The sequence below is a fragment of the Leiobunum rupestre genome, chromosome 1 (genome assembly GCF_980474605.1).
Source record: "Leiobunum rupestre chromosome 1, qqLeiRupe1.1.hap1, whole genome shotgun sequence".
Lineage (NCBI taxonomy): Eukaryota > Metazoa > Arthropoda > Arachnida > Opiliones > Sclerosomatidae > Leiobunum > Leiobunum rupestre.
The window spans coordinates 93965019-94037107 of NC_143384.1; the positions used below are offsets into that span (position 1 = coordinate 93965019).

Below are 72089 nucleotides of genomic sequence, written 5' to 3' on the forward strand. Positions count from 1 at the left end.
CATCTCCTCGGTTTGGCAATACTGGACGTCAACCGTACGTTGTTCTTGTAAGTCGCGAAGGAGGTGATGTCTGACGTCGATATGTTTGGTGCGGGCGTTGGTTCTCTCAGTCAAGGATAGTTTTATGCACCCTTGGTTGTCTTCATAGAGGATAGTTGGAGAAGAGACTCGTTAACCCAAGTCTTTTAGTAGTTGACGTAACCATATGGTCTCTTGGGCTGCGTTAGCGGCTGCAACGTATTCTGCTTTGGTTGTGGACAAAGCAACTGTCGTCTGTTTACGACTTGACCATGATACCGTGCTGTTGCCGAGTTGAAATAAATAGCCGCTTGTAGACTTTCGATCCTGTTGATCCCCGGCCCAATCTGCGTCGACGTAACCTCTTAGATCCAACGTGGATGTCGATGAGAGCTGCAGTACGATGTCCGTAGTACCTTCGAGATACCGCATCACCCGTTTAGCAGCTGTCCAATTTCGTTCTCGAGGGTTGGAAACCCTACGGCAAAGAATCCCGACTGCGCTAACGATATCAGGTCGCGATACAGTGGTGATATGTAGCAATACTCCAATGGCTTGACGATAAAGAGTATTATTGGGCAAGGCATCATCTTCACCATCCAATTTTTGGTAGGCAAGATCCATTGGTGTCTTCAAAGGCTTTGCATCTTGCAACTTGAAGTCTTCTAACACATTTTTGATCTTCGTGGATTGGTGGAGCTGATAACTACCATTGTCCGTTTTGAGAATTTGAAATAGTAGGAGACCTCGCCGAGATCCTTCAACTTGAAGTGAACGTACCAGGTGGTTTGCGATGGAGTTAATGACGTCGTCTCTCTTGTTGGCTACAAGCATATCGTCGACGTAGAGGAGTACATAGCTCCAAGTCTTGTCCTTCTCTTGTCTGGTGTATAAGCATGGATCGGCTTTGCTTCTAGAAAATCCTTCGCCGAGCAAAACTTCATTAGCTCGCTTATTCCAGGCTCTTGCTGATTGTTTAAGGCCGTATATGCTGTGCTTGAGCTTGCATACTTCATCCTCATGACCAACTTGAACAAAGCCTGGGGGTTGCTCCATGTACAAATCTTCTATAATGTCCCCATGAAGAAAAGCGATTTTAACGTCAAAATGCCGGACCTGCATTTTCGTGGCTGTTGCGATACTCAAAAGAATTCGAACCGTCTCACATTTCACAACAGAGGCAAAAGTTTCGTCGTAGTCTTCACCAAATCGTTGTGTGAAACCTTTAGCCACGAGTCTTGCTTTGTACTTCTGCACTTCGTATTTCGTCTTGAACACCCATTTGCATCCGATCGCTTTTCGGTTTCCAGGAAGGCGTACAAGTTCCCAGGTCTTACATTCTTCGAGTGATCTCATCTCATCCTCAGCAGCTTCAACCCATTTGGTCTTCTCACGCTTCGACATGCCGATCACTTCGTCCCAACTGGCAGGTGGTAGTTCGTGCTCAGTGGTTGCCTTGTAAGTAAGACGTTTTGGTGGGATACCTTTGGTTGATCTCGTCGACCGTTTGGTGCCGTAGGTTTATTATCATTGTGGCCGAGGATTTTTGTTCGTTGATTACGTCGGAGATAATGACGCAGTCTGTCGTGGGTTTCTCTGTGATATCCCCTTCTGGCTCATGAGAGATATTGGAGACGGAATCACCTTCATCGAATCGCACAGTTCGGCTCAGACTTATCCTTGAGGCTGTAGGATTTAGTATACGATAGCCCTTGGTTGATGATCCATATCCCACAAAGATGCCTTCTGTCGCTTTATCGTCCCACTTGGAGCGTCTTTCCTTGGGTACTTGAGCAAACGCCTTACCGCCAAAGACCCGAATGTGCTGAATTCGAGGTTTCGACCCATACCATAGTTCGTACGGCGTTTTCTCCAATGGACTACTCGGTAATCGGTTCTGCAGATAAGATGCGGTGTTTATGGCTTCTCCCCAGTAGACGTCCTTCAGGTTAGCATCGAGAAGCATGCACTTCGCCATTTCAGTTAGTGATCGATTTTTACGCTCCGCAACTCCGTTTTGTTGTGGGGTATAATGAACGGTCATCTGGTGTTCAATTCCTTCCCTTTTCAGGTAGTCTTGTATTTCTTTCCCGATGTACTCGCCTCCATTGTCGGAACGAATCTTGATCGGTTTTCTCCGGAAATTATTGGATACCAGGGCAATATACTCCTTCAGTTTTCCCAGGACTTCAGTTTTGTTCTTTATAAGATACGTGTGCGTAAATCTCGAGTAATCATCGATGCAGGTAAGCAGGTACTTGTTTCCGCTGAACGTGGCTGTTCTCGTGGGACCACAGATATCGGTATGGATTAGATCTAGTGGTAGACGACTTGAAGTGTCGCTTTCTTTCGGAAACGGTTTCGAGGCCAATTTGCCTTTCACGCAACATTCGCAGAGAACCTTGGATTTGCAATTCTTTAGTTTAATCCCAATTGCCAGTCCGTGGTCATATAGCTTCTTGACGGTTTTTGAATCTCTATGGCCAAAACGTCTATGCCATAGGTGAAGACAGCCTCGTGCTGGCTATCCGTTGTAACGGCATGGACACTCTCCTTGCATTTCAGTCTGTAGAGCCATCCGTCCATAACCGCCGTTGCAACCAGTCTTTGACCTTCCAATATGCTACAGGTGTTGCCTTCGAAGATAATCTTATGGCCGGTTCGAGCCAATCTGTGGACTGATAGAAGACTTCCTCCTAGTTTTGGAACGTAGAGGACTTCTTTAGCTCGGCTATCTCTGAGTTCTCCGTTCGGACCAATACATCGTATGACGCCTTCACCAACGCCTTCAGCTTCTATGACGGAGTCATCTGCTAGATACACCTTCTCGAACTTGGGTTCGAGAGATTTGAAGAAAGAGTGGTCACTACTCATATGACTGGTGGCACCGGAATCGACGTACTACGTTGCTGGTGAGTGGCCTATGGATGCTTTGAAAGCGGCGTAATCACATCGTTGCCCAGGCGACTTTTCAGAAGTGGCACTCTTACTCTTCTGTTTATGTTGTTTGGCTTTGTTGCGTTTTTGCTTGGCTTTCAGGCTTAGACAATCCTTCTGGTAATGTCCGGTCTTGCCGCAGTTGAAACATTCGATGACATTATCTGGATTACTGGATGACCCTTTACTGTTCCAGGTACTCAGTGCTGTCTGGTCGAATGTACACTGCTCGGAACCTTCCTTCCGCCGGTTGAATTCCTCGATTAGTTTTGCTCGAACATATTCCAGTGTCAGGTCTGCTTCGGGTCGTACCTCTAGTGCCGTAACTAAGGTGTCGTAAGACTCCGGAAGGCTGCACAATAGCATGCAAGCGATATAGCTGTCTTTGATGACTTCTCCGATTCCTCTAAGACGTTCCACGAGTTCCATCATAGCGGTGATGTGCTGCTGCATGGTTTGACCTTCCTTGAGCCGCATTTTGTATATCCTTCTGAGAAGGAATAGCTTGCTTGTGATGGTGGACTGTTCGTGGAGTTTCTGGAGTGTAAGCCACATCATCCGGGCCGAGGTGTCGTTGTGTTGAAGATCAAAAGCGTTATCGGCTTTTCTCGTTTAGTTTTTTTAATAGGTTAAAAAATGTTTATTGTAAATAAGATATATTTTTAATCACTAATCTTATCTTACTATTTTTTAACCTTAAGTGTATATATATTCGCTTACAGCGTTTATTATTGCCGTCATTCCTAATATGTCGTTCATCTTGTAAAGTACTCATTCTTAATAAACGTTTGTTTTTTAAATCACTACGTTATGATTTCTCACTAGTTTCATTAGTTAGTTAGTGTAGTGTAGCTTTGCTGATTAACATTGGATTTAAAACTCCAATAGGTTATGGGCCCAGCACGCTCCCACTGCGCCACACTACTATGCTGATGATCTAGTCTGCTGTATCCCGGTTTCAGTTACCATCACCGTAATCCGTATCCTGTCAACAGTTCCCGAAAGCCACCATGGATAGCCTACTTCGCCAAGACGTCGAGAAGCTATCAGGTCCGGAGAATTGGAGGAGTTGGAAAAGACAAATAGTCGACATCCTCACCGTTCGAGACGTATACGAGATTCTTACTGGCGAATGGATTGAACCTACGGAACCGGTACCTGGAGCAACAGCAGCAGAGAAGTCCGAATACACTTCAAACAAGAAGTACCGAGTGGCGTTCAGTACGGTCCGTGGTATCCTCTGGTCAACCCTATCCAAGAAGGTCCAAAACATGATTACCAATTGCGAGACACCAAAGGAGATGTGGGACAAGCTACTTGAAATTTTCGAGCAGAAGTCGTCCAACCGTCTGCGTAAGCTTCTGGCGCAACTTATGCGAACTACGAAGTCCCCAGACGTCGACATGGCCACCCACATTGCCCAGATGTGTTCTCTCTGGACAGACATCTTGTCAACGGCACAGACAGAGAAGAACGTTACATTCGACGACTGCATAATGATTGCCTGCATCTTAGAGTCTCTACCTCAGGATGAGTATCGAGAATTCGGTATGCTCTGGGACACGCTGCCAACCGAAAAACAGACGGTCGCAGAGTTGGAACGATTATTGATTGGCCGTGCAACTCGAGAAGGTGACTCGTTCAGAGATTCATCTGGTCTGATGGCGAAACGCAATGCCGGAGGTCATCGCAGTCACTCATCAAACGAGACGAAAGGCATGAGACGTAAGCCAAAATGCACCAATTGCCGAAAGTTTGGTCACATAGCAGAAGACTGCCGAGGACAAAGGAAAACTCCTAGAAGGACGAGCGTTGACGAAAGTAATCGCACCAGCATTGGGGGTCTGATCGCAGCAAACGGTCTCGTTGCTTGCTCATCGTCTGAAGCAGCATGGTACTTTGACTCGGGTGCTACACAGCATATCACGAACGACGCCACAAAGTTCCTAAACTTCCGCAAGTTCGCTACTCCAGCGACTCTTCAGATTGGAAACAAGACGCAGATGCCAGCGGATGGTGAAGGAGACATAAGGATTCAGTTCCGGATCGGAAAGAAACTCTATCAAGAGGTAGTCCACAATGTCTGGCACATCCATGACTTTGCCTGCAATGTTTTCTCGCTAAAAAGCGCAATGAAGAGAAACAAGAATCTAGAGTTCAAGGTCACAGCAAATTCTTGCGGTCTCTATGAAGTTGTCGGAGGCAAAAGGAACCTTTGTGTACCTGGCAAGGTCGAGAGTCTGTATCGTCTGGATATTAAAGTCATGCAGCCATCATGCTCCGCTCACATCGCAGCAGATCCGAGAAATGACCGGAAAGCAGATCTCCAAGTCTGGCATGAACGCATGGGTCATCAGGATAAACGGCATGTAGCAGCGACGTTACGGAGACTCGGATACGAAGTTCTAAACCAGACGTCTGACAAGCTCTGTGAAGGGTGCGTCTACGGCAAGATGACTAGGCACAGTTTCGGCACTCGTTTGGAGAAGGCTACGAAACCAGGTGAAAGGATCCATTCAGATCTCTGGGGACCATCACCAACACCGTCCATGAAAGGGAAGAAATACTACCTCCTATTCAAAGACGAGTATTCCAGTGTTCGAGCCGTATATTTCCTAACGAATAAATCCGAAGTAGTCAATTGTTTCAAAGATTTCCTTGCCTTTTGCCGAACCCGCAATCACACAGTACAAGAGCTGGTCACGGATAATGGGACTGAATATGTCAACGAAGAGTTCCGTCAATGGACGTCTCAAGAAGGGTTACATCACCGCAAGTCCATGCCATACACGCCTGAACAGAACGGGGTCGCTGAACGAGAAAATCGTACGATCATGGAGTCTGTAAGGGCCATGTTGCATTCCAGATCGGACTTACCACCGAAACTCTGGGCTGAAGCGGTGAACACAGCCGTCTATGTCCTGAACCGAACAGCACCTACATGCATTGCTGGGAAGACGCCATTTGAATTGTGGACAGGGAAGACAAACCCATCGATCCAGCATCTGCGTGTCTTTGGCACTGAGTGCTTTGTCCACATACCAAAAGAGAAGCGAAAGAAGCTGTCTCGGAAGGCGTATAAAGGTTTCCTGGTTGGCTATGAAGACAATGCAGACGGATATCGAGTTTATGTTCCTGAGCTGGACGACGTACTAAGATCTCGAGATGTCAAATTCAATCCCGAGACGTGCGTTCCTGATTCCTGGATTCCTGTCTCTGGGGAGTCCTCCAGCCTGGGCGAGCAATTGACCGACGATTTCGTTTGCGAAAACTGGCCTACCAGAGCCACCAACTCATCAAAAGACGGACCAGCCAGAGCCACTAATGCACCATCGGGCATGCCAACCAGAGCTGCCAACTACTCAAACAACGAGACAACCAAATCCGTCGAAGCGTCGGAAGACGTGGCTACCGGACATAATGAGGCAACAGTGTCTCTTTCTGACAATGTCCGGGACAATCAACCTGAGAAGAGCGGTCCAGTCCTTAGAGATCGTTCAACACTAAGGAAAGTCCAACCATGTCAGAGCTGCCAGCTAGCAAATAAAGCATTCCTCATCTGCGACATGTTACCACAAACGGCACGAGAAGCACGTTCAAGCAACGAATCCGCCGAGTGGGAGAAAGCGATGGTAGATGAACTTTCGGCAATGAAAAGACACGACGTCTACGAAATGGTTGATCCTCCACCTGGTCGGAAGATAATCGGAAATCGTTGGGTCTTTCGTACAAAGAATGATGAAGATGGGACGATCGTCAAGCACAAAGCCCGGCTTGTCGCAAAAGGTTTTACGCAACGAGAGGGAATCGACTTCAATGAGACTTTCGCTCCAGTTGCCCGATTCGAGACACTACGAATCTTTCTCAACCTAGTTGCCCAGAAAAATCTCAACCTCAGGCAATTCGACGTAAAGACCGCATTCCTTCATGGGAAGCTATCCGAAGAAATTTATCTGCGTCAACCTGAAGGTTTCGACAATAGTAGTGGACAAGTCTGGAAGTTAAAGAAAAGTCTCTACGGTCTTAAACAGTCTCCACGATGTTGGAATGAACGAATTGACAAATCACTTCAGAACCATGGCTTCAAGAGTGCTGATGGAGATCACTGTCTATATATTTACTCAACCAATGACGTTTTCTTGGTCTTGATACTCTACGTCGATGATGGATTGGTTGCCGGCAGTACCACCAAAGCAGTTGATGGCTTTCTTCACGACTTCAGCGATGAATTCGAAATCATAACCGGAAAAGCGTCAACGTATCTTGGACTTAAAATTGATCAGTTAAGCGACGGCTCCGTATTCTTACACCAAAGCGCCTACATCGAGAAGGTTCTTGAAAGGTTCAACATGCAAGACTGTAAACCAGTGAGCACTCCTATCGGCAGTCCAGACACGACCAACCAAAGTCAGGAGAGTTTCGAGTCAACGACCATATATGCCTCGGCCATTGGAAGTCTCAGATACGCAGCGACAGGAAAACGACCTGATATAGAGTACGCTGTTAATCGAGCGTCCCAAGCAATGGCGAATCCAAAGGTCGCTGACTGGAATGGAGTTAAACGAATTTTTCGTTATCTCAGAGGGACCAAGTCACTGGGTCTCTTATTCAAGTCCGAGAATGACAACCATCCCCTACAGCGACGCTTATTACGGTGGTTGTGAGAAAACAAGACGTTCAACGTCTGGGATCGTATGCCTAATTGGTTCAACTCCAGTTACTTGGGCGAGCAGAAAGCAACAATCTGTTGCTTTGTCAACCACGGAGGCTGAACTGGTAGCTGCCACTGAAGCGGCGAAAGATGTCGTCTGGATTGAACGAATCAAGTCTTTCCTGGGTCTCAACGTAGACGATGATGTACCCGTACTCCGAGTCGACAATGCAGGGGCCATTAAACTCATCAGAAATCCTGAGTTTCATCGCCGAACGAAACATATCAGTATTCGTCAGTACTACATTCGTGAACTGGTCGAAGAGGGCGTCATCGACGTTATGTACGTCCCGAGTGAAGAACAGCTGGCCGACATTTTCACTAAGCCACTACCTAAAGAAGTCATCACCCGCCACCGTCAGAATCTCAGTTTACGGCAGTACGAGAAAGTCGTCAACGAGGGCGAGTATTGAAGATAAAAAGCGTTATCGGCTTTTCTCGTTTAGTTTTTTTAATAGGTTAAAAAATGTTTATTGTAAATAAGATATATTTTTAATCACTAATCTTATCTTACTATTTTTTAACCTTAAGTGTATATATATTCGCTTACAGCGTTTATTATTGCCGTCACTCCTAATATGTCGTTCATCTTGTAAAGTACTCATTCTTAATAAACGTTTGTTTTTTTTAAATCACTACGTTATGATTTCTCACTAGTTTCATTAGTTAGTTAGTGTAGTGTAGCTTTGCTGATTAACATTGGATTTAAAACTCCAATACGCTGACTAAGTGAATCAGTTGGTCATCTTCGACTAATAAGGCGATGGCGGCTTGTGCCTGACGATCTCTCTTGTTCCAGTCGGTAGGTACCTCCTGTGTCGGCCTAGGTTGATCGACGACCTCCCACAGATTATCTCTGATCAGCAACATTTTCAACTTGATTTTCCACATCTGGTAATTTGAGTCGTTTAGCTTCGTGAATACGAAGCCATACTCTCTTTGAAGACGGTTGCCTGAGGCTGAGCAGGAACAAGTTGAGACAGTAGAAACTGTTGACATGAAACGGCTGAAGAGATAACTGGTACTAGGCCCATAACCTGTTAGAAAAACACCACTAAGCAACAGTGGAATGAAAGACCCAGAGCATAGTTTAACGAAACATGTTTATTAATGATTAGGCGAGGAATGACAAATTATAAGTAGAATATTGACATATATATACATAGTATAAAAAATATTAATCCCGATAAGGTTAAAAAGGTTATTGCGTAGAGGCGCCGTCGCTTATCTCTAACAATAATCACGTAAGTAGTATTTTACAGAATTGTTTATTGCTGTAAATCAATTCGACAAACGACTAAATTAAAAAAAATAAGATAATTAATAATAATCATCAGCTAGACTAATACCACCTTAGGCCTAAGTTATCATGCGACTTTTGAAGCCATTAGTTCAGGGAACCGATTCTGTAACTTTACTCGATTTCGAAGTTTCTGATATCGAACGAAAATGAAAAGGCGAATTCTATAACCGACGATCTCGATTTCGTTATGCTAAGCTGCTTTTTTTTAAACATTTCTTTCCATTTCGTCTTGAGCTCCAGAACGAGTCAGGTCTATTTTGAAAGTCTTCCTCGAATTTTAAGTCTTTAGTCTTTCTGTTCTATTATTTTGGCAAGAGCGGACTTCTACCTCCTCGAGGTTTAAAGAAGCCCTAATGCGCTTGTTTAAAATATAAACACTTAGCTAAATGACTAGTTGATAGTTTAATTTTATTTCAAATTATTTCAACAGCCTTTTAAAGGCTAATTAACTATTAATAATTAATTTTTCCAAACAGCCTTTTTCAAGGCTAGCTAACTATTAGTAGATATATATTTTGAAAGTCTTTCTCGAATTATAAGTAGTTTAGTCTTTTCTGTTCTAATATTTTAGCAAGAGCGGACTTCTACCTCCTCGAGGTTTAAAGAAGCACTAATGCGCTTGTTTAAAATATAAACACTTAGCTAAATGACTAGTTGATAGTTTAATTTTATTTCAAATTATTTCAACAGCCTTTTAAAGGCTAATTAACTATTAATAATTAATTTTTCCAAACAGCCTTTTTCAAGGCTAGCTAACTATTAGTAGATATATATTTTGAAAGTCTTTCTCGAATTATAAGTAGTTTAGTCTTTTCTGTTCTAATATTTTAGCAAGAGCGGACTTCTACCTCCTCGAGGTTTAAAGAAGCCCTAATGCGCTTGTTTAAAATATAAACACTTAGCTAAATGACTAGTTGATAGTTTAATTTTATTTCAAATTATTTCAACAGCCTTTTAAAGGCTAATTAACTATTAATAATTAATTTTTCCAAACAGCCTTTTTCAAGGCTAGCTAACTATTAGTAGATATATATTTTGAAAGTCTTTCTCGAATTATAAGTAGTTTAGTCTTTTCTGTTCTAATATTTTAGCAAGAGCGGACTTCTACCTCCTCGAGGTTTAAAGAAGCCCTAATGCGCTTGTTTAAAATATAAACACTTAGCTAAATGACTAGTTGATAGTTTAATTTTATTTCAAATTATTTCAACAGCCTTTTAAAGGCTAATTAACTATTAATAATTAATTTTTCCAAACAGCCTTTTTCAAGGCTAGCTAACTATTAGTAGATATATATTTTGAAAGTCTTTCTCGAATTATAAGTAGTTTAGTCTTTTCTGTTCTAATATTTTAGCAAGAGCGGACTTCTACCTCCTCGAGGTTTAAAGAAGCCCTAATGCGCTTGTTTAAAATATAAACACTTAGCTAAATGACTAGTTGATAGTTTAATTTTATTTCAAATTATTTCAACAGCCTTTTAAAGGCTAATTAACTATTAATAATTAATTTTTCCAAACAGCCTTTTTCAAGGCTAGCTAACTATTAGTAGATATATATTTTGAAAGTCTTTCTCGAATTATAAGTAGTTTAGTCTTTTCTGTTCTAATATTTTAGCAAGAGCGGACTTCTACCTCCTCGAGGTTTAAAGAAGCCCTAATGCGCTTGTTTAAAATATAAACACTTAGCTAAATGACTAGTTGATAGTTTAATTTTATTTCAAATTATTTCAACAGCCTTTTAAAGGCTAATTAACTATTAATAATTAATTTTTCCAAACAGCCTTTTTCAAGGCTAGCTAACTATTAGTAGATATATATTTTGAAATTCTTTCTCGAATTATAAATAGTTTAGTCTTTTCTGTTCTAATATTTTAGCAAGAGCGGACTTCTACCTCCTCGAGGTTTAAAGAAGCCCCAATGCGCTTGTTTAAAATATAAACACTTAGCTAAATGACTAGTTGATAGTTTGATTTTATTTCAAATTATTTCAACAGCCTTTTAAAGGCTAATTAACTATTAATAATTAATTTTTCCAAACAGCCTTTTTCAAGGCTAGCTAACTATTAGTAGATATATATTTTGAAATTCTTTCTCGAATTATAAGTAGTTTAGTCTTTTCTGTTCTAATATTTTAGCAAGAGCGGACTTCTACCTCCTCGAGGTTTAAAGAAGCCCTAATGCGCTTGTTTAAAATATAAACACTTAGCTAAATGACTAGTTGATAGTTTGATTTTATTTCAAATTATTTCAACAGCCTTTTAAAGGCTAATTAACTATTAATAATTAATTTTTCCAAACAGCCTTTTTCAAGGCTAGCTAACTATTAGTAGATATATATTTTGAAGTCTTTCTCGAATTATAAGTAGTTTAGTCTTTTCTGTTCTAATATTTTAGCAAGAGCGGACTTCTACCTCCTCGAGGTTTAAAGAAGCCCTAATGCGCTTGTTTAAAATATAAACACTTAGCTAAATGACTAGTTGATAGTTTAATATTATTTCAAATTATTTCAACAGCCTTTTAAAGGCTAATTAACTATTAATAAATAATTTTTCCAAACAGCCTTTTTCAAGGCTAGCTAACTATTAGTAGATATATATTTTGAAAGTCTTTCTCGAATTATAAGTAGTTTAGTCTTTTCTGTTCTAATATTTTAGCAAGAGCGGACTTCTACCTCCTCGAGGTTTAAAGAAGCCCTAATGCGCTTGTTTAAAATATAAACACTTAGCTAAATGACTAGTTGATAGTTTAATTTTATTTCAAATTATTTCAACATCCTTTTAAAGGCTAATTAACTATTAATAAATAATTTTTCCAAACAGCCTTTTTCAAGGCTAGCTAACTATTAGTAGATATATATTTTGAAATTCTTTCTCGAATTATAAGTAGTTTAGTCTTTTCTGTTCTAATATTTTAGCAAGAGCGGACTTTTACCTCCTCGAGGTTTAAAGAAGCCCTAATGCGCTTGTTTAAAATATAAACACTTAGCTAAATGACTAGTTGATAGTTTAATTTTATTTCAAATTATTTCAACAGCCTTTTAAAGGCTAATTAACTATTAAGAATTAATTTTTCCAAACAGCCTTTTTCAAGGCTAGCTAACTATTAGTAGATATATATTTGAAAGTCTTTCTCGAATTATAAGTAGTTTAGTCTTTTCTGTTCTAATATTTTAGCAAGAGCGGACTTCTACCTCCTCGAGGTTTAAAGAAGCCCTAATGCGCTTGTTTAAAATATAAACACTTAGCTAAATGACTAGTTGATAGTTTAATTTTATATCAAATTATTTCAACAGCCTTTTAAAGGCTAATTAACTATTAATAAATAATTTTTCCAAACAGCCTTTTTCAAGGCTAGCTAACTATTAGTAGATATATATTTTGAAATTCTTTCTCGAATTATAAGTAGTTTAGTCTTTTCTGTTCTAATATTTTAGCAAGAGCGGACTTCTACCTCCTCGAGGTTTAAAGAAGCCCTAATGCGCTTGTTTAAAATATAAACACTTAGCTAAATGACTAGTTGATAGTTTAATTTTATTTCAAATTATTTCAACAGCCTTTTAAAGGCTAATTAACTATTAATAAATAATTTTTCCAAACAGCCTTTTTCAAGGCTAGCTAACTATTAGTAGATATATATTTTGAAATTCTTTCTCGAATTATAAGTAGTTTAGTCTTTTCTGTTCTAATATTTTAGCAAGAGCGGACTTCTACCTCCTCGAGGTTTAAAGAAGCCCTAATGCGCTTGTTTAAAATATAAACACTTAGCTAAATGACTAGTTGATAGTTTAATTTTATTTCAAATTATTTCAACAGCCTTTTAAAGGCTAATTAACTATTAATAATTAATTTTTCCAAACAGCCTTTTTCAAGGCTAGCTAACTATTAGTAGATATATATTTTGAAAGTCTTTCTCGAATTATAAGTAGTTTAGTCTTTTCTGTTCTTATATTTTAGCAAGAGCGGACTTCTACCTCCTCGAGGTTTAAAGAAGCCCTAATGCGCTTGTTTAAAATATAAACACTTAGCTAAATGACTAGTTGATAGTTTGATTTTATTTCAAATTATTTCAACAGCCTTTTAAAGGCTAATTAACTATTAATAATTAATTTTTCCAAACAGCCTTTTTCAAGGCTAGCTAACTATTAGTAGATATATATTTTGAAATTCTTTCTCGAATTATAAGTAGTTTAGTCTTTTCTGTTCTAATATTTTAGCAAGAGCGGACTTCTACCTCCTCGAGGTTTAAAGAAGCCCTAATGCGCTTGTTTAAAATATAAACACTTAGCTAAATGACTAGTTGATAGTTTAATTTTATTTCAAATTATTTCAACAGCCTTTTAAAGGCTAATTAACTATTAATAATTAATTTTTCCAAACAACCTTTTTCAAGGCTAGCTAACTATTAGTAGATATATATTTTGAAATTCTTTCTCGAATTATAAGTAGTTTAGTCTTTTCTGTTCTAATATTTTAGCAAGAGCGGACTTCTACCTCCTCGAGGTTTAAAGAAGCCCTAATGCGCTTGTTTAAAATATAAACACTTAGCTAAATGACTAGTTGATAGTTTAATTTTATTTCAAATTATTTCAACAGCCTTTTAAAGGCTAATTAACTATTAATAATTAATTTTTCCAAACAGCCTTTTTCAAGGCTAGCTAACTATTAGTAGATATATATTTTGAAAGTCTTTCTCGAATTATAAGTAGTTTAGTCTTTTCTGTTCTAATATTTTAGCAAGAGCGGACTTCTACCTCCTCGAGGTTTAAAGAAGCACTAATGCGCTTGTTTAAAATATAAACACTTAGCTAAATGACTAGTTGATAGTTTAATTTTATTTCAAATTATTTCAACAGCCTTTTAAAGGCTAATTAACTATTAATAATTAATTTTTCCAAACAGCCTTTTTCAAGGCTAGCTAACTATTAGTAGATATATATTTTGAAAGTCTTTCTCGAATTATAAGTAGTTTAGTCTTTTCTGTTCTAATATTTTAGCAAGAGCGGACTTCTACCTCCTCGAGGTTTAAAGAAGCCCTAATGCGCTTGTTTAAAATATAAACACTTAGCTAAATGACTAGTTGATAGTTTAATTTTATTTCAAATTATTTCAACAGCCTTTTAAAGGCTAATTAACTATTAATAATTAATTTTTCCAAACAGCCTTTTTCAAGGCTAGCTAACTATTAGTAGATATATATTTTGAAAGTCTTTCTCGAATTATAAGTAGTTTAGTCTTTTCTGTTCTAATATTTTAGCAAGAGCGGACTTCTACCTCCTCGAGGTTTAAAGAAGCCCTAATGCGCTTGTTTAAAATATAAACACTTAGCTAAATGACTAGTTGATAGTTTAATTTTATTTCAAATTATTTCAACAGCCTTTTAAAGGCTAATTAACTATTAATAATTAATTTTTCCAAACAGCCTTTTTCAAGGCTAGCTAACTATTAGTAGATATATATTTTGAAATTCTTTCTCGAATTATAAATAGTTTAGTCTTTTCTGTTCTAATATTTTAGCAAGAGCGGACTTCTACCTCCTCGAGGTTTAAAGAAGCCCCAATGCGCTTGTTTAAAATATAAACACTTAGCTAAATGACTAGTTGATAGTTTGATTTTATTTCAAATTATTTCAACAGCCTTTTAAAGGCTAATTAACTATTAATAATTAATTTTTCCAAACAGCCTTTTTCAAGGCTAGCTAACTATTAGTAGATATATATTTTGAAATTCTTTCTCGAATTATAAGTAGTTTAGTCTTTTCTGTTCTAATATTTTAGCAAGAGCGGACTTCTACCTCCTCGAGGTTTAAAGAAGCCCTAATGCGCTTGTTTAAAATATAAACACTTAGCTAAATGACTAGTTGATAGTTTGATTTTATTTCAAATTATTTCAACAGCCTTTTAAAGGCTAATTAACTATTAATAATTAATTTTTCCAAACAGCCTTTTTCAAGGCTAGCTAACTATTAGTAGATATATATTTTGAAATTCTTTCTCGAATTATAAGTAGTTTAGTCTTTTCTGTTCTAATATTTTAGCAAGAGCGGACTTCTACCTCCTCGAGGTTTAAAGAAGCCCTAATGCGCTTGTTTAAAATATAAACACTTAGCTAAATGACTAGTTGATAGTTTAATTTTATTTCAAATTATTTCAACAGCCTTTTAAAGGCTAATTAACTATTAATAAATAATTTTTCCAAACAGCCTTTTTCAAGGCTAGCTAACTATTAGTAGATATATATTTTGAAATTCTTTCTCGAATTATAAGTAGTTTAGTCTTTTCTGTTCTAATATTTTAGCAAGAGCGGACTTCTACCTCCTCGAGGTTTAAAGAAGCCCTAATGCGCTTGTTTAAAATATAAACACTTAGCTAAATGACTAGTTGATAGTTTAATTTTATTTCAAATTATTTCAACAGCCTTTTAAAGGCTAATTAACTATTAATAATTAATTTTTCCAAACAGCCTTTTTCAAGGCTAGCTAACTATTAGTAGATATATATTTTGAAAGTCTTTCTCGAATTATAAGTAGTTTAGTCTTTTCTGTTCTTATATTTTAGCAAGAGCGGACTTCTACCTCCTCGAGGTTTAAAGAAGCCCTAATGCGCTTGTTTAAAATATAAACACTTAGCTAAATGACTAGTTGATAGTTTGATTTTATTTCAAATTATTTCAACAGCCTTTTAAAGGCTAATTAACTATTAATAATTAATTTTTCCAAACAGCCTTTTTCAAGGCTAGCTAACTATTAGTAGATATATATTTTGAAATTCTTTCTCGAATTATAAGTAGTTTAGTCTTTTCTGTTCTAATATTTTAGCAAGAGCGGACTTCTACCTCCTCGAGGTTTAAAGAAGCCCTAATGCGCTTGTTTAAAATATAAACACTTAGCTAAATGACTAGTTGATAGTTTAATTTTATTTCAAATTATTTCAACAGCCTTTTAAAGGCTAATTAACTATTAATAATTAATTTTTCCAAACAACCTTTTTCAAGGCTAGCTAACTATTAGTAGATATATATTTTGAAATTCTTTCTCGAATTATAAGTAGTTTAGTCTTTTCTGTTCTAATATTTTAGCAAGAGCGGACTTCTACCTCCTCGAGGTTTAAAGAAGCCCTAATGCGCTTGTTTAAAATATAAACACTTAGCTAAATGACTAGTTGATAGTTTAATTTTATTTCAAATTATTTCAACAGCCTTTTAAAGGCTAATTAACTATTAATAATTAATTTTTCCAAACAGCCTTTTTCAAGGCTAGCTAACTATTAGTAGATATATATTTTGAAAGTCTTTCTCGAATTATAAGTAGTTTAGTCTTTTCTGTTCTAATATTTTAGCAAGAGCGGACTTCTACCTCCTCGAGGTTTAAAGAAGCACTAATGCGCTTGTTTAAAATATAAACACTTAGCTAAATGACTAGTTGATAGTTTAATTTTATTTCAAATTATTTCAACAGCCTTTTAAAGGCTAATTAACTATTAATAATTAATTTTTCCAAACAGCCTTTTTCAAGGCTAGCTAACTATTAGTAGATATATATTTTGAAAGTCTTTCTCGAATTATAAGTAGTTTAGTCTTTTCTGTTCTAATATTTTAGCAAGAGCGGACTTCTACCTCCTCGAGGTTTAAAGAAGCCCTAATGCGCTTGTTTAAAATATAAACACTTAGCTAAATGACTAGTTGATAGTTTAATTTTATTTCAAATTATTTCAACAGCCTTTTAAAGGCTAATTAACTATTAATAATTAATTTTTCCAAACAGCCTTTTTCAAGGCTAGCTAACTATTAGTAGATATATATTTTGAAAGTCTTTCTCGAATTATAAGTAGTTTAGTCTTTTCTGTTCTAATATTTTAGCAAGAGCGGACTTCTACCTCCTCGAGGTTTAAAGAAGCCCTAATGCGCTTGTTTAAAATATAAACACTTAGCTAAATGACTAGTTGATAGTTTAATTTTATTTCAAATTATTTCAACAGCCTTTTAAAGGCTAATTAACTATTAATAATTAATTTTTCCAAACAGCCTTTTTCAAGGCTAGCTAACTATTAGTAGATATATATTTTGAAATTCTTTCTCGAATTATAAATAGTTTAGTCTTTTCTGTTCTAATATTTTAGCAAGAGCGGACTTCTACCTCCTCGAGGTTTAAAGAAGCCCCAATGCGCTTGTTTAAAATATAAACACTTAGCTAAATGACTAGTTGATAGTTTGATTTTATTTCAAATTATTTCAACAGCCTTTTAAAGGCTAATTAACTATTAATAATTAATTTTTCCAAACAGCCTTTTTCAAGGCTAGCTAACTATTAGTAGATATATATTTTGAAATTCTTTCTCGAATTATAAGTAGTTTAGTCTTTTCTGTTCTAATATTTTAGCAAGAGCGGACTTCTACCTCCTCGAGGTTTAAAGAAGCCCTAATGCGCTTGTTTAAAATATAAACACTTAGCTAAATGACTAGTTGATAGTTTGATTTTATTTCAAATTATTTCAACAGCCTTTTAAAGGCTAATTAACTATTAATAATTAATTTTTCCAAACAGCCTTTTTCAAGGCTAGCTAACTATTAGTAGATATATATTTTGAAGTCTTTCTCGAATTATAAGTAGTTTAGTCTTTTCTGTTCTAATATTTTAGCAAGAGCGGACTTCTACCTCCTCGAGGTTTAAAGAAGCCCTAATGCGCTTGTTTAAAATATAAACACTTAGCTAAATGACTAGTTGATAGTTTAATATTATTTCAAATTATTTCAACAGCCTTTTAAAGGCTAATTAACTATTAATAAATAATTTTTCCAAACAGCCTTTTTCAAGGCTAGCTAACTATTAGTAGATATATATTTTGAAAGTCTTTCTCGAATTATAAGTAGTTTAGTCTTTTCTGTTCTAATATTTTAGCAAGAGCGGACTTCTACCTCCTCGAGGTTTAAAGAAGCCCTAATGCGCTTGTTTAAAATATAAACACTTAGCTAAATGACTAGTTGATAGTTTAATTTTATTTCAAATTATTTCAACATCCTTTTAAAGGCTAATTAACTATTAATAAATAATTTTTCCAAACAGCCTTTTTCAAGGCTAGCTAACTATTAGTAGATATATATTTTGAAATTCTTTCTCGAATTATAAGTAGTTTAGTCTTTTCTGTTCTAATATTTTAGCAAGAGCGGACTTTTACCTCCTCGAGGTTTAAAGAAGCCCTAATGCGCTTGTTTAAAATATAAACACTTAGCTAAATGACTAGTTGATAGTTTAATTTTATTTCAAATTATTTCAACAGCCTTTTAAAGGCTAATTAACTATTAAGAATTAATTTTTCCAAACAGCCTTTTTCAAGGCTAGCTAACTATTAGTAGATATATATTTGAAAGTCTTTCTCGAATTATAAGTAGTTTAGTCTTTTCTGTTCTAATATTTTAGCAAGAGCGGACTTCTACCTCCTCGAGGTTTAAAGAAGCCCTAATGCGCTTGTTTAAAATATAAACACTTAGCTAAATGACTAGTTGATAGTTTAATTTTATATCAAATTATTTCAACAGCCTTTTAAAGGCTAATTAACTATTAATAAATAATTTTTCCAAACAGCCTTTTTCAAGGCTAGCTAACTATTAGTAGATATATATTTTGAAATTCTTTCTCGAATTATAAGTAGTTTAGTCTTTTCTGTTCTAATATTTTAGCAAGAGCGGACTTCTACCTCCTCGAGGTTTAAAGAAGCCCTAATGCGCTTGTTTAAAATATAAACACTTAGCTAAATGACTAGTTGATAGTTTAATTTTATTTCAAATTATTTCAACAGCCTTTTAAAGGCTAATTAACTATTAATAAATAATTTTTCCAAACAGCCTTTTTCAAGGCTAGCTAACTATTAGTAGATATATATTTTGAAATTCTTTCTCGAATTATAAGTAGTTTAGTCTTTTCTGTTCTAATATTTTAGCAAGAGCGGACTTCTACCTCCTCGAGGTTTAAAGAAGCCCTAATGCGCTTGTTTAAAATATAAACACTTAGCTAAATGACTAGTTGATAGTTTAATTTTATTTCAAATTATTTCAACAGCCTTTTAAAGGCTAATTAACTATTAATAATTAATTTTTCCAAACAGCCTTTTTCAAGGCTAGCTAACTATTAGTAGATATATATTTTGAAAGTCTTTCTCGAATTATAAGTAGTTTAGTCTTTTCTGTTCTTATATTTTAGCAAGAGCGGACTTCTACCTCCTCGAGGTTTAAAGAAGCCCTAATGCGCTTGTTTAAAATATAAACACTTAGCTAAATGACTAGTTGATAGTTTGATTTTATTTCAAATTATTTCAACAGCCTTTTAAAGGCTAATTAACTATTAATAATTAATTTTTCCAAACAGCCTTTTTCAAGGCTAGCTAACTATTAGTAGATATATATTTTGAAATTCTTTCTCGAATTATAAGTAGTTTAGTCTTTTCTGTTCTAATATTTTAGCAAGAGCGGACTTCTACCTCCTCGAGGTTTAAAGAAGCCCTAATGCGCTTGTTTAAAATATAAACACTTAGCTAAATGACTAGTTGATAGTTTAATTTTATTTCAAATTATTTCAACAGCCTTTTAAAGGCTAATTAACTATTAATAATTAATTTTTCCAAACAGCCTTTTTCAAGGCTAGCTAACTATTAGTAGATATATATTTTGAAAGTCTTTCTCGAATTATAAGTAGTTTAGTCTTTTCTGTTCTAATATTTTAGCAAGAGCGGACTTCTACCTCCTCGAGGTTTAAAGAAGCCCTAATGCGCTTGTTTAAAATATAAACACTTAGCTAAATGACTAGTTGATAGTTTAATTTTATTTCAAATTATTTCAACAGCCTTTTAAAGGCTAATTAACTATTAATAATTAATTTTTCCAAACAGCCTTTTTCAAGGCTAGCTAACTATTAGTAGATATATATTTTGAAAGTCTTTCTCGAATTATAAGTAGTTTAGTCTTTTCTGTTCTAATATTTTAGCAAGAGCGGACTTCTACCTCCTCGAGGTTTAAAGAAGCCCTAATGCGCTTGTTTAAAATATAAACACTTAGCTAAATGACTAGTTGATAGTTTAATTTTATTTCAAATTATTTCAACAGCCTTTTAAAGGCTAATTAACTATTAATAATTAATTTTTCCAAACAGCCTTTTTCAAGGCTAGCTAACTATTAGTAGATATATATTTTGAAAGTCTTTCTCGAATTATAAGTAGTTTAGTCTTTTCTGTTCTAATATTTTAGCAAGAGCGGACTTCTACCTCCTCGAGGTTTAAAGAAGCCCTAATGCGCTTGTTTAAAATATAAACACTTAGCTAAATGACTAGTTGATAGTTTAATTTTATTTCAAATTATTTCAACAGCCTTTTAAAGGCTAATTAACTATTAATAAATAATTTTTCCAAACAGCCTTTTTCAAGGCTAGCTAACTATTAGTAGATATATATTTTGAAATTCTTTCTCGAATTATAAGTAGTTTAGTCTTTTCTGTTCTAATATTTTAGCAAGAGCGGACTTCTACCTCCTCGAGGTTTAAAGAAGCCCTAATGCGCTTGTTTAAAATATAAACACTTAGCTAAATGACTAGTTGATAGTTTGATTTTATTTCAAATTATTTCAACAGCCTTTTAAAGGCTAATTAACTATTAATAATTAATTTTTCCAAACAGCCTTTTTCAAGGCTAGCTAACTATTAGTAGATATATATTTTGAAAGTCTTTCTCGAATTATAAGTAGTTTAGTCTTTTCTGTTCTAATATTTTAGCAAGAGCGGACTTCTACCTCCTCGAGGTTTAAAGAAGCCCTAATGCGCTTGTTTAAAATATAAACACTTAGCTAAATGACTAGTTGATAGTTTAATTTTATTTCAAATTATTTCAACAGCCTTTTAAAGGCTAATTAACTATTAATAAATAATTTTTCCAAACAGCCTTTTTCAAGGCTAGCTAACTATTAGTAGATATATATTTTGAAATTCTTTCTCGAATTATAAGTAGTTTAGTCTTTTCTGTTCTAATATTTTAGCAAGAGCGGACTTCTACCTCCTCGAGGTTTAAAGAAGCCCTAATGCGCTTGTTTAAAATATAAACACTTAGCTAAATGACTAGTTGATAGTTTAATTTTATTTCAAATTATTTCAACAGCCTTTTAAAGGCTAATTAACTATTAATAATTAATTTTTCCAAACAGCCTTTTTCAAGGCTAGCTAACTATTAGTAGATATATATTTTGAAAGTCTTTCTCGAATTATAAGTAGTTTAGTCTTTTCTGTTCTAATATTTTAGCAAGAGCGGACTTCTACCTCCTCGAGGTTTAAAGAAGCCCTAATGCGCTTGTTTAAAATATAAACACTTAGCTAAATGACTAGTTGATAGTTTAATTTTATTTCAAATTATTTCAACAGCCTTTTAAAGGCTAATTAACTATTAATATTTAATTTTTCCAAACAGCCTTTTTCAAGGCTAGCTAACTATTAGTAGATATATATTTTGAAATTCTTTCTCGAATTATAAGTAGTTTAGTCTTTTCTGTTATCATTTCCCCAAACGATTATTAGGGGTCAAAAACGAAGTTTCAATAGTATTTATTATGTAAAATATCCCTTTTTGGAATATTCTGTAGAAAATGACATGGTATACTGTTTTTGCTGCCGTCATTTTCCAAGCAGTGGTAAAAAAACATATTTCACAACTGGTTTTAAAAATTGGAAAAATATGAATGAGAAATTTCACGAACATTTTACTTCCGAGAAATCGACCCACCAATTAGCGGAAACGAAGTACATACATTTTTTACAGTCTAAGAAACGAGGAGCTATAACTTCACAGATAAATAAGCAACACCGTTTAGATACTATTCGAAACAGAGAAGTTTTATCCGCCCATGTGCAAATTGTTTTAACATGCGCTCAACAGAGAGAACGACGATCAGCAAAATCGTGGAAATTTCATTGAAATCCTAGAATTGTTAAAGCGCATTTCACCTGACTCTAAGAAAAAAGTAGATAGCATGCCCAATGTAGCAAAATATACCCACGGATCAATACAAAACGAGCTTATTAACACTAGTGGTGCACTTGTTCAAAGAATGATTATTCAGGATATTAATGATTCGGGTGGTTTTTACGCAATAATTGCTGACGAAACTAGGGACAAAGGCGGTGTAGAACAACTAAGTGTTTGTGTTCGATTTACCACCACTAAGGGAGAGGTTCTTGAAAGGTTTTTGTCTTTTGTTGATTTACATAAATTTTACGCTGAATCTTTATCTTCCGCGATTATTAATATTCTTTTATCAAATGGGTTAAAAATATTAAACTGTGTAGCGCAAACATATGACGGAGCGAGTGTAATAAGTGGAAGTAAGTCGGGAGTGAACATTAGGATTAAGGATGATGTGGGTGGGATGTGTCCATATGTGCACTGTTACGCCCATCGCCTAAATTTAGTTTTGGTGGATACCTGTAAGAATGTACCAATAATTCGTGAAACACTTGGTTTGTTACAGGCAATTTATACATTTCAAAGTAATTCGTCACTTCGAAGTGAGTATTTTCAAGAGGCCCAAAAAGAGCTTGAATACGATGTAATATTAAAATTACCCCAGAGTTGTGACACTAGATGGTCCAGTAAAAAAAAATGTATACATTTTTTTAGAACTAGATATAATGCTGTAGTTTTAGCTTTAGAAAACTTAATTGAAAGTGGCAAATCTGAGGAAGCAGCCGAATGTAGAGGGTACCATTCCCCGCTTCAAAATTTCAGCATTTTATTAATGGTCGTAGCATTAGATGAGATTTTAGGCGTAACAAATGTGTTGTCTGAATATTTGCAAAATCCAAAAGTAGTTATAGCTCAAGCCGTAGCAATTTGCGGTGCCACAATAAAAAAGTTAGAAACAGACCAAAATTCTGAAAGATTCGATCAAATTTGGGATGTTGCGAAACAATTAGCTCTCTCAGCCTCAATTCCAGTACCAGAAAAGAATAGTTCCGTCAAAGTACCCATGAAAAGAAAAATTATTCAAAACAAAAGGTTAAATGGTACCATAATAACGGGTACTATAGGAAGTCGGGAAACGGAGTTCAAAACTATTGTCGACCAACTTAAAGCAACTTATTTTGAAATTTTAGATAGATTCGTATTAGAAATGAAAAAATGATTGTTACTTCGATAAGTGTCACACTTATTTGTTACTTTTGGTCATACGTGGTAAGCATCGCGTATTACTCCGATAAGTGTAACACTTATTTGTTACTTTTGGTCATACGTGGTAAGCATCGCGTATTACTCCGATAAGTGTAACACTTATTTGTTACTTTTGGTCATACGTTGTAAGCATCGCGTATTACTTCGATAAGTGTCACACTTATTTGTTACTTTTGGTCATACGTTGTAAGCATCGCGTATTACTTCGATAAGTGTCACACTTATTTGTTACTTTTGGTCATACGTTGTAAGCATCGCGTATTACTTCGATAAGTGTCACACTTATTTGTTACTTTTGGTCATACGTTGTAAGCATCGCGTATTACTCCGATAAGTGTCACACTTATTTGTAACTTTTGCTCATACGTGGTAAGCATCGCGTATTACTCCGATAAGTGTAACACTTATTTGTTACTTTTGGTCATACGTTGTAAGCATCGCGTATTACTTCGATAAGTGTCACACTTATTTGTTACTTTTGGTCAAACGTTGTAAGCATCGCGTATTACTTCGATAAGTGTCACACTTATTTGTTACTTTTGGTCATACGTTGTAAGCATCGCGTATTACTTCGATAAGTGTCACACTTATTTGTTACTTTTGGTCATACGTTGTAAGCATCGCGTATTACTTCGATAAGTGTCACACTTATTTGTTACTTTTGGTCATACGTTGTAAGCATCGCGTATTACTCCGATAAGTGTCACATTTATTTGTAACTTTTGCTCATACGTGGTAAGCATCGCGTATTACTCCGATAAGTGTCACACTTATTTGTTACTTTTGGTCATACGTTGTAAGCATCGCGTATTACTTCGATAAGTGTCACACTTATTTGTTACTTTTGGTCATACGTTGTAAGCATCGCGTATTACTTCGATAAGTGTCCCACTTATTTGTTACTTTTGGTCATACGTTGTAAGCATCGCGTATTACTTCGATAAGTGTCACACTTATTTGTTACTTTTGGTCATACGTTGTAAGCATCGCGTATTACTTCGATAAGTGTCACACTTATTTGTAACTTTTGGTCATACGTTGTAAGCATCGCGTATTACTCCGATAAGTGTCACACTTATTTGTAACTTTTGCTCATACGTGGTAAGCATCGCGTATTACTCCGATAAGTGTCACACTTATTTGTTACTTTTGGTCATACGTTGTAAGCATCGCGTATTACTTCGATAAGTGTCACACTTATTTGTTACTTTTGGTCATACGTTGTAAGCATCGCGTATTACTTCGATAAGTGTCACACTTATTTGTAACTTTTGCTCATACGTGGTAAGCATCGCGTATTACTCCGATAAGTGTAACACTTATTTGTTACTTTTGGTCATACGTTGTAAGCATCGCGTATTACTCCGATAAGTGTCACACTTATTTGTAACTTTTGCTCATACGTGGTAAGCATCGCGTATTACTCCGATAAGTGTAACACTTATTTGTTACTTTTGGTCATACGTTGTAAGCATCGCGTATTACTTCGATAAGTGTCACACTTATTTGTTACTTTTGGTCATACGTTGTAAGCATCGCGTATTACTCCGATAAGTGTCACACTTATTCTAACTTTTGCTCATACGTGGTAAGCATCGCGTATTACTCCGATAAGTGTAACACTTATTTGTTACTTTTGGTCATACGTTGTAAGCATCGCGTATTACTTCGATAAGTGTCACACTTATTTGTAACTTTTGCTCATACGTGGTAAGCATCGCGTATTACTCCGATAAGTGTAACACTTATTTGTAACTTTTGCTCATACGTGGTAAGCATCGCGTATTACTCCGATAAGTGTAACACTTATTTGTTACTTTTGGTCATACGTTGTAAGCATCGCGTATTACTTCGATAAGTGTCACACTTATTTGTAACTTTTGCTCATACGTGGTAAGCATCGCGTATTACTCCGATAAGTGTAACACTTATTTGTTACTTTTGGTCATACGTTGTAAGCATCGCGTATTACTTCGATAAGTGTCACACTTATTTGTAACTTTTGCTCATACGTGGTAAGCATCGCGTATTACTCCGATAAGTGTAACACTTATTTGTTACTTTTGGTCATACGTTGTAAGCATCGCGTATTACTTCGATAAGTGTCACACTTATTTGTAACTTTTGCTCATACGTGGTAAGCATCGCGTATTACTCCGATAAGTGTAACACTTATTTGTTACTTTTGGTCATACGTTGTAAGCATCGCGTATTACTCCGATAAGTGTCACACTTATTTGTACTTTTGGTCATACGTTGTAAGCATCGCGTATTACTTCGATAAGTGTCACACTTATTTGTAACTTTTGCTCATACGTGGTAAGCATCGCGTATTACTCCGATAAGTGTAACACTTATTTGTTACTTTTGGTCATACGTTGTAAGCATCGCGTATTACTTCGATAAGTGTCACACTTATTTGTAACTTTTGCTCATACGTGGTAAGCATCGCGTATTACTCCGATAAGTGTAACACTTATTTGTTACTTTTGGTCATACGTTGTAAGCATCGCGTATTACTTCGATAAGTGTCACACTTATTTGTTGCAATTTACAAAACAGTTAAGGATGCAAGAAACCAAAATCATGTTCTGTCTGCAACTCGTAAGCTAGTGAATGACCTAAATAATGATCTCGAGGCAGAAGATGGTTGGGAAAGCCTTTTGTCAACAAATGAGGCCGAACATTCCGAATGGCTGGAAACTAAAATGGAGTTTTCAGCAAAAGGTTCCCCTCTAAGCCTTCAAATGCCTTTAACTGAATACGCAGAGGCGTAGCGAGGGGGGGGCAAGGGGGCATCCGCCCCGGGCGCCACTCATTAGGGGGCACCAAAAACTGTTTGACGACCTTTTTGTCAACGGAAAACGTTGCATTTTGGGGATTTTATATGCTAAACGCCTTTTAAGAGATTTGCCCACTACGCCACTGTGAATACAGTTATCAAGTAGTTCATAACCTTGATAGGTTTCAGATGAGAGAAGTAAACAGCTACTAGTTGAGGTGTTTGTTAAATAGAAAGTATTTTAGTTGTTAAAATGCATTTTTATAAACAGACACGAAGATCGATTTTCAGTAACATTTGAAATGCCAAAACATTCAAAAAAGCAAGGATCAGGACCGTGGCATATTAATGACCATCCAATCCACACCATAGATCTAAAATTTTTATCCATATCGAACGTAATATTTGTTCGACTGGATATAACGAAAGACTCGGCTTGTAATAAATTGGCATTTTAACAGAAAATACAACTCACGAGCGAAGAAGCGAAAACCATTGAAAAAAATACCAAAGGACAAGCAAACTGCCAACAACTCTAACTGGATTAATAATTGTTAGAGTACACTTCAATGAACAGAAATAGAACATAATATTAGCAATTCGGTGGCGGAGTGGTTAGCACTTCCGCCTCGCAGCTAGAGGAGTTGCGTTCGATTCCAACTTGTGGCACCAGGAACTCGTACCTCGAACTTGGAATTTTTATCTCGGCCGATTTCCGTCTCTATGTAGGGGACCGTTTTTTTTCATCATTTTGACGTCAGAGCATACGTGTTTTCTCTTACGATTTTCAATGGCATTATATCCTATTTTCAGATAATTTTATCCCCCAGTGTCGAAAAAGGGTTCAATCATCTTTTTGCTTTTCCCTTCGCTATCGCCCTATTGATAGCGACGGTCACCTCGTAATATAGAATCTTTGGTTGAGTTTGCAAGTTCCCTCCCCGCTGGTTTAAAGGGTTTTCCCACGAGCTCTTCGGTTTCCCCTTTCATAAAAACTTGTTGTGGTTAACGGTAATAGTTAGTGTAGGGAGCTGTTTTCTCAATCGCGTGGCATGCAGGGTTTGCCACCACCCTCCTACGCATTGTAACCCGGCCACCTGAATTTATGGCTTCAAAGGTCGCTTGATGACTTAATAATAATAATATTATTTTAATTGTCCCTTTTGTCAACGTACATAAATAGGGCTAAGTCTTTAGCAGACTTTTAAGCCCGGGTTTCATATGTATAAAAACTGGTTACAAAAGAATGAAAAACAAAATCAATCAAAAACAACAATATTGAAAAGGCGATAAAAATTAATTAATGTTCAGTGCAAATTCACGTGCCAATTTTTTGAAGGCCGTCTAAGGTGGGTGCCATGCGTATTAGCCTAGCTGATTATTATTAAAAGTCATACATCTGAAGAAAAAAATTGTTTCTTATGACTGGGATAGTAGGTGTCGGAATTGTATAAGACACTACGTGATAATTGGGACTCTGGGAGAGCTATTCCAACTTTAAATTCAAATGACCGACTGAAAAATCATTTGAATTCTAACTATTTTAAGTAGAACTCTACTGTTGATAACCAAACAGGACTTTAATAACGATATTTGTTATTTTTAAACGGAGCTCCACTTTTCGGGGGCTTATAAAATTCAAATCTAATTTCAAACTGAAAATCGTTGGATTTTTATTAACGTCGAAAGAGCGCGCGATTTTAAATAGCGAATTTAAGATCACGCGTCTAACGCCGTTTTTCCTTAGATATATTAATAGGTGGTTTTTTTTCGCCTGTTCTCGATTTTTTGAGCAGGTTAAAAAGTTTAGCCCTATGACGTCATTTTACTGCAATTCTATCTGCAGTGGAACTTTTCTTCTCCTAAAGGGTATAACTACCCCAGGAAAAATGGAATCCTTTCCTTACCTTGCAAGAGAACACTGAAGAGATTTGTAGGTGGTATCAATGGAGATAGATTTGTGTCAGTAATTATTGATGAAATGTCCATCAAGCCCCAAGCGATTTATGATAAAACGTTAGACCGGATCTTTGGCTTGAAAGACACTTGCCGGAACATCACTGTTGTTGTTGCTAGCGCAAGTGATGAACCACAGCCTAAAAAACAAACAGTCCCAGTAATTGCAAATCAGTTGTTACGTTTCCTGATGAGTGGGATGTCAATGTCATTTAGCATACCAGCTGCTTATTATTTTTCAAAGCAACTTAAAGGTGTAGAGCTCCACAAGTTAACCATTTTAGTTATCCAAGAAATAGAAGCTTGTGGTTTCTTTGTCATTAGATTACTGACAGACAACCACAAAACAAACTGCGCCATGATGCGATTGCTTGGTAATGGTCCTCGCTCCACCCTTATACCAACAGTACCACACCCTTTGGACAAAAGCAGAGTCTTGAATCTTAGTTTTGATGCTAGCCACGTAATGAAGAATGTCAAAACTCGATTCCTAGAAACTGATAGTGAAGAAGGCTCTGAAGATGTTTCGGGTAAGTACATTAAATGGACTTACGAGCTTGAAAAAGACGAAAACATCAAACCAGTTCATTGCCTCACGAGAAAAGCTGTTTACCCAAGTAATATTGAAAAGATGAGTGTAAGGTGAGCAATAGATATATTTTAAACTCCTGTCATAGCGGCTTTGGAATACCTAATGAACCACCAAGGAAGTCATCTACAAGCGCACAAGTTTAAAACAGCGGGTCCAACTATCACTTATATGAAAGTTATTCAAAAGTGGTATGACATTCACAATGTAGCCACTAGCGCGACCTCCAAACGTAATTTGACCGCAATCTACAGGGTGACCTCAAACGTAATTTGACCTTGATATGACTGCCATCTACAGCGTGACCTCCAAACGTAATTTGCCTGCCATCTATGCAAATAATCTGTTATTTTCTTGACTTTCGTATTGCACGCCTGGTGTGAAGCCCCCCCCCCCCCCGCTATACACCAAAAATTTGTAAAAATGTATTTAGACTCCCCCCTTTTACGTATATATCGAAACACTAGAAATTTCACGTGTTGCAACAGGATTTAGAATTTACATTCAATAATGGTGCTAATATTCATCCAATTTTCATTAATTTAATCAAATGACATCATAGGAATACAACTAAAACAGCATGAAATACACAATTTTTAAAATGAAACGAAACAATGGTCCGTTTTTCTATTTATGGTTTATATTTGGTATATAAAGCAGGTATAACATACAAATTTCTTCTTTTAATACTTTTGCTGATTTCGTTCGAGCTGTGATAATAAAGAAATTTGGTTTTATTTCTATTTGCTATGGGGCCTGAGACAAGAAATAAAATTGAAGTACTTTTATCGAAGATGGAGGATGATAGGTTTGCTGCATTAAGAAACCATAAAGGATTTTCTCTGTCATCCGCTCAATCTGAATTATGGGACACCATCACCAACTGTGTTAAGTTGGTCATAACAACAGACAGCCCGAAGAAATTAGGAGGAAGTGGAGCACACTTAAAAAAGATTTCAGGAACAAAGCTGCTAATGTTATCGTGAAGTTGCGGGTTACAATCACCGTGTCTGTCTGTGTGTCTGTCCTGCGAACGCGTTCGCATTTTCTGTGCAACGGTTAATCATTGCTACGCAGTTTATCGAAATCTCTGCGTTCGCAGTTGCTAGGACTGTAGAAGGGTTGGCAAAACTACCGTGCGACGTGATGGTGAGCGTTAACGGATTAATTTGCGGCTGGGTTTGGTTTCGGTGGTGTTTTTTCGTTAACGCCTACCGTCGTGACGGTTTTAACTCAGTTTGATTCGGTATTTAGTTACTGTAATGTTTATATGTAGGGTGTGAACGTTGAGTTTAAGTTATGACGGTTGTGGGCGTTGAGTCTGTTGTATTTGTATTTGTTGTGTAGTGTTTGTTCGGGCGTTATCTCTTCAACTTCTTCTTATTGACTTTTAGGACGGACCGAATGCTGAGTGTTATGCAACCTCTCAAAGTCCTATGGCAGGGTTTCCACCAATTGTTGACGGTATTCGTCTTAGTATCAATTTGCGATTTATTGGCGCCGGCGGGGTATTGAACCCGGGTCTGGTGCGTGCAGGAGATTTATTCTAGCCACTGAGCAACCGACGCTTGTTAAAGGAAATATAAACTCTGATATTTCTGTCGCCCTCCAAGGGTTCCAATATTGTCCGCTGCCTCCCATGGCTTTCCAGACCTGCGGCGCTGATAATCGCTGATTGTGAAGGGAACAAGTTGGCAAGTCAAAATATACCTCTCCTCGGAAGAGTTTTTAATTTTCAATGAAGCGTAACTGTATCCGTGGTTCTGCGGTAGAACGCTCACCTGTCGTGCAAGAGGGCTCGGGTTCGAATCCCAGCCGCTTGAAAAATTATACTACACCCAATGACAAAAAGAGGTCGCTTTTGGAAAAACCTTTTCCCTGATTCTAAGAAACTGCGTACGCAGTGATTACCCTTCGCAGGCCTGACAGACAGACCCACAGACAGACAGACACGGTGGTTGTATAGCCCCTCCTAGGGTACAAAGTCCCCTCGGAGAGGTAACAAGTTGGCAAGCCAAAATATACCTCTCCTCGGAAGCATTGTCCCTAGTGGTATTAATTTCTCGAGATGACCCTCTAAGTTATATCTCCCCAATTCAGAGTTATTTATTAATAACGTAATCCTGGTTCAATCCCGCCCGGTATAAAATTTTAATTTTAATTATAATAATTGAAACGAAACAACCGAGATTAATTTGTTCAGAATATTATAAATTAAGTAGTTACAACAGTGAGTTAGACGAACTAGAACAACGCACAATTGAATTTAACCCTATTTACAGAAATTTGTTTTTCAGTTAAATGTAATACGAAGCAAACTTTAATAAAAGAAATATCTACAGAGGGTATTTGTATTTTTATCGCTTACGATATAACAACACAGAAAACCTTCTTTAAACCACTTCACACGAAAAAATTATAATTAAAGCCAACAATACCGCCCAAAAGCTCAACACAATCAAAATTAAAATACAACTAGCGGTATTAATTTCTCGAGATGACCCTCAAAGTTATATCTCCCCAATTCAGAGTTATTTACTAATAACGTAATCCCGGTTCAATCCCGCCCGGTATAAAATTTTAATTTGAATTAAAATAATTGAGACGAAACAACCGCGATTAATTTATTCAGAATATTATAAATTAAGTAGTTACAACAGTGAGTTAGACGTACTAAAACAATGCACAATTGACTTTAACCCTATTTACGGTACAAGTTTAGCAGTTAAATATAATACGAAGCCAATTTTAATGAAAGAAATATCTACAGAGGGTATTTGTATTTTTGTCGCTTACGAAATACTTGCCGCATAGTTAACGCTCATTTTATTTCAACGTTCGCCCGATCAAGATACCGTAGATATCTGGTAGTGGACGAATCGTAGACTGTCGGAACCATCCTGATGACGTTGTGACACATACCGCATGAAAAAGACCAAAACCGTCCAATTTCCAATATCATATAATGACTCGCACACCCAGGATATCAATGACTGCATTAGGAATCGTAGATATCCAAATATCCACACCACCAAAAAACTTATTAACAAGAAGCGAAAAACTTACCATTCACAAAGCACAGAAAGCCACTTGACTAAACGTATATCAATAAATGACCGTAGAGGGAATAGTTAGGGTTCTTTATAAATAAACACAAACGAACCCAATTGATGAACTGCATTAAACATCTTAATCAGCCGAGAAAACGTTTAAAATAAATTACGACCGAGATGAAAACCAGACCAACTCGATATGTTGTTAATAAATGAATTATTAAGCTTGAAAACCAATACGCTAAACCTAATAGATAAGAATATACGACTGAAAAAACTAAATAAATTACAAAAAACTAACGGGTTCTACCCTTTATCTTATCTGCTGACTGCGCTAAAACAAGATTTGACCATTAAATATTTTGAAAATGCGACGTATACACTTTGAAGGTTCCGTCAAAAATTATCCTTTCCCAAACGTAAAGGTTCTCAAAACATTAATACACAAAAAATAAGTAAAAAGGTTCCTCCAAAAAATGAACCATTTTGCGGAAGAAGTAAATAATTTTAAAAGAATAAAAGATAAAACAAATATACAACCGCAAAAATAAAACGTCAAATAATAGAAGAAAAAAATCTTTAACTCCATTCATTAAAAAAACCCTAAACAAAAGTACCAAATTGAAATAAAGCAACTTATTATATTAAACAAGATTAAGTCTTTATAATTTTTTCGTAAAAAAACCACATTAGGCCTTCACAATGTCATTCGTAAAAAAATTCAAGACTTTGTTAACTATTATGCTTACAATGAGTGTCTTATTTGCAGTATAGCTTGAAGTTATCGTTGGTTCTGTGGTAGAGCGCTCGACTGCCTAACTGAACGGCCCGGGTTCGTAACCTGGGTGACGCATTTGTTTTTAATCAAATGAGAAATCGCTAAATTAGAATTTCTTCGATGCTATAATTTAAATCTTCCACGAAATCTTGCTCTATTTCAATTAAACCAAAATTTCGTACTCTATTAAATACGCTTCCGATAAAGCTGAAGGTCTAATTTTCAATAACGCGTAACAAGTGTCGGTGGTTCTGTGGTAGAACGTCCGCCTGTCAATCAGGAGGTCTCGGGTTCAAATCCCGCCCGATGCGATCGCAAATTGATACTAAGACGAATACCGTGTGCAACTGGTGGAAACCCTGCCATTGGACGTTGAGAGGTAGCATTACACTCAGCACTCGGTCCGTCCCAAAGTCATTAAGAAGAAGTTGGAGAGAAAACGCCCATATAAACACAACAGACTCAACATGCACAACCATCAGAACACAAACACAACAAATTCAACACTCACAACCTACGCATAAACATTACAAAAACGTAATACACCAAACCGTTACGACGGTGAGCGAAAAAACACCATCCAAACCAAACCGCAAATGCATCCGTTAACGCTCACCGTCACACGGTGGTTTTGCCAACCCTTTGAGAAACTGCGTACGCAGTGATTACACTTTGCACCGAAAATGCGAACGCGTTCGCAGTTCTGACAGACCCACAGACCCACAGACAGACACGGTCGTTGTATAATCTTATATTTAATTAAATATTTATAAATTATATTAATCTTATATTTAATTAAATATTTATAAATTATATTAATCTTATATTTAATTAAATATTTATAAATTATATTAATCTTATATTTAATTAAATATTTATAAATTATATTAATCTTATATTTAATTAAATATTTATAAATTATATTGATCTTATATTTAATTAAATATTTAAAAATTATATTAATCTTATATTTCATTAAATATTTATAAATTATATTAATCTTATATTTAATTAAATTTTTATAAATTATATTAATCTTATATTTCATTAAATATTTATAAATTATATTAATCTTATATTTAATTAAATATTTATAAATTATATTAATCTTATATTTCATTAAATATTTATAAATTATATTAATCTTATATTTCATTAAATATTTATAAATTATATTAATCTTATATTTCATTAAATATTTATAAATTATATTAATCTTATATTTCATTAAATATTTATAAATTATATTAATCTTATATTTCATTAAATATTTATAAATTATATTAATCTTATATTTCATTAAATATTTATAAATTATATTTATCTTATATTTCATTAAATATTTATAAATTATATTAATCTTATATTTCATTAAATATTTATAAATTATATTAATCTTATATTTCATTAAATATTTATAAATTATATTAATCTTATATTTCATTAAATATTTATAAATTATATTAATCTTATATTTCATTAAATATTTATAAATTATATTAATCTTATATTTCATTAAATATTTATAAATTATATTAATCTTATATTTCATTAAATATTTATAAATTATATAAATCTTATATTTCATTAAGTATTTAAGTATTTTAATGTAAAATTTTATCGTGATCAGGAATTGAACTCGGGTCGCATTGTTACCATGCGGATGGTTCACCGCCGAGCCATTGACTTGCTTAGGGGAAATATTGAAGTAAAGGAACCATTATGATAAGGTGGGTTTTTTTTACTAAACGGATGAATACAATATCTGTGAATATTTTTTTATTGAACTTTGTTTTTTTAATTTTTGTGAACTTGTTTAGCGCAGTCAGCAGAGATAAGAGGGTTAAAGGGTAGAACCTGTAGCCCTGTGGGTGATCCACTTTGTTAGTTTTTTGTTATTAATTTACGGGTTTTCTAATCGTCTTAAATATAGTTGCAATACAGCGAAGGCGTTCATTTAACGTTTATTGATATTCGAGCTTGCGTTTAGTCAAGTGGCTCTTTGTGCTTTGTTGATGGTAAGATTTTTGCTTCTTGTTAATACATTTGGTGTGGATGTTTGGATATCTACGATTCCTAATACAGTCATTGGTTTCCTGGGTTTGCGAGTCAAAATATGATATTGGAAATTGGACGGCATTAATCTTTTTCATGCGGTATGTGTCACAACGTCAACTGGAAGTCTACGAGACGTCCACTACCAGATGTCGAAAATAGCTATTCTACGGTATCTTCATCAAGGGAAAGTGTTGAAATAAAATGAGCGTTAAAGGTGTGGCTATAGTATTTCGTAAGCGAGAAAAATACAAATACCCTCTGTAGATATTTCTTTCATTAAAATTTGCTTCGTATTATATTCAACTGATAAACTTGTACTGTAAAAAGGGTTAAATTCAATTGTGCATTGTTATAGTATGTCTAACTCACTGTTGTAACTACTTAATTCCTAGTTACGCTACTGTTTCAAAATATTTTCTTTAGCCAAAAAGTGATACTCGCACATTAATTTACTTACAAAACCATAGAAATACAGAAAATGTAGGCATTCCTGTGTAGAATTTCGAAACATTATCATCATTCTGTATTTTTTCAACAGACCAACTTTTTTGCGATTAATATTATTCAACTCCTGTATTTCTTAATTGCTTCAGTTTAACATTTTCTTCCACAAGAAGTGAGATTATTGATATTTAACGGAAACAACTTAAAAATTACTTCGAAAGGATTTTTCATTATTTTCAATAAATACTGGTTCAGACGGGTTGTCTCCAACATAGTCAAGAAATGAAAGTGATGATCGAAGAGATAAATTTTACCAATTTCTATCAAATAACTCTCTTTCCAATTTTTTCTATAAAATATTACATTAATAATTATCTCGAGTCAATAATTTAGAAATATAGAGAGGCGGATTTTTGTCATGGTAGTATAATTTAAAGTGAAATAACTTGATTACGGAATACTCATCGTAATCAAGTTATTTCACTTCAAATTTAGAAATATAAAAGCATACCTTCTTTTTAATCCGATTTTCATATCTACGTTCTCGTGAAAGCTCTAAGACATTGCTGCTCAAGTTGTCATCAAATGGGTTAATTATTTCAAATGAATCGTTCTCTACATTGTTTTCAGATACAGAATTTTTATGGGTAACTTTATTTATAATAGCTTTCATAAAAAGTGTTGGTACCGAGTCAACATCCGATGGTTCCCACCCTGGATACCCACTAACAAAATGCCATCATCCCGTGCAGCTTTCCATTCTATACGATTAAGTAGTCTTTGCCACAATTTACGCCGTTTTACTGGAACTCGATGAAATTTAATATTTCTATCACCATAGGTAGAGTGACTTTTGCAACAGCGAGATGGCATATCTCCAAGGCTTAGTTATGATCACTTCTTCTGGGAACTCTGTTAGTTTCTTTTTAGAAAACAGTTCAAAATATCACGATAACGATATATTTACATTTATTTAAGTAAAACCTATGTTGATATAACATAAATATACACGATTTAACTTAAATGGTCACACAGCGTTATCAAACCGCATTAAATTCCCGCACAATAACAAACCATCGTCTAGTAACTTGGCCCCCAACAGCTATTTGCGCATGCGTGAGCGTTTATCCCCCATTATGACCATTGAGTTGGGAATAATACTATCTAGAGCCCCAGTTAAAATTTTCCCCATAGGCTTTAACACAGCATTAGTGAAGATAGGAACGAAAATCATGGGAGGTTTATCAATTACGACAAAAGCCACCTATGAGCGAAAAATGCAACTATTTAAATGAAAAATTCTTCAATGGCCCCAGCCGCCACCTATTAGCGACTTTGTGAACTATTATAATTTAAAGCTAAAAACAAAACAACGTAGTTTCTTGGTAAATCATATTTCAATTTGAAATAATTTAGAGTATTTTAAAAGATTAAATTGCACTAAAACAAAATAAAGTATCTAAAAAATCAATACAAATAAATAATAATGAATATAAATAAATAATGAATATAAATAATAAAGAATATAAATAATAAAGAATATAAATAAGTAATAAAGAATCCAGTACAACTTGAAGGCTGCCTGAAGCTTGCCAAGGTGAATATTATTGTCCTTGAAATAGGATTAGTTTGGTCAATTTCTCTCTAATTGATTCCCTCTTCATTTTTTCATTTAGAGTCTTGGCAATCTTAGTTCTTACGCAATCTGATATTGGTATAAATGTTTATGGCGTTTTTGATATGGTAGTTCAAATGGTGGTTCCCGCCAAATTCTTGGTCAAACATGTGTTCTGTTAGATTTGAAAAATGTTTTCGTTCATCAAGCATCGTCTCACAAGTGTTTCAATTCTGAGTGGAATGTTTTTCAAAGAACCACCACATTTTTCAAGGTTGAGGCTTTTGATGCATTTTTCCGTGAGTGTAATGATCTTTATTACATCTTTAGATGGATGTACCAACCCACCATGGTCGCGAAGTAAAAGCCAGGATTTCGATGAAACACAATAGTCATGAAAGCTTATATTGTTGTCATCTGGAGTTTCCTGTAATGCTGCTTTGCATTGATGACAGCTAAGAATTCTATTCAGCTTCCTTACAACAAAGCCAGCGACATAGTTAAGGATGTTGTCCGTAATAAAGTTTGAACCATCAAAACAAAACTCTAAATCAGCATCGTCTTCAATTTCAACAGTAAGTGAAACATCGGATGTGGTGTCCTTTTGTAAAATATTATTGGAACTTTCGCAAAAATTAGGAATTGATGTATCATCTGTAATGTTTTTGTTAACGTCAATCGATTAAATAAAAGATCTAGACTTGGTTTAAATCTAACAACAAAATTTATTTACTATTCTGCCGGCTTTGTTGTAAGTTACGTAAAGCATTTTCTTGATCGTGACCCCAAAGCCACGGTGCTCCTTTTTTTGTAAGAATACGCAGAGGTCGGGTGACATCGGAGAAGTTCGGTATAAATCTAGAACAATACGTAGCGAGACCAAGAAGGCTTCGAACTTCGACTGGCGTGGTAGGTTGTGTTATGGTATGTAGTGCTTGAAGTTTCGATGGATTTATGGTAATGCCGGCGGAGCTGAAGACATGGCCATAGAATTCTAGCGTCCTTTGCTTGAAACTGCATTTTGACGGATTCAGTGTAATTCCATTCTAAGGCAATGTCGTGTTCTTCATCAGTCCGGCCAGAAACTAAAAGGTCGTCTGACGCATTTATTGCCCGTGGAATATGCTGGATCAGACAGCGTATAATGTTGTGAAAAATTTCTGCGATAGAGTTTACACCAAAGTTCGCTCGTTTATATTGGAATAAACCTCTATGGGTGCTAAAGGTGGTTATATATCGTGACGACTCGTCTAATTCTAACTGATGGTAACCTTTATTGAGGTCGAGTTTGGAGAAAACCGTTGCTCCATTGAGTTTGGTAATGATATCTTCTATTGTTGGCATGACGTGGCGTTCGCAAATGATTGCTGTATTTGCCATGCGCATGTCAACGCAGAGTCGCAACTTGTTATTTTTGAATATTAATACCACTGGAGAAACCCACGGAGTCTTACCTGTAACAGGTTCAATGATGTCATTCTTTTGCAACATGTCCAGTTCGGTTTCCAATGCAGTCCTTAGATGAAACGGTATTCTACGATGAGGCTGCGCTACAGGCGGTATTGTCGGGTCAATGGCTAGTTTGATTTTTATACCTTTTATTTTGCCTATTCCCTCAAATAGCTTAGGATGCGCGCGAGAAATGTCGTTATGTACAATGGTGTTCACTTCAACTTTAACGGTAGAAGGTGAGACGAGTTGTAAATGTTGCAGCGTGTGGTAGCCAATGATGGGTGGAGATGCTGAGCCTAGGTTTTCGACGATGTTAAATGTAGCCCTGGCTGAACATTTCTGGTATGATATCTTGACATTGATTTGTCCTAATAATTTCAAAGGTATGTTGGAGCCGTATGGGTAAATGGCGAGTGACGACTTGTCTAAACGCGGTTTCGGACGAAGTGATTCATAGACTGATGAGTTGAGGATATTCACACTCGCACCTGTGTCCATGATAGCGCGAACCGGTGTGGTGTCGACTTGGACGGTCAGTGTAGGTAAAGAGCTGTTCTTGATATCCAGCGATTGGTCACTGAGTGTGAATAAAAAATGGTCATCATCCAGGTTGTCTGTGGTAGGTACTTGCATAACTTGTATTCGTGACTTGGCTGGTGGTTTAGATTGATGTCGCCTATTGTCAAAATTAGTTTTCTTTTTATAGTTGATGGTACCTTTTTTTGAACTGTCAGAGGACCGACACATCTTCATGAAATGGTTGAGTTTACCGCAATTACGGCACGTTTTGCCTTTGGCCGGGCATGGGCGATTTACGTGAGGGTAGGTTCCTCCACATAAGCCACAGGTTTGAGGGTGGTTGTCTTTGGTGTGAGGTTGCAGTTGTGGTTTGGTGTAATGTTGGACCCAATTAGCTACGTGGTGGGTGGTTTCTTGGTGATTGGTGGTTTTTTCAATAGACGTAGCTTGTGTTTCTGAAGCTTCTAGGAGGCGTCCGACTTGTAAAAGCTTGTCAAGGTCAAGTGAAGGATCTTGCAGAGCCTTACGCCGCAGTTTTTTAGACGTACAGGTCTGTACTATGTGTCTTTTCAACTCGAGACTAGGATCATCAAACTCGCAAAAGGAAGAAAGGGAGCGTAAACGAACGTGATATTCATCAATAGACTCACCGCTTGATTGCTTGGAATTGCGAAATTTGAATATTTCAAAGTCGACGTTGTGCTTCGGTGCGAAGTGATTACTGAGCAGCGCCACTGCGCTCTGAAAGTCCAGTACTTCTTCGTTGCCAGGTAATGCGTAGAAAATGTCTTGTACCTGGTTGCCTACGCAGTGGAGAAGAAGAGCTTTCTGTCGAGCGGAGTTTTGAACTCCCGATGCTATTAGGTAATTCTCAAACTTCATACACCATTTCTTCCATGCTGCGTTAAGATTCTCGGCGTCGGTGGTAAGATCAAATGGTGAAACAGCCGGTAGTGCCAACGCCATGATGAAACAAAAAAAAGGACCGCTAAGCCTCGGTACAGATTAAAACGAAAGACGGTTTAAAAACACTGGTAAGCGTGAGATAACTACTTGTAGACAGGTGAGAGGACAAACATCCCATCTCCGTCGCCAAAATGTAATGTTTTTGTTAACGTCAATCGATTAAATAAAAGATCTAGACTTGGTTTAAATCTAACAACAAAATTTATTTACTATTCTGCCGGCTTAGGCGCGTCAAGATTATTCCATGTTCTTTGGTTGGGACTACCAAAGATAGTATATTGATAGAGAAGGGCTGGACAGCTATAGGGATAGAAATCACAAGATAATATATTTGGGGGTAATACATAAATCTATACATTACATCATCGAGGGCTAAAATTTTGGCGCAGCCAGATGCCTCCAACTTTGAAATAAAAGACCTTTTATATGACTTAAACTGAGCTACTGTGGGGTTATTGTTATAGCCTCCCTGCTGTCGATAAAAACTAAATGTAAGTTCTAAGTGATCTTGAGATAACTTGTAGGTAGGGAGATATCTGTATAAAGTGAAATTCTTAAAATTTGATTCTTACAACTCAACTTTAAACCTAATCAGTACTTCAATGGTCCTTCAAGCGTAACTAGAGTATCTACCAGATGTAGAATACCAGTGATGGAAACTGCAAAACCCAGAGGTCCATTTTTTCTAGTTGATTCTGAAATCAAGTTTCCTTCGTAATCACATAAATTTAACATCAAATCTTTCATTTTCAGGAGGCTTGTCCTTGGTCTCTCTTTGTTAAAGCTATTGATTGGAGCCATGTACCCTTTAGGGTATGGATTTCGTGAATTGAGGATATCAAAAGCTCTGAGGTAAGCAAAACAAACTTAATACTAACACCCTATCTCTACCTATCCACAATTTCAATGAAGTTAACTGTTGGATCACATTTCTGAAACTCAGTAGCTGCTTTTCATATGTTGTGTTGTAAGTCTATATGAAAAACTAAATTAAATTAGGATTTTTGAATGTTAGGGGAAAAAACATACATGATCGGGCATTGAAAGACATGTATTCTCTTGTCTTCAAAATTAATAAGAGTATTTTGATTTTCAGTTTCCATTGCGATATCAAGGATCTCTTGATTTGAACCATTTTTACAACAAAGGATTCACTTTACCTGGAAACCTTATTGTAATTTTGAATAATTTAGAAAAATAATGTCTTCTATTTTTTTTGGAATTTAAGTGCTGCTTCTTCTTATGCCAAGAAACTTTTTTGTTTCTTCCATTATTTTCGCAAGACGAAACTGCGCATTTCCTACCCATTATGCTTAAAATTTCACTCAAAATCTATAACAAAATAGTAAAGAACTCACAAAAGAAACCTTTATTGTGTGAATAATGAGTTTTCAGATATACATGACTTTAATTTAAAAAAACGCGTTTTCAAAATTTTTCTTAAAAACGCGTCGATTTCCCTCTTCAATTAAAAAGTTAAAATTATAATATTTCACAAAGTCGCTAATAGGTGGCGGCAGGGGTCATCGAAGAATTTTTCATTTAAATAGTTTCATTTTTCGCTCATAGGTGGCTTTTGTCGTAGTTGATAACCCTCCCATGATTTTCGTTCCTATCTTCACTAATGCTGTGTTTAAGCCGATATGGGGAAAATTTGAACTGGGGCTCTAGATAGTATTATTCCCAACTCAATGATTATGACCCCTCGGTTTGCGAAAAGGGCTTTTGAATTGGGAATAATACGGCTAGAATTACAATTACGATATCGGTTACCATGGTTACGCGGGACCTGTTCTGATAAGACTGTACGAAATTCATCTTTATAATTAGGCGGTAGCGCCATCTATATTTTGTAAAGTTGTATGGCTAAAAATAAATAATTATTAGCTAACTCACCGTAACTTGAGTTAAAAAGGATCGTGTTGACAGAATAAAATTATTTTTAAACAACTTTAAAAGTTTGTTTGTTACGAGTATTCATACATTTCAATTTCGCATCAGATTCGCGAAAAAATTAAATTGCAATATAGTGGCTACCACTAGAGACAGATGCCGCCACGGTAGAACGATAAAGTTGATTAAGTCTCCTTATTGAACGAAATTGGTCCCGCGCCAGCCAGATTTAGTTGTACCTCTATTTATTCCCAACTCAAAGGGAGCTACGATATTACACGGCGCGAATTTCAAAACATACGTGATTTTCGTACGATCGCCTGGGCCGCTATAAGCGCGAAGCAGATCTCGAGACGGCCGTGCCCCGGATAAACGAATAATTTTCGCCTACCATGAGAAAAAGAATTTAGTCGAGTAGTAGAGGTGGCGCGCGGCTTACACAATTTTAAAGAATGACCCCGAGTACGGGAATTGATTTTAGGGGCTAAAAATCCATTAAAGTTAAGATCCAAATTATTGTAAAAGAATTTATCTAACAGACAATGGTTATTGATTTTATGACGCAAGTCAACAGGCTAAATACCAAGGGATTTTAAACGAGAAGGGGCAGGTAAATTTTGCCAATTTAGTAATAAGTTACGCGATTCTGTGACTTTCGTAGGTCAGATAGGTCCGTAGTTAACAGCGGGCTTATAAAGGAGCGAGAAAATCCAAAGAAGCTTGTGCATGAAGCCGAAACCTGATCGACGCTATCGGAAAAAGCTTTCGGAATCTGCCTCTGCACAGTAAGCTACTGTTTACAAAAGCGCTTGTCGCCTGAGCCCGTTGCTCAACTTGACATGATCACGTGGTTTGTTTAGTATAAATGGCGGCTACGAAAGAAAGTCGAAATATTGTCGTGCTCAATGCAATTTTTTTATTATTGCTCCAAAAAGAAATAAATTAAATAAAAAAAGCACGAAATCCACGAAGGTCATAGAAAGGGTTGCCTTATTTTTGGTTAAATACGACCACGTGATTTCAAGCGAGAACAGAGACCCCAGAAAAACACAGGAGAATATCAAACGGAGTTAGATGCCGCCAGAGTCGGAATTAGGCGTAAGCTGTCTGCTACAGCAAGTAGGAAATCGTCTCTCTCTTCTTTGTAAACGCTTACGCGAGAGCTGACGCCGACGAAAATGTTTCATTTTCTACAAAAAGCTTCGGCTTGTCGCTCGCTTATAAACCCGCCGGGGTCCAAATAGGGGAACAATAATCAATAATAGGGAGCGCAAGTGAATTGTAAAGTTGCTTAATTAAACGTGGGGAATGAAAGTTTAAATTACGGCGAATGAGTCCGGCAATAGTCGATAGACGTTTGGTAACCTTATTAGTGTGCGTAGAGAATTTTAGGCACGGATCGACAATAATACATAAATCCCTCTCAGAGAGGGAAGAAGAGAGTGGGGCAACCTTAAAAGGATAATGAAATCGGAAAATACAGTACCTTCCAACTATTTAGCTTCCAAAACTACATATATTAGAAAAAATTTAAACTCAAATTTTAAGAAACTAAAAACTACGCCGAAAAAAGCAGACGCCGCCAACGCGAAATCGCCGTGTGTTTTGAAAATCCCGGAATCTGTACGGACGCACAATGAGAGGCGACGTTTTAACTTCAACTTCAACTTTAAGTGTGTGTGCCAATAATTTAACGTTTATTGCTTTAAGAGCTGTCGGTTAGTCTGCCTCTCTGTGCGTTGTTGATGGTAAGGTTTTTGCTTCTTGTAAATATATTTGGTGTGGATATTTGGATATCTACGATTTCTAACGCAGTCAATGATTTCCTGGGTGCGCGAGTCATTATATGATATTGGAAATTGGATGGTATTGGTCTTTTTCATGCGGTATGTGTCACAACATCAACTGGAAGTCTAAGAGTGTTGAAATAAAATGAGCGTTAAAGATGTGGCAAGTATTTCGTAAGCGAGAAAAATACAAATACCATCTGTAGATATTTATTTCATTAAAATTTGCTTCTTATTATATTCAACTGATAAACTTGTACTGTAAAAAGGGGTTAAATTCAATTGTGCATTGTTTTAGTACGTCTAACTCACTGTTGTAACTACTTAATTTATAATATTCTGAATAAATTAAAATCGGTTGTTTCGTCTCAATTATTTTAATCATAATTACAATTTTCTACCAAGAGGGATAATACCAGGATTACGTTTTTAGTAAATAACTCTGAAATGCGGAAATATATCTTTAATGGTCATCTCGATAAATTAATACCACTAGAGACCATTCTTCCGAGGAGAGGTATATTTTGGCAAGCTTGCCAACTTGTTATTTTCTTAAAATTTGAGTTTAAATTTTTTCTAATTACCTTAATTTGGAAAAAAAGTAGTTTTGGAAGCTAAATAGTTTGAAGGTACTGTATTTTCCGATTTCATTATCCCTTTAATGTAATACATGAAGTTGTGGTTCTTACGGCCTATGTGGAGGACAACACACTTCTTAACATTAAAGGAAAGACCATGAGAATCGGTCCAGCCATCCACCGCTTCTAAAGCCCCGTTTTCGAATAAGATTGTAACGGTCAAAGATTAAGACTTTCAATACAAAATATCTAAATCTTTAGCAACGACATTTTCGAACGCGATTGAGATTACGATTTTCAATTCGAAACTTAAGATATTGCGATAAATTTTAGAAAATCTCTCTCCTAACTCAAACAGATATTTCACTCTTAATCCATTGAACGCGTGACGTCACATATATTTTACAACCAATCAGATATTGTGTAGAAAAGCGTCTGTTCTTTTACCGCGAAATTCTTTCAAGTTCTTGTGTTAGGTAGCAAAATGCCCCCTAAAAGTAATAAAACGTCAACAAAAGAGTTAAAAGCTTTATTAAAACTACAGGCGAAAGAAAAGAAAGACATTATAAACAACAAGAAAGATAAGTTAATACAAGTATTACAACCCAAAGAAGCTTTATGGAATAGGTCACTACAGGAATACAGAGATGTAAATTTAAACAAATTTCTAAAGAAATGGGAATCTCAGGTAAATTTTAGGAGAATAATTTAGTTTAAAAGAATGAAAGAGTACAGGTCTAAATTTATTAAAGTGGAAGATTGCAAAAGACTATGGAAAACACTATATGATCAATTCCGAGGCTATTATAAGTCCATTACTATTTCCAAAAGTGGTGATGGGCTAGATGATGATAGATTGGACGACGTTCAATGGCCTTTCTTTAAATCACTTCTTTTCTTGAAAGACGTTGTTGGAAGTAGAGTAACTAAGAAGTTTTAATAGTTTGAATTCATAATGTAATGTTTATTTCTTACATTTTCTAGGACATCATCAAATTTTGATATCCCAATGGATGAAAGTTCAGAAAGTTTTTCCTTTGACACTTCCAAAAATTGCGATGTTACTTATGAAATTGGTGGAAAAGAGTTTAATATTGTTGATGAAAATGATGATATCTATAATGAGGACTTCATGAAAGGCGATGCACTTCAAAATGAGGATATTATTACCACTACTGCAAGCACTATGGCTAAAACTACTGCGCAAGACAAGGAAAAAAGAATCAAGCCACTTAGCAGTACCAGTTCTAATGCACCCAAGGGAATAAGTGGTATAACGAAGAAAAGAAAGTTTAAATCTGATGACGAGCCAGTTAATTTTTGCCCACCAGAGATTTTAGAAGCTCTCAAAGTGACCACGAAGTAAGAAAAACTTGTAAAATAATAAAAACAAATTAACCAATTAATATTTAGGGAATTAAGCCAAGTGGATGTGGAAAACTCAGAAGTTGGAACATATGCAACAAGGCTGTTGAAGAAAATACCAGCAGAGGAGAGACAAGAGTGCGAATTTGAAGTAATTGGTATTATGATGGCCTATGCTAATGGTCAAAAATAAGAACTTTGCACCTAGAGGTTATCATTTTAAAATGTATTTAGTAGTTAAAGGTCAGTTCCTAGTTTAAAATGTATTACGAGTATTTATTGTAAAAAGTTCAGTTTCTAGTTTAAAATGTATTCAAAACTTTGAGTATTCATTGTAAAGGTTCAGTTCATAAATAAAAATTCCATTTTTATTTTAAAAATAAATAAGTTATAATTTTCATATCTTAACAACACTTTTGAGGCTACATTTCAAGTCTCTCAACACCTGGTAGGCTCCATTGCCATTCTACTTCACCGGCTTTACTAACAAAATAACGAGTAAACGCTTGTCTTACATCGAAAGCCTCGACAGTGTAGTTTCTTGCAGCTGTCGGCCTGTGTGAAATAAAAGCCTCAGCTGGTTCGTTCCTTAATTCTTGATGCCAACTTCCCGGAATTATATTTCCCAATGAATCTGTCGTGTCAGCATACCCACACGGACAGTAAAATTTATTTTTCCTGCCTTCTTCCTCTTTCAAAAGATAATTGTGTAAAATAACACAAGCCTTTACAACATTGTCTACATTTTTCGGTTTCAGAAGAAGTGGCCGACGAAATACTCTCCAGCGAGCTGCCAAAATTCCAAAGGCATTTTCAGCACATCGCCTATTGAAATAAATATAAGTTAGGCTGTTTCTATTCTACCCAAATTTGGAGTTTTGGAATTACAATACATAATGCTACGTTTATTAAAAATAGAAAAAGTTGAAAAAGTTCAAAAATATTCCAGGGCTATAAATGAAAAATTGAACACCTTGCACGGCTTAGCCTGTAGTTGAAAATTCTACGACTAGTGTCCAACTCTCTGCCTGGATATGGACGCATAAATTGGGGAAGTAATTGGAACGCCTCGTCTCCGACTAGTACATGAGGAACGTATATATCGCTGTTTGGCAAATATGATTGTTTTGGAAAATTAGCTTTGTTGTTTTGAAGAGCCTGCCCAAACTTCGAAGCCTTGAAAATGCCACCATCAGAATGAGAGCCATACGCTCCAACATCTACTACTAAAAACTTGTAGTTTGCATCGACTACAGCCATTAACACAATTGAATTAAAACCCTAAAATGAAATTTAAAATATAAAAAAAAATTGATTTAAGTAAAAATTCAAATTATACTTTGTAATTGTGGTACAGTGTTCCTGATTTTGCGGGCTGTTGTATCATCACATGTTTACCATCAACCGAACCAGAGCACAAAGGATAGTTCCATCGTTTCTCATAATTTTGGGCCACTTTTTCCCATGTACGTTCATCAGGTACCTAAATTTGTTTTTTAATATTTTCAAATTTTCGATTAAAATTAAAAAATAAATAAATTACGGGTAAATAAATTGTCTGAAGGCACTTCCAAATGGCCATACATGTTTCCTTAACTATGTTATGAACTGTTGGTACCGCTACTCGAAAGGCAAATGCCATTGAATGATAACAATCACCTGTTGGCAGATACCTTTTTCATATAATATAGAAATTAATGAAACAGCAAGAACACACTAGCTTCACTAATGTAAAGGTATTATTAATAAAAGTATTTAATATTTGTCTCAAGATCAAATCACACACCGACTAACTTAAGAAAAATAAAAGACTTAAAAGCGTGTGCCAAAGATATTGAAACTGCCCGTAAGTGTGAGATTTTAAAATACCTTTATATTATGGAAACTGGCACATTAAAACTTACCGCAGAGTTAGAGCTAGCCTTTCTCCTGGTTCAATTGAATTTCCTCCTGGTGGATACTTTTTGATTTCAAAATAAATAAGTCCAAGCAATTTATCAAACCGCTATGGGGACATTCTTGTGTAGTTAGCAAATTTAGAATGGTCGTGTTTTCTCATTGCTGGTAACTAAAACCAGAAAACAAAGTGCCCACTTGGATTAAACAAGTGCCAAGTTACTAATACACATTGGTTTACTTAAGCCTTGTCTACTTACCAGAGTCTTGAAGTGACCTTCTGTCTCTCTATTTTTCCATATAGGATGTACTGGCCAACGTTTTTTCGAATAAGTTCGCTTTTTAGGAACATTTTTAGTATTTAAATATAGTAGTTGAATTAAAAGAAACTGCTGTCTAATCAATAATACACGACGTCGTCTTTTAACAGAAACCTAGACAGCCATTTTTTGTCTTATGATCGGCCTCGACCCTCAAAGTTACCTTTTGATTTCTATGCCCTCAACCCGAGCGCTCGACCGCCAGGGAGATATCGCGGGAAATATGATCTGATTCGAAAACGCGGTGCGATTGAGATTTTAGATTGGAGCAAAAATATTTTTTAACGATTGAAATTACTGAAAATTAAAATCTTAATCTCTAAGATTTTTTTTGTTTAATCTTATTCGAAAACGGGGCTTAAGTCTTTCTGGAGCGCGTGACAATCCGAAGTATAATTGATTTTATGGAAAAGCTTAGTGTCATCAACGAAAAGCAATACCAAAGCGACCAACACAACAGCAGGCAAAGAGTTAATACAGATGTTAAAAAGAATGGGACCAAGGACGGAACCCTGGAGGACCCCCTTGCCAACAGCACTCCAAGAAGAGACTTGACCCTGCAGAATAACTCTCTGCTTACGACTAGAACGGTAGTCGGAAAGCCCAGAATACCAGCAGAGTGAAGGGCCTCAAGAAGGTACACATGGGGAATGGAATCAAAGGCCTTGGTGAAATCTAGGAAAATGACTTCTACACTAAACCATTCGTCAATTAATAACGTTTTGCCATAAATATTTATATGGGTGCCTACAGTATATGTAAACCCTTACGGAAAAAACCGAGGGGGTAACCACTTCGTGTAGTAGGTGTACACTTCTATTTGTATTACGAATAAATACTACAAATTACTTTGTAATACAGCGTAGTATTGTAATATGGTGAATTGTTGTGTAATATGAGGAATTACCTTGTAGTACCGTGTAATACTGTGTAATATCGCGTAATATCAAGTAATATTGCGCGTAGTAAGTGTAGTACGTTGTCTATTAAGATGTAGTATTATATAGTACAGTGCATTATTGCATAATATTTTAATCTCATGTATTACCAAATGATTTTGTGTAATATTGTAAATATAGGGTAAAATAATTTTCAAATTCGATTTAGGAAAGACAGAGGGAACATAGGAGGGAACGAGTGGAACTTTGAGGCAAGGGCGAAGGTGGAATACCAGGCGATAGTGAAGAGGGAATGGTGCGGGATGGGGGGGGGGGGGACGTCGACGTTTACTCTTATAGCCCGAGCGGGAAAATCACCGATGGTCGAGCCGATGGTATTACGTTGTTTATGCCTCGGTTTACGCGTACAAAAAGTTCCGACAACAACTGAGACAACAACCCATCATCCCCCATTTTATGGAAACATTAGAAATGGGAATGGGTTAGTTCCCGACGGGAGTTCACTCCGAAGGTTCGCTCGCGTTAATTCCTCGGTTAGCGCTTCTTCCGAGGCTTTTTCTCTTCATTTTTCTTCAAAGAAACTGAGAGCGTAAGTCGAGCGAAGGTACCGTTGTATCGTCCGATCGCAGCAATGTGTGCTGTAAACTCAGTAAGTTATCATTAATGTTATTTCCTCGGGTTAATCCGAGGCTCGGGGTCCTTTCGAGGGTTCCGTCACTTCGAGGAATCGTGTACGAGATTCCGAATCAATGAATCTGGAATCAAGAGATTCTATGATTCGTATACAGGGCCGGACTGGCTAGTAGTTGGCCCCACCGGCTATGCAATCGTGTTAGCCCCATTTCCCATTAATGCCAAATTTTTCCTCTTTGGCCCCCAATTTCAGTTGGCTTCGATCGCCGGTTAGCCGCCCGGGCCTATTCGTATGTGATTCATCGATTCGAGTAGGATTCCTATATTTCGAAGATTCGTATATATTGTTAGATTCTCGAGATTCTCAAGATTCCAGATTAGATTCGGAATCACGGATCCTTTTCAGGCATCATTTGCAAGGTATTAGTTATCTCTATCTATCTATGCAAGTGCTGAGCCGCAGATTTTAATCAAAGGGGTATTTCTCTCCCCGATTGGGAATTTCGGCGTATAGGTTGCTATCATTGATATTTCAATATTCGATTAAATGCTATTTTAAATAACGCTAGATGTAAAATTAGGTCTGTGCCAGCTTGTTTTACAATAACATTATTTATTTCTGGTCTTACCAAAAATGTAATTATTTATATTATGAAGAATGATTATGAACGCCTTACATCCCGTCGCGTGGGGGGGGGCTAAACAAACGTCACCAGCGTTTGATTCCATCGTGTCCAACTTTGATCTCTCGCCCTACAGCGGCCAACCCATTCGTCGAAATTCCGTGAGCAAAAAATTTCCCCCTATAAACTGTACTATAACCTGTAGGAGTTCAGCGCCACACTCGTTTTTATATTGGCTTCAATGCAAAAACTATTCTAAAAATAATATTCCGCTAGAGGCGGTCAAACCATACACATATATTTTGCTCATAGGTTAACATAGAAACTTCAACGAATTGGTTGGCCGCAGTAGCGCGAACAGCGCCTGATCAAATTTGGCTGTGCGTCGAGTGACGTAAATATTACCCAAGGTTGGTAAAATACTGCGTATAATATTAAACACCAATGAAATACCCGGACTTTTGGATTTTAAGCGTACTGGGGGGACCAACGGGTGGATTGAGAGAAACGCTAAAAAACGTCTCGACATAGATATTATCCCTAGGTATAAATAAATACATTCTTGGTGTTCCTATGTAATACCATTAAAAACTTGTAGTACTCCGTAATACCGTTAAATTCCTGTGCAGTAGCTGTAATACGGCGTAGTACCGTGTAATACAATGTGTAATATATGGCAGTATGGTGTAATAATTGGTAATACAATCAATATTCAGTAATACGTGTAGTACAAGTAATATTTCTATAGCACCAAGTAATCTGTAGTCTGGTGTACACTAAAAAACCTAGTGGTTACCCCCTCGGAAAAACTATTGGAATCCAATTGGCAAATTTTCCAATAAGAAACCTATTATGTTTTGGGACAATTCCCAATAAGAATTCCAATTGGATTCCGAAAGGTACCAACAAATACATTCCAATTGGATTCTAAAAGGAACCACATCCCAATTGGATTCCAATAGAAACCAACACTTATATTCCAATTTGATTCCTAGAGGAACCACTTCCCAACTGGACTCCTATAGGAACCAACAATTATATTCCTATAGCACCCACATTCCAATTGGATACCTATAAGAACCACTTTCCAACTGGATTCCTATAGGAAATGTATTTTATACAGTGGCGGCTGGGTCCCCGGGGCGGCGGCAGTGTTTTGTGACACCCCCCAGGACCGTGCAGAAGTTTTCACGGGTCCGACTTCTTCAAGTTTAATCGTTCTGATTTGCACCCCCCCCTCGAGCTTCTCTGATGGCACCCCCTGCTGCCCTGGCACCCGGGGCGGACCGCGCCCCCCTTAGGCCGCCACTGATTTTATATTTCCCAATTGGAATCCAATTATGAGGTAAATCATTTCTATTTACATTTTGCTTAGATTTCCCTAAAAGGCACGAATAATTATTTATTAAAATAAGCTAAGTTCTTACGAAACGAGATTTTTAACTTAAAACTCTAAAGCCACAGCCAACAAAATGGCTACCACAAAATGGACAAAATTTATTTGCCTACAATATTTATATGCCTACAATATTTATATGCCTACAATATTTATATGCCTACAATATTTATATGCCTACAATATTTATATGCCTACAATATTTAAATGCCTACAATATTTAAATGCCTACAATATTTATATGCCTAGAATATTTAAATGCCTAGAATATTTAAATGCCTACAATATTTAAATGCCTACAATATTTAAATGCCTACAATATTTATATGCCTACAATATTTATATGCCTACAATATTTATATGCCTACAATATTTATATGCCTACAATATTTATATGCCTACAATATTTATATGCCTACAATATTTATATGCCTACAATATTTATATGCCTACAATATTTATATGCCTACAATATTTATATGCCTACAATATTTATATGCCTACAATATTTATATGCCTACAATATTTATATGCCTACAATATTTATATGCCTACAATATTTATATGCCTACAATATTTATTTGCCTACAATATTTAAATGCCTACAATATTTAAATGCCTACAATATTTAAATGCCTAGAATATTTAAATGCCTAGAATATTTAAATGCCTAGAATATTTAAATGCCTACAATATTTATATGCCTAGAATATTTAAATGCCTAGAATATTTAAATGCCTACAATATTTATATGCCTACAATATTTATATGCCTAGAATATTTAAATGCCTACAATATTTATATGCCTACAATATTTATATGCCTACAATTTTTATATGCCTACAATATTTATATGCCTACAATTTTTATATGCCTACAATTTTTATATGCCTACAATTTTTATATGCCTACAATTTTTATATGCCTACAATTTTTATATGCCTACAATTTTTATATGCCTACAATTTTTATATGCCTACAATTTTTATATGCCTACAATTTTTATATGCCTACAATTTTTATATGCCTACAATATTTATATACCTACAATATTTATATGTAATCCAATTTACTTATTGAGCGTTGGGAAAGCCAAGGAAAGCAATACAACACATTGGTTTTTGAATTCTTAAGTATACTGTTTCCTGCATGTGTTATGTAACTAACACCACAACACGATTTTGGCTAATACAAACATCTATTTTAAAATTATTCTGTGCAGGTTAATTAGATTCCAAATTATTACCAATTTTTGACTGTTTTGGTAAAATAAATGGGGGTGGAATTTTAAACCGTCATTGCCACTTAAAAACTGGACACTAGCCAGGGAGGGAACACCGGATTGGTTGGTATTGGAGCATGCGCAGAGGCCAATTTTTAACTTTCGCCGAGTAACAAATATCTAAATCGTGATTCTTCGTAGAACACGTGGCGCCATCTAAGTAAACTGACCGTTATATTTCGGGAATAAAAGCTAGACAAAATGGTTGTTTAACTGTAAATTTACCTATAACTTGAATTCATTAATTTAAAATACAAATTATTAACTGAGATCAATCGTAATGACGTGAAAAATGGTTGAAATGATTTCAGTGACAATTAAAGTCGCGAAGCGGAGAGGCTGGCAGCCATGCTGGCACGAAACGTTTCCCCTTTTTTCATACCCCCAAATTCAAAAACCCTCCAGAGGCTGGGAAGCCGTTGGAATTTATTTTACCGTCTATTGGTTTTCTATTGTAATGATTTACCAATGTCTTTTTAATAGATTTTGTGTTCCGTTGTCAATATTGTATCAATTCATTTAGCTTTTAACTTTTTACTAAATTTTATATTATGTAGTTAGTTCATTTATTGACGGTTGCCATTATTTCTATTGATGTTTAATCGCCATTTTATAGTCCGATAAGCGTTTAAAATTCAGTTTATAATACTCCAATAAGTAAATAACTCAAAAATATAAATTTATACGCAATTCAAATATTTATTGGTTTTAAAACAAGGTATGTAGGTTTTGTATAGGTCGAACCACGAGGCCAAAGCACATGTTCAATGGGAATTGCGACACCAAACCATTGAATTTATATTGGAGAGTTTACCTATAAACCTACACTAGGACTGTTGCGCGAATTGGATTTGTAATGGAAATTATTTCATTAAATATCCAGCGGGAATTGTGATATCAACCCAATATATTAACAAAATTTTGGATTTATATTGGAAAAGTTTCCAATAAATTTCCAATAGGAATTCGGTTCATAAGTAGGGTCTTCAAGCGGGTCCCAGGGAGTATACAGTGGAAGGCCGCCACCCGTACGTACAAAGGCAGGGTGGTGCTGGGTGGTGAACTAGCAACGCTAGATCACCACTGGTGGTGAATTGTAGAAGGCAGCCGCCTTTCTGTGTATTATTAGTTGACGGTCAGCTCTTTACCCACCTCCGGAAAAGAAGGGCTATGATCTTGATTGACAGTCCCAGCTTTTCGTTGGGTGGGGAACTAGTAAAGCTAGGACATCACTGGTGGTGAACGTGTAAAGCTATAGAGAGTGGTGAGTATGAAAAGGTACAGACTGTACCCCGATAAAATGAAAGCTTTATGGAAGGCAACAGTCTTTCTCGGTATTAATGATAGAAGGTCCTACAGAAAAGAAGAGTTTTAATCCTGATTGACAGTCCCCGCTTTTTCACTGCCTGTATGAAGCGCGTACGTTTCTCCGATACTATTGTACACGTTCTACCGTACGAAGACCGTGTAAACTACGAATTGAGAAATAAACAACATTTTATTATGCAACTTAGACTTAAATTTGAACCACTGATCTCCCCGGTATTATTAAAGAGGCGAATGAGTGGTGGTGAATCTTTTAGCGGTGGTGCGAAATTCATGGGTTTTTCAGCTGTGGTGATGTAAATATAATGACGCAATAACTGAGAATATAAACTCAAGCGATCAGTGGATAAGCATTCAAACATGAAAATTCAAGTCAAGAAGAATAACCCGACAACAACTATGTAAGTATAATCCCTTTTTTATTTTAGTCCTCTTTCTCCGAGGGTAATGTATTTACTTTTGAATTATAGGCATAAGAAATCAATAGTCATTGATTTTGAATTCTTTGACGGGCGGACCGAAGATGAAAAGCCGGAGAAAATAGTGAAAGAAGCGTCAGCTTGCTCGGCCGAAAATACATCCCAAGTCGCATCGTGGGTTTTTCTTCCACCATACCCCCGAACCGATCTACCTTCCCGAACTCAACGACAGAACACCTGGGTAGAAAACAACATACACGGCCTCGCTTGGGACTATGGTTTCACCCCGTACAACAAATTGGAAGAATGCATGCGAATGGCTACTCATGGCTATGACCGCGTATTTTGTAAAGGAGAAGAAAAGTGCATATTTTTTTAGAACTAATACACCGCGAAGTGATAGACCTAAATGGTGTAGGTTGCCCGAAGGTTACTGAATTGGATGAATACAGACCCAGGTTCACGTGCCTTATTAGACACAATACTAATTTTGAAAGTAAGAAATACTCTTGCGCTTTAGAGAAAAGTACGATATATGCCGAGTGGCTATATAAAAATATCTTTATTGTAAATTGGAGATTATGTGATTAAAAAGCAATTTTATTTAGCTCAAGAGTTTTATTTTTATCTTAAAAATATTTTAAAAAAGAATAAAAAAGTACATTTTAAAGAATTAAAACACATTTTAAAGAATTAAAAAACATTTTAAAGAATTAAAAAACATTTTAAAGAATTAAAAAACATTTTAAAGAATTAAAAAACATTTTAAAGAATTAAAAAACATTTTAAAGAATTAAAAAACATTTTAAAGAATTAAAAAACATTTTAAAGAATTAAAAAACATTTTAAAGAATTAAAAAACATTTTAAAGAATTAAAAAACATTTTAAAGAATTAAAAAACATTTTAAAGAATTTAAAAAAACATTTGCAAATTCTAATTGCATTTGGAAAGTTTTCCAAGGTGGCCCTAGTAATAAACGCACCTAGATGTTGCAATACGGATGCATCTAGAGCGTCCAGCATGTTATTCCCCGAAGTTTACTGAATTAGATGTAGACGGACCCATGTTTGCGTGTCTTACCCCTCAAAAAACGAACTTTTTAAGTAGGAAATATTCATGCGCTCTTGAAAAGAGTACATTATTTTCCGAGTGGATATATAAAAATATGGATTATGTAAATTCACGGTTGATAAAGCAATAAAAATAAGGGATTCAGGAAAACTCTTTTTTTATTATTCAAATTCGCAAAGAATTGGGAAAATTGTTAAAAATTTCAGATATTATAAATCTATGTAAATGATTTAACAACGCGAAATCAAAATTATTTAGAAATTCCGCAGTTTCCACGTTCTGTAGATGGCGCACATCTCGCCTTATCATGAAATATGCGGTGAATGAGGTTTATATGCTAAATAAAATAAAAAAAACTTTAGTTAAAAATATCTTGATATTAATATTACAAATTATTCGTACGCATAGCCATCTGCATTTAATTCAAGATATTTTCCAGTTGGTGCATATACACCCACATCATTCCTTGCCAGACTAAAATATAACGAATTAACGATTAGGTATGGGGAATTTATGTTTACGCATTAATATACATACACAAGGAACATATTTATTGCCACAACATCTTCAAGAGTGCCCATCATAAACGAAAAGTTATCACCCCCATGTAATATACTCGGGGTGATGAGATCACGTATCAATGTAATTAATCTAATGGAGAATAGTTTAAAATAACTTAAGAATAAGTCGGTTAAGAAGTTTGATTAATTTGTGCTTACGTAAACCCGTTCACATTTAAAATATTAGCTTGAAAAGTCTCAAGCAACCCGCTAATGTGGTGTTCAGGTGCTACCTCATAAATCCCCGCATTCTCCCTAAATATATATATATATAAATTTACAATATTTCATTTACAACATAATAATTATAGTGCAATCTATATTCCATAATAATAATAATAATAAAATACTTACAAGTCTTCTGCATGGATTATCGGAAAGGTGTCGCTTTCCGACACCTCACTTTCACTATCGCTAAAAAATATTCTTCTTCACTATTTTCACTTTCTAATTCTTCTAAAAACTCCATCGTTAAGGGCACTCGTCCAACTACCATGATTATGAATGACTAGTAGATATATTCCTCGAGAAAAATACTTTATGATCATCGTGGGGTCTATTTATAGGTACCAAGTGGATATGTCGGGTTTTGCCCGTAGTTGTAAAAATAACGTTCGCAAAGGTTAAGTAGTAAGAAATACCCTAATGACACTATGTATTTTTCGTGTTTTACGATCCATAGATACTAAATATAGGGAGAAACTTAAATACCCTAGAGTAAAACTACTGTTGCGGAAAAACCATCAGGTATTCGCTAGTTTTCGACGGACAATGAAAGGTTTTCTTAATATATTTGCGGTAATCCGTAGTAGAAACCACTCTCCTCGCACTTCCCCAACCTTTTCTCCTTTATGTCAATCATTGACGCGCGTGAAAATTGGAAAAATTACAAAATGTCCTGAAGAAACCCAGTAACCCAACTAGGCCTCTTAACTTTGGATACGTTACTTTCAACGTATAGTTAGAGAGAGAGAGAGAGAGAGAGAGAGAGAGAGAGAGAGAGAGAGAGAGAGAGAGAGAGAGAGAGAGAGAGAGAGAGAGAGAGAGAGAGAGAGAGAGAGAGAGAGAGAGAGAGAGAGAGAGAGAGAGAGAGAGAGAGAGAGAGAGAGAGATACATCGCAAAATTGCACAATATTGTGTTTGGACGACAAAGTTTATTTTAATATAAGTTATTCATAAATATTTTTTGAAGTACAAACGAGAATAGTAACCTAAGCCTACACACAAGAAACATCTTTACTCTACTTTAAATCCAATCAAATCTATTTCCGATATGTAAATAGATGGAAACATATTGCAAAAAATCTCTTTTTCTACTTTTAATTGGTAAAATACAATCCCAATATGTAAATATAAGTATAAAAATATGACACAAACAACTTGCCTATATTTTAAATATGGTAAAATACAATTCTTATACACAAATATAGTCAGAAAGATACTATAAAAACACAAAAATGAAAATAAAATAAAATAAAATTAGTGTGGATAAGATTTGTAAATATCATTTTGAAACTAATAATTTTCACGCTTTATTTAAGTCAAGCAATTACATTAATAAAAATGAAAGACGTTAAACAAAATAATAATTTGTAAATATTGTAAATATTTTAAGACAATAAAGAAATTAAGAAATGTTTTAATTAAAACCTCTTTTATTTTCTACAATAGCTACTTTTTATTACTATAAATATTCCAATATTAAATGGGAACCGCTGCCCTAGAAAAAGTGCTTTCGGAAAAATTTTAAATATTGTAAATTTGTACGGACATTATCTCCAATTGGCTATAGACAGAATATTTCACCCGGTGAGGATTTGTACACTAACTCACATACAAACTAAGACGTTAAACAAAATAATATTTTAAGCCAATAAAGAAATTAAGAAATGTTTTAAATAAGATCTCTTTTTTCTACAATAGTCACCTTTTATTTCTATACATTTTTCAATATTGATATATTATTATTATTATTATGTTAATATTAAATCGCACAATTACCCGGAGTTAAGCCACTCAATGGTAAACAACATTACAAAAAGTTCTAAAGGTACTGATTCACGATGTCAATTATTCTAGATTTCGTTTCGAACTGAGAGACTGTTTAAACTAGTTCGCGTGTTTCACTTTTTCTTTCTAGTTTTCTGCTCTCTTCCAACTATCTTGCAATATTTTCTATCCAATTATATCTGTTTTTATATCTTTAACTTCATTTCTCAGTACCATTTCTCTTTGACAAGCTTCATCTAGCTTAAATCTCCACTCTTCAATATGCTTTTCCATTTCTTCCAAATGCTTTCTTATTTCTTGCTCATCTAGAAACGTCACATTATACTCTTCCACTATTTTACTCGCTTCTTCAAATGTATTGAAATCCATATGGTTATATAACTAACAAAACATAATTAATATAAAAAGTTCAGAAATGCTAAATTTAGGTCATCTGAAAGACCCTTCTCTCTACTACGTCACAAATGTTTTGTTGAAAATAATGAAATTAATTATGAATTCCATTTAATATCATTAAGTGTCTATATACCAAAGTGGCTCTTTAGCCAACATCACAAGCATTTTGTTAAAATAAATATGTCAAGTTTTAGTATGAGAAACTTATATTTCTCAAGTATTGTAATTGTACATGTGATTCCGTATGAGGACCTGGTAAATTTATATATACGTAACGCTACTCATTTCAAATGGGTATACGAATACGTTAAATTACATTCCGATATACAAATATATATATACTTGACGTTCAATACGTTTAAATAGACTTCCAAAATACAAATATAGATAGTAAAATACTAAAAAAACCCTCTTACTCTACGTTAAAATAGATTTCAATACGCAAATATAGGTGGAAAAATACTACAAAAACCCCTTAACTTGGCGTTTAATATGTTAAAATACTTTTCCGATACGTAAATATAGGTGGAAAGATACTATTAAAACATCTAAACTCTACTTTTAATACAACAAAATACAATTCTGATGTTCAAATATTTAAAAATACTTAATGTACTGAGTTACGTTTAAAAGAACCTTTTGTAAACACGAATTCATCCAATTGTTAATCATAAATTGCATATTAGATGGTGTATGTATGATTGGAAAGACTCTTGAAAAGTACTACAAAATCTCTATATTTTTCTCCCCGCTGATTCGTGTCATTTAACGTATTAAAGGTAAAATATAGAGATTTTGTAGTATTTTTCTACCTATATTAGCATTTTGAAAATATATTTTAACGTATTGAATGTAGAGTATAGAGATTGTTGTAGTATTTTTCTTCCTACGTGACTACACCGGAAACGTCTGTGTTATTCTCTTTATTAATGAAGCTGACTCTGAACATATGTTTTACTCTTTATTCTACGACGTTTTAGCATTCACCATTTCAATACATTCTTAACTTATTCCATACGCTATTTAAAACACATGAGATAAAGATAACGAGGAAATAAGTTGACTCTGAACTTATATGTTTTACTCTACGGGAAGGATGTTGTAAGCTTAAATTAATAATGGTTAATGTGTAGTATTTTCTACCTTTTAAAATTTTGTAGTATTTCTGAACGTAGAGTATAGAGGTTTTTTAGTATTTTCTGTATATATTTGCATATCGGAGTTGTGTTTTGCCGTATTAAAAGTAGAAAAAGGAATTTTATAGTATTATTCTACCTATTTACATATCTGAAATTATTTTATCAAATTTAAAATGGGATTTTAGTAGTATTTTTCTATCTATATTTTCACATTGGAAATGTATTTTACTGAAGAGTCTTTCCAATCATACATACACCATCTAATATGCAATTTATGATTAACAATTGGATGAATTCGTGTTTACAAAAGGTTCTTTTAAACGTAACTCAGTACATTAAGTATTTTTAAATATTTGAATATCAGAATTGTATTTTGTTGTATTAAAATTAGAGTTTAGATGTTTTAATAGTATCTTTCCACCTATATTTACGTATCGGAAAAGTATTTTAACATATTAAACGCCAAGTTAAGGGGTTTTTGTAGTATTTTTCCACCTATATTTGCGTATTGAAATCTATTTTAACGTAGAGTAAGAGGGTTTTTTTTAGTATTTTACTATCTATATTTGTATTTTGGAAGTCTATTTAAACGTATTGAACGTCAAGTATATATATATTTGTATATCGGAATGTAATTTAACGTATTCGTATACCCATTTGAAATGAGTAGCGTTACGTATTTATAAATTTACCAGGTCCTCATACGGAATCACATGTACAATTACAATACTTGAGAAATATAAGTTTCTCATACTAAAACTTGAGATATTTATTTTAACAAAATGCTTGTGATGTTGGCTAAAGAGCCACTTTGGTATATAGACACTTAATGATATTAAATGGAATTCATAATTAATTTCATTATTTTCAACAAAACATTTGTGACGTAGTAGAGAGAAGGGTCTTTCAGACGACCTAAATTTAGCATTTCTGAACTTTTTATATTAATTATGTTTTGTTAGTTATAACCATATGGATTTCAATACATTTGAAGAAGCGAGTAAAATAGTGGAAGAGTATAATGTGACGTTTCTAGATGAGCAAGAAATAAGAAAGCATTTGGAAGAAATGGAAAAGCATATTGAAGTGTGGAGATTTAAGCTAGATGAAGCTTGTCAAAGAGAAATGGTACTGAGAAATGAAGTTAAAGATATAAAAACAGATATAATTGGATAGAAAATATTGCAAGATAGTTGGAAGAGAGCAGAAAACTAGAAAGAAAAAGTGAAACACGCGAACTAGTTTAAACAGTCTCTCAGTTCGAAACGAAATCTAGAATAATTGACATCGTGAATCAGTACCTTTAGAACTTTTTGTAATGTTGTTTACCATTGAGTGGCTTAACTCCGGATAATTGTGCGATTTAATATTAACATAATAATAATAATAATATATCAATATTGAAAAATGTATAGAAATAAAAGGTGACTATTGTAGAAAAAAGAGATCTTATTTAAAACATTTCTTAATTTCTTTATTGGCTTAAAATATTATTTTGTTTAACGTCTTAGTTTGTATGTGAGTTAGTGTACAAATCCCCACCGGGTGAAATATTCTGTCTATAGCCAATTGGAGATAATGTCTGTACAAATTTACAATATTTAAAATTTTTCCGAAAGCACTTTTTCTAGGGCAGCGGTTCCCATTTAATATTGGAATATTTATAGTAATAAAAAGTAGCTATTGTAGAAAATAAAAGAGGTTTTAATTAAAACATTTCTTAATTTCTTTATTGTCTTAAAATATTTACAATATTTACAAATTATTATTTTGTTTAACGTCTTTCATTTTTATTAATGTAATTGCTTGACTTAAATAAAGCGTGAAAATTATTAGTTTCAAAATGATATTTACAAATCTTATCCACACTAATTTTATTTTATTTTATTTTCATTTTTGTGTTTTTATAGTATCTTTCTGACTATATTTGTGTATAAGAATTGTATTTTACCATATTTAAAATATAGGCAAGTTGTTTTTGTCGTATTTTTATACTTATATTTACATATTGGGATTGTATTTTACCAATTAAAAGTAGAAAAAGAGATTTTTTGCAATATGTTTCCATCTATTTACATATCGGAAATAGATTTGATTGGATTTAAAGTAGAGTAAAGATGTTTCTTGTGTGTAGGCTTAGGTTACTATTCTTGTTTGTACTTCAAAAAATATTTATGAATAAATTATATTAAAATAAACTTTGTCGTCCAAACACAATATTGTGCAATTTTGCGATGTATGTCTCTCTCTCTCTCTCTCTCTCTCTCTCTCTCTCTCTCTCTCTCTCTCTCTCTCTCTCTTTAACTATACGTTGAAAGTAACGTATCCAAAGTTAAGAGGCCTAGTTGGGTTATTGGGTTTCTTCAGGACATTTTGTAATTTTTCCAATTTTCACGCGCGTCAATGATTGACATAAAGGAGAAAAGGTTGGGGAAGTGCGAGGAGAGTGGTTTCTACTACGGATTACCGCAAATATATTAAGAAAACCTTTCATTGTCCGTCGAAAACTAGCGAATACCTGATGGTTTTTCCGCAACAGTAGTTTTACTCTAGGGTATTTAAGTTTCTCCCTATATTTAGTATCTATGGATCGTAAAACATTCAATCCATTATTCAAGAACTCCCCTCGTCTGCCCCTGGATATGATGACATTCATCCGAAAGCGATTAAATACGCCGCAAAATACTTACTTTTACCTCTGATGTTTTTAATTAACCTTTCTTTCACAACCGGTGTATATCCCGAAAAATTAAAAACTGCAATAATTATCCCCATTTACAAAAAAGAAGACCCTAGTGATCCCAAGAACTACCGACCGATTTCCCTGATATCTTTCATTGCAAAAAATTTCGATAAAACGTTCCAGAAAAGACTTTTAAATTTCTCAGATAAATTTAACTTACTTTCAAATGCCCAGTTTGGATTTAGAAAATCCAAAAATACTATGAACCCGCTAACTACTGTTTATAATAAAATCCTGACGGCACTCGATAAAAGCGAGATTGCTATCGGGGTGTTTCTCGACTTACGAAAAGCTTTCGATACCGTCTCGCACAAAAGACTAATAAAAAAACTCTATCGATTGGGTATTAGAGGCGCTGCCAGTAGTTGGCTATTAAGTTATTTATCAAATAGACCCTGTATGACTAGGGCTACTAATAAAGTCTCCCCCAAGAGCATACTCATGGCGGGCGTTCCGCAAGGTTCCATTATCTCCCCCCTGCTTTTTAACTTATACCTTAATGATTTCATATATAGTATCCCTAGTGGCCTACTATACCTTTTTGCGGATGACGCGTTTCTTATAGCCGCCAATCGAAACTACGATTTACTAACCAACGAAATTAACGCGCACTTATCCAAACTCTATGACTGGCTAACTAAAAACGGGCTTACCTTAAACATTAGCAAAACAGAATTTATGATATTTGCGAACCGTGGAAAAAAAGTAGACTCCTCGAAACACCATATTAAAATCAACAATCTAGTCCTAAACCGTACCGACTCCTACAAATATCTCGGTGTATGGTTCGATAGCCACCTTAATTTCAACGAACAGGTCGACACCGAGTCTGTAAATCCCTAACTAGAGTTTGTGGAATGTTATTCTATAATCGCACTGCCATCCCCCGCCACATTCTCATCGAAATTTATCACGCACTGTTTAATACTGTACTGTCCTATGGAATCGGCCTCTGGGGAAATACTACTAAACAAAATATAGATCGAATTCTTTGTCTCCAAAAGAGAGCAATACGTTCCATTTATAACTTAAATTTTCGGGAGCATACTCACGATTATTTTATGAAGAGCAAAATATTAAAAGTTGACCAATTAGTTAATTTCCAAAGCTTAATCTTAATCTTCAAAGAAATTAATACTAGTAATCTCCCAGATAAGAATTTCGTGATTAATACTGGCACGTCTAAAACGCGAACTCATAATTATTTAATTGTACCTTGTTGTAAAACGTCCAAAAAAATTACATCTATTTTCTACAATGGTGTTAAACTATTTAATTCACTCTGCCTGGATACCCAACACGCAGAAACTATACAAATATTTAAATCGCGCCTCAGAAATTTTATTCTTAATCTAATTTAAACTGTTAAAAGCTAATTCTCTTCTCTTTATTTTGTATTTTTTTGCATAATTTATTTTTACTGTGTCTTTTTACTTTTTTTTTTTTCTTTTGTTGTTGTAATGATTTGAAGTTATTGTGTAAACCTAATATCTACGTGGGGGCACAAGTCGCAAGCTGACTTAGCCCCTATAATACCGCCTCATTGTATATATTGAAAAATAAACATTGTATTGTATTGTAAAAAAAAATACATAGTGTCATTAGGGTATTTCTTACTACTTAACCTTTGCGAACGTTATTTTTACAACTACGGGCAAAACCCGACATATCCACTTGGTACCTATAAATAGACCCCACGATGATCATAAAGTATTTTTCTCGAGGAATATATCTACTAGTCATTCATAATCATGGTGGTTGGACGAGTGCCCTTAACGATGGAGTTTTTAGAAGAATTAGAAAGTGAAAATAGTGAAGAAGAATTTTTTTAGTGATAGTGAAAGTGAGGTGTCGGAAAGCGACACCTTTCCGATAATCCATGCAGAAGACTTGTAAGTATTTTATTATTATTATTATTATGGAATATAGATTGCACTATAATTATTATGTTGTAAATGAAATATTGTAAATTTATATATATATATTTAGGGAGAATGCGGGGATTTATGAGGTAGCACCTGAACACAACATTAGCAGTTTGCTTGAGACTTTTCAAGCTAATATTTTAAATGTGAACGGGTTTACGTAAGCACAAATCAATCAAACTTCTTAACCGACTTATTCTTAAGTTATTTTAAACTATTCTCCATTAGATTAATTACATTGATACGTGATCTCATCACCCCGAGTATATTACATGGGGGTGATAACTTTTCGTTTATGATGGGCACTCTTGAAGATGTTGTGGCAATAAATATGTTCCTTGTGTATGTATATTAATGCGTAAACATAAATTCCCCATACCTAATCGTTAATTCGTTATATTTTAGTCCGGCAAGGAATGATGTGGCTGTATATGCACCAACTGGAAAATATCTTGAATTAAATGCAGATGGCTATGCGTACGAATAATTTGTAATATTAATATCAAGATATTTTTAACTAAAGTTTTTTTTATTTTATTTAGCATACAAACCTCATTCACCGCATATTTCATGATAAGGCGAGATGTGCGCCATCTACAGAACGTGGAAACTGCGGAATTTCTAAATAATTTTGATTTCGCGTTGTTAAATCATTTACATAGATTTATAATATCTGAAATTTTTAACAATTTTCCCAATTCTTTGCGAATTTGAATAATAAAAAAAGAGTTTTCCTGAATCCCTTATTTTTATTGCTTTATCAACCGTGAATTTACATAATCCATATTTTTATATATCCACTCGAAAAATAATGTACTCTTTTCAAGAGCGCATGAATATTTCCTACTTAAAAAGTTCGTTTTTTGAGGGGTAAGACACGCAAACATGGGTCCGTCTACATCTAATTCAGTAAACTTCGGGGAATAACATGCTGGACGCTCTAGATGCATCCGTATTGCAACATCTAGGTGCGTTTATTACAAGGGCCACCTTGGAAAACTTTCCAAATGCAATTAGAATTTGCAAATGTTTTTTTAAATTCTTTAAAATGTTTTTTAATTCTTTAAAATGTTTTTTAATTCTTTAAAATGTTTTTTTAATTCTTTAAAATGTTTTTTAATTCTTTAAAATGTTTTTTAATTCTTTAAAATGTTTTTTAATTCTTTAAAATGTTTTTTAATTCTTTAAAATGTTTTTTAATTCTTTAAAATGTTTTTTAATTCTTTAAAATGTTTTTTAATTCTTTAAAATGTTTTTTAATTCTTTAAAATGTTTTTTAATTCTTTAAAATGTTTTTTAATTCTTTAAAATGTTTTTTTAATTCTTTAAAATGTTTTTTAATTCTTTAAAATGTTTTTTAATTCTTTAAAATGTTTTTTAATTCTTTAAAATGTTTTTTAATTCTTTAAAATGTACTTTTTTATTCTTTTTTAAAATATTTTTAAGATAAAAATAAAACTCTTGAGCTAAATAAAATTGCTTTTTAATCACATAATCTCCAATTTACAATAAAGATATTTTTATATAGCCACTCGGCATATATCGTACTTTTCTCTAAAGCGCAAGAGTATTTCTTACTTTCAAAATTAGTATTGTGTCTAATAAGGCACGTGAACCTGGGTCTGTATTCATCCAATTCAGTAACCTTCGGGCAACCTACACCATTTAGGTCTATCACTTCGCGGTGTATTAGTTCTAAAAAAAATATGCACTTTTCTTCTCCTTTACAAAATACGCGGTCATAGCCGTGAGTAGCCATTCGCATGCATTCTTCCAATTTGTTGTACGGGGTGAAACCATAGTCCCAAGCGAGGCCGTGTATGTTGTTTTCTACCCAGGTGTTCTGTCGTTGAGTTCGGGAAGGTAGATCGGTTCGGGGGTATGGTGGAAGAAAAACCCACGATGCGACTTGGGATGTATTTTCGGCCGAGCAAGCTGACGCTTCTTTCACTATTTTCTCCGGCTTTTCATCTTCGGTCCGCCCGTCAAAGAATTCAAAATCAATGACTATTGATTTCTTATGCCTATAATTCAAAAGTAAATACATTACCCTCGGAGAAAGAGGACTAAAATAAAAAAGGGATTATACTTACATAGTTGTTGTCGGGTTATTCTTCTTGACTTGAATTTTCGTGTTTGAATGCTTATCCACTGATCGCTTGAGTTTATATTCTCAGTTATTGCGTCATTATATTTACATCACCACAGCTGAAAAACCCATGAATTTCGCACCACCGCTAAAAGATTCACCACCACTCATTCGCCTCTTTAATAATACCGGGGAGATCAGTGGTTCAAATTTAAGTCTAAGTTGCATAATAAAATGTTGTTTATTTCTCAATTCGTAGTTTACACGGTCTTCGTACGGTAGAACGTGTACAATAGTATCGGAGAAACGTACGCGCTTCATACAGGCAGTGAAAAAGCGGGGACTGTCAATCAGGATTAAAACTCTTCTTTTCTGTAGGACCTTCTATCATTAATACCGAGAAAGACTGTTGCCTTCCATAAAGCTTTCATTTTATCGGGGTACAGTCTGTACCTTTTCATACTCACCACTCTCTATAGCTTTACACGTTCACCACCAGTGATGTCCTAGCTTTACTAGTTCCCCACCCAACGAAAAGCTGGGACTGTCAATCAAGATCATAGCCCTTCTTTTCCGGAGGTGGGTAAAGAGCTGACCGTCAACCAATAATACACAGAAAGGCGGCTGCCTTCTACAATTCACCACCAGTGGTGATCTAGCGTTGCTAGTTCACCACCCAGCACCACCCTGCCTTTGTACGTTCACCACCGACACCACCCTGCCTTTGTACGTTCACCACCCGGGTGGCGGACTTCCACTGTATACTCCCTGGGACCCGCTCGAAGACCCTACTTTCATATCATCAAATATATAATAGGTGCATTGTCAATGGTCAAATATTTCACGGTACTTATTACCGAAGAGCTGTAAAGCAAAATAATTGCATAGCACAATTCATTCAAAATGGTCAGCAGTACTTAGGAGAAATCCAATTTTTTGTAGTTATGAATGATATGCCCGAAGAAAGAAAATAAATGGGTAATAATTAATTGTTCCAAAACCAAAGAATGTGTTTTAAATCCTAATATGAAAATAGCAATTAAAGTGTATTGCTAATTAATGGTTCATTAGAAAGAGCAAACCTTTTATAGCAAGTACAGAAAATTTCATCAAAATCGGTTAAGTGGTCTTTGAATTATTATAAAAAGAAGTCGAAATGGTGGAAGCATAGAAATCTCATAGGTAACTATAGAATGCTGCCGTGTAACTGGCAAATGGCCCAAACGCCGTGGCAGACGAAGACAGATCTCAGCCAATCAGAGCTCAAAGAGCGGTTCTGCCAAGAATTTAATGTCACCGGAGAGAATGACGTCACCTATCTCCCGCTCAGTGGTGGCCTAAGGGGGGGGGCAGTCCGCCCCGGGTGCCAGGGCAGCAGGGGGTGCCATCAGAGAAGCTCAAGGGGGGGGGTGCAAATCAGAACGATTAAACTTGAAGAAGACGGACCCGTGAAAACTTCTGCACGGTCCTGGGGGGTGTCCCAGCCTTTTTAAGCCGCCACTGCTCCCGCTATAGTAACGGAACCACTCTACGGCCTCTCATTGGCTGAAGGTTCAAGGCGAACTGGCGTCAAGCTCGGCCGTAGGCGGCAGCATTCTAGTCACCTATGAGATTTCTATGGGTGGGAGTCGATTTTTTTCGGCGAATTTCCAGACTTCTCGGCACCCATGACGTCAGAAAATGGCTAATTGTCTGTAATACATTTTTTTACATCTGGGATTAAAAGCAGGTTGATTTAACACCCAGGAAAAAGTCCTACGCAGTAGTAATTGAAATAGGCATACACAAGCCTACGTAGTAGAAAAACGATATGAAACCGAAGGCTCCTTGTAAATTCTTCTTAAAACGTCGGGTAGCGCGCGCGTAAAAAAATATTTTTTATTTCGATAATAAGCCTAATATTATGAAAACTTCTACAAGTAAACAGAATCCCTCCACTTCAGTTCCTTCTATTTTAGGAATAAAACTACAGCTTTGCTTTGCCCCAAATTGCTCGTGCTAATTTCAGGATTTTGGGGAGCGAAAAAGGTCAGTTTCGGACTCAAAGTTAATAGTCCTAGTCATAGAAATCTTATAACATAGAATGATTCCGTATAAATACAAAATGGGCCAATTACATTTTCGGGGGTTTCGTCATTATCAGCCAATCACGAATCAAAGAGTGACTACGGCAACGACTCGTTGCCATCTAGTTTGAGTTACTGAAAATAATAATTCGATTATAGATTACGTCACCTTAAGAACCCGCATTTGATTGGCCCACGTCAATCGAGTCACGGCCCCCTGCACGCGCTCGCGCTCACGTGAGCGCGTGCACCGGGCCGTGATCGAGTTTAATGTAGTTTTTAAACATGGTAGACTGTTTCTTTACTCGTAAAGATTTTTCTCTTATACGCAAACGTTTTGGATAAATATTGCGTTGTTTGTTGTTATGGCTCCTCGATGTTTCATTACCACATGTAGAAAACGATTTGCGGTGGGCGGTAATGTGTCGTTGTACAAGTAAAAGTTTGGGTTTCCTTAAGTCTCGGGGCAATTTGAAATGTTAACAAACGGCGGGCTTTCAAATTGATGATTTGGTAAAAATTACTTCAGGAAGTTCAGTGAGCCTAGTGGAACAACAACTCAGGACCGTAATTACTGCAATATCCGTTTTTTTAAAAACACTTTAACATTGTAAATATCAGTCTTCGTTGAGTACTATCTCTTATGTTGTTTAACAGTGGAATGTTGAATTTAAGCAGAGTGCGAGACATTTATCTTGGCTAAGCTTCTAAGACCACAAGAAGATTATTAAATAGAAGGTAAACTTTTGAAAAATAAGACAATTATCAGTATGATTGTTGCTGTTTAATTCAATGACTGTCGTCAATTCGTCATAAGTGTCATTCGTTAGTGTAATGTATTTTTTTCTGGGATATAATTACTCTTTCATAAGGTTTTTGTTTATCTAAGTTTCTACAAACATAATAATAAATATAATATTACTTACTTTAAATGTGAAATAACCTTTAAATACAAAGGTTAATACTAAGGACCTTCAGTCACTGCTTCTCAAAAAACTGCCATTGACATTGCCTGCTATTTTAAAAGTTAGGCCTATGTCAGGCCTAGGCTTAAATATTTTCAAAGCGAACCTAAACGAAATCTTATTTATCTTCCTCACAATGGCATTTAAATTTTCCTTATAATAAGTAAATATGAAAACAAAACTAAAAGTTCAAAAAATCTTAACACTATTATTAAATAAAAATCCAAAAACGTTGGAGTGGTTCATGTGAAAAACTCCAGCAAAAACCTATGGGAATTCTTTTTTTTTAGTCGATTGTGACGTGTGGGACAATTCAGTCCTCTCGTCCATTTGATTAATCAGGGCGAGATATGTGTAACGGCCACGCCCAAGGTTCGTAGAGAAAAATACACTATTAGGTTGGAGCATTCCCGCTTGTCTAAAAACGCCAGAAGCCGGGTTTTAGAAGTGGGCGGTAGAAAGTATTTTTTTCTCGAATTCTGACGTCATACGTGGGCGCTCTACACGAGTCGCGTTGAAGCACCGTGGTTGCCGCGGCCGCCTGCTGTAGCTTCAAAAGCCGTTCTTTGTATTGTTTTTCTGGTTTGTTAGCGGTAAGTACATCTTTGGATTTTATTTGTTACAATTTAGGGATTAAGTAATATATTAATATAATAATACTATTCTAAACTGTCATTATGAATTTAAGAATTAAGGTGTGTTGATCAATGATTTACAACTTTTGTTAGTTTAGCCTTTGCTGTGAAATCACTTTGCGAAATTTTAATTTCCTTCGACGGTTTAGAAATAAATGAAATAATGAAATTACATTATTTATCTATTATGCACGATCCTAATTCCATATAACTATCACCTCTAATTTAGTTTTAAAGAACCCTGTTTAGTTTAATATGTATGAACATAAATTTATGCTTGAATTTCGTTTTGTTCATATTTGTAATGTTCAATATAGTATTGTGTTTTTCATAGCTACTGTGATAACCCGCCTGAAATATGCTGCTGTGTAAAAATGGAATTGGGAAAACGAAAAATAAAGGGACATCATATCATGGTTTCCGAAAAGATGAAAATTTACAAGCTCTTCGGCCCTAAGGATCTTAATGTTCGTTACAAAAATGTACGAGTCATTTTTAATCAAGACTCATACTAATGACATGACCAATAAGTGTCTAACTAATGAAAGATGAATTGTAAAATATTTTGTTAAAAGTATTCTTTGAGATGTTGAATAATTATAATAATTAGCTAGGCTAATACCCTAGGACGAAGTCAGCTTGCGACATTTAATACCTTATTTACCAGTGGCCAGGTTACAATGCGTATGATGGTGGTGACAAGCCTTTCGTTCCACAGAAGTAAGTCAACATCTCGCTACTCTTAACTATTATCATTAACCTCAGCGAGGAATCAATCAGATATCTTTTTTTTGTTAGGGTGAGGACAATAATACAAATGAACTATTTGAATCAGCTGTACCACGAGAAGCGAAGGGAATAAGAAAGCCAGAAGTAATCAAAATTAAGAAAGTAACCACATCATATAACGTAACTCATGCTTTTTCATATAGAAAAAATTAGTGCCCGAAATGAAGACCATTGCCAAAGATACGGAATGTTATTACTCTATTCTTGAAAAGATCGCAAAGCTTTCATTTTAGTTTGTTAAAATAGATTACCTTAAATTTATAAAAAAATATGCTATTTAAATAAATATTTGCTCTTGAAGCTATCTTTAGGTGTTTTCACACGAGACAACTTTTCGACCCAGCAAAAAGAGTCAAGTTGGGTCAAAATGTTTAGTCTTTAGTCATTTTATATCTTATAAATTAAAAAGCGCATTTAATGGTTTTATGTTTTGCGAGTTCTGATAAAAATTAGTCAAAAGTCAAAACGATTTTTAAAATGAGCGAGTTCGGATAAAAATGTTGTTATCGCGGTTTCTCTTTTATGTAATTTGATTTCAAGTGAAATTTATCTAGTTGTTCAAATTATTGTTGTACTTAAATAAAATGATTTAAACTCTTAAAGTTTTACTTTTGCAAAATTTTTGATAAGCCTAAAAAATTTTAAACTAATTATCTAAGGTTTGATAATTATAGCTATATTAAATTTTTACACACCCATATAATTAGTTTATTATATAAATATGCATTACATACGTAATTATAATTTATATTACGTACGTAATTAACTAATATAATTTATATTACGTACGTAATTAACTAATATAATTTATATTACGTACGTAATTAACTAATATAATTTATATTACGTACGTAATTAACTAATATAATTTATATTACGTACGTAATTAACTAATATAATTTATATTACGTACGTAATTAACTAATTATATAATTTATATTACGTACGTAATTATAATTTATATTACGTACGTAATTATAATTTATATTACGTACGTAATTATAATTTATATTACGTACGTAATTAACTAATTATATAATTTATATTACGTACGTAATTAACTAATTATATAATTATATTACATACGTAATTATAATTTTTATTATTTAAGTAATTAACTAATTATATAATTATATTACATACGTAATTATAATTTTTATTATTTACGTAATTAACTAATTATATAATTTATATTACTTACGTAATTAACTAATTATATAATTTATATTACTTATGTAATTAACTAATTATATAATTTATATTACATACATAATTAACTAATTATATAATTTATATTACATACGAAATTATAATTTATATAACGTACGTAATTAACTAATATAATTTATATTAATTAATGAACTAGTTATAAATTATATTACAAACGTAATTGTATATTATAATTATATATATATAATTAAATAATTCAAAACCATTATTAAGAAAAATGGTTTTAATACCTGATTATTTGGTTTCTGACAGACACCCATATATAAAAGTTAGCTACCCAAGAATATGGGTCGACCACGTATGACGTCACACTCTCTCTCTCCGAGCAGTTTCTGATTCTCGAAAATAAGGAAGTGCTGTCTCAATGAAACATTACAAAATCCTTATTTGGGTAACTTATACCTCCTCTGTCGGATGTTTTAATAAAGTCTAAAAGTGTTGAATTTGAGAAGGGTCCTGAAATGCACTCGAGACACAAGCTACAAAATTCAGCTTGCTCCATTTTCTGTACCACAAAACCAGCTACGTAAGCCAAACTTGCCAATTTTAAAGTGGTTCGTTGCGTGTCAGGCTCTGTACTCAATGCATTTGGTATCATATAAGTTGGATAGTGTATAGCCAGTCTACTCTAGAAGGTTGGGTAACGTGCCTTCGGAGGCCTTAGAGCGAACTATACAATAA

General features: G+C 34.8%; 1 protein-coding gene and 1 long non-coding RNA gene across 2 annotated transcripts; one reads left to right on the top strand and one right to left on the bottom strand.

The window, feature by feature from the left end:
• Nucleotides 1–37292: 37292 nt before the first annotated feature.
• Nucleotides 37293–39371, bottom strand: LOC149968989 (uncharacterized). Its single transcript, XM_090169774.1, has one exon. It carries the CDS (start codon nucleotides 39369–39371, stop codon nucleotides 37293–37295), a length of 2079 nt encoding a protein of 692 aa, XP_090025900.1.
• A 30330-nt stretch (nucleotides 39372–69701) lies between these two features.
• LOC149968990 (uncharacterized) lies at nucleotides 69702–70391 on the top strand. The gene is made up of 3 exons (XR_016480718.1): nucleotides 69702–70109; nucleotides 70188–70262; nucleotides 70322–70391. It is a non-coding gene; the product is annotated as an uncharacterized LOC149968990 (long non-coding RNA).
• Nucleotides 70392–72089: the final 1698 nt, after the last annotated feature.

Excerpts from the sequence above, each read along its gene's own strand:
- LOC149968989 (XM_090169774.1), bottom strand. The coding sequence starts at position 39,371 with ATGGCGTTGGCACTACCGGCTGTTTCACCATTTGATCTTACCACCGAC.